The sequence below is a fragment of the Antechinus flavipes genome, chromosome 1 (assembly GCF_016432865.1).
Source record: "Antechinus flavipes isolate AdamAnt ecotype Samford, QLD, Australia chromosome 1, AdamAnt_v2, whole genome shotgun sequence".
In the NCBI taxonomy this organism is placed as follows: Eukaryota; Metazoa; Chordata; class Mammalia; order Dasyuromorphia; family Dasyuridae; genus Antechinus; species Antechinus flavipes.
This window is the reverse complement of record NC_067398.1, coordinates 720368426-720431841: the sequence shown is the minus strand read 5'-3', so window position 1 is coordinate 720431841 and position 63416 is coordinate 720368426. Positions and strand designations below refer to the sequence as shown.

The 63416-nt window shown below is 53.8% G+C and overlaps 2 protein-coding genes and 1 long non-coding RNA gene across 11 annotated transcripts; 2 read left to right on the top strand and 1 right to left on the bottom strand.

The window, feature by feature from the left end:
• Positions 1 to 11857: 11857 nt before the first annotated feature.
• P2RX6 (purinergic receptor P2X 6) lies at positions 11858 to 23071 on the top strand. Of its 8 annotated transcripts, none has more exons than XM_051973258.1 (12): positions 11863 to 14444; positions 16904 to 17054; positions 17546 to 17617; positions 19067 to 19142; positions 19449 to 19542; positions 19906 to 19986; positions 20319 to 20460; positions 20836 to 20945; positions 21444 to 21537; positions 21761 to 21973; positions 22146 to 22223; positions 22614 to 23071. In XM_051973258.1, the coding sequence occupies exons 1-12, from the start codon at positions 13924 to 13926 to the stop codon at positions 22836 to 22838; spliced, it is 1857 nt and encodes a 618-aa protein (XP_051829218.1). In that variant the 5' UTR covers positions 11863 to 13923; the 3' UTR covers positions 22839 to 23071. The 8 variants fall into 8 exon arrangements, with proteins under 8 accessions (XP_051829215.1, XP_051829214.1, XP_051829216.1 ...); XM_051973260.1 differs by having other exon boundaries at positions 11866 to 14444; positions 21908 to 21973; XM_051973254.1 differs by having other exon boundaries at positions 11859 to 14444; positions 19449 to 19986.
• A 610-nt stretch (positions 23072 to 23681) lies between these two features.
• On the bottom strand, positions 23682 to 45252 carry PRODH (proline dehydrogenase 1). Of its 2 annotated transcripts, none has more exons than XM_051973262.1 (14): positions 44817 to 45252; positions 39110 to 39318; positions 34067 to 34101; positions 30364 to 30513; positions 29696 to 29760; positions 29251 to 29367; positions 28628 to 28707; positions 28313 to 28394; positions 27346 to 27438; positions 26744 to 26890; positions 26143 to 26318; positions 25939 to 26037; positions 25530 to 25618; positions 23682 to 25077 (listed from the first exon to the last, which is right to left on the bottom strand). In XM_051973262.1, the coding sequence occupies exons 1-14, from the start codon at positions 45105 to 45107 to the stop codon at positions 24884 to 24886; spliced, it is 1827 nt and encodes a 608-aa protein (XP_051829222.1). In that variant the 5' UTR covers positions 45108 to 45252; the 3' UTR covers positions 23682 to 24883. The 2 variants fall into 2 exon arrangements, with proteins under 2 accessions (XP_051829222.1, XP_051829224.1); XM_051973264.1 differs by lacking the exon at positions 44817 to 45252 and adding an exon at positions 43637 to 44300.
• Positions 44846 to 46933, top strand: LOC127545771 (uncharacterized). The gene is made up of 2 exons (XR_007949818.1): positions 44846 to 44944; positions 46169 to 46933. It is a non-coding gene; the product is annotated as an uncharacterized LOC127545771 (long non-coding RNA).
• Positions 46934 to 63416: the final 16483 nt, after the last annotated feature.

Below are 63416 nucleotides of genomic sequence, written 5' to 3'. Positions count from 1 at the left end.
AGAGAATTTCGTACACAGTAACAGCAATATTGTTTGAGGAATAATTGTGCCCAATGAAATTTTGTAGCACCTATGGGGGAAGATGCTATCCACGTTTAAACAAAAAACTGATAAAAGTATGCATAGTATGGTTTTACATATATTTATAAATCTTCAGCAAATGGTGAGGAGGGAGGGAAGAAGGCAGTTTGGAACTTAAAATGTTATGAACAAAAAATTTTAGAATTATTGAAGGGGCCGCAGGGCCAGGATATGCGCATTAAGTAAAGACAGAAATTGATGATTAACTCCGAATGGCCTGTAATTTATCAAGGCAATCCAGGTGGGGAATAACGCAGATGGGGTCTATATAAGTAATTGTAACCGTGCCATGGGGAGATATGTAAAAGGAGAAGAAAGCAGGAGAGAGGGAAGTGGCAATAAACGTTTGCCGTGCCTGACGATCTGGTTTGACCGGTGTTCTGTGAGCAGGGTGGTAGCTGCGCCCGAGACGTCAGAAGACTTGGTAAGGTAAGAAACCCAGTTGTAAACCCTCTGGGTGAGTAGAGGGAAGCAACATAAAATGGATAATTTTGATTACATTAAATTTAAAAGGTTTTGTGCAAATAAAACCAAATGTAGCCAAGATTAGAAGAAAAATAGAAAAATAGGGCAAAATTTTATAGTTTCTCAGATACTCAAATCTCAAATATATAGATAACAATCAAATTCATAAGAATATGAGTCATGCCACAATTGATAATAGTCAAAGGACATGAAGAGGCAGTTTTTCTATGAAGAAATCAAAACTGTTAATTATGCAAAAACTGCTCTGTCATTATTGATTAAAAAAAGAAAACTAAAACTACTTTGAGACATTATCTCACATCTATCAGAATGGCTAAAATCATAGAAGGGAAAACTGACAAAAATTGGGGGGGATGTGGAAAAATTGGGACATAATTACACTGTTAGTGGAAGTGTGAACTAATATAATCATTTTGGCGAGCGATCTGGAAATAAGTCCCCAAAGTTATAAAACTGTGTATATACCCTTTGACCTAGCAATACTACCATTAGATCTGCATCCCAGAGTGATCGGGAAAAAAGAAAAAAAGCCATATGTTTTAAAATATGTAGCTTTCTTTGTGGTAGTAACAAACTAGAAATCGAGGGCATGTTCATTAAATAGAGAATGGCTAGACAAGTACAGGATCGTGGTGGAATATTATTGTGCTACAGAAAATGAGCTGGCTGGTTTTAGAAAAATGTGAAAAGACATGCATGAAATAATGAAAAATGAAGTGAGCAGAACCAAGAGAATATTGTACACAGTAACAGCAATATTGTTTGAGGAATAATTGTGCCCAATGAAATTTTGTAGCACCTATGGGGGAAGATGCTATCCACGTTTAAACAAAAAACTGATAAAAGTATGCATAGTATGGTTTTACATATATTTATAAATCTTCAGCAAATGGTGAGGAGGGAGGGAAGAAGGCAGTTTGGAACTTAAAATGTTATGAACAAAAAATTTTAGAATTATTGAAGGGGCCGCTAGATGGCGCAGTGGATAGAGCATCAGCTTTGAAGTCAGGAAGACCTGAGTTCAAATTTAACCTCAGACACTTAACACTTTCTAGCTGTGTGACCCTGGGCAAGTCCCTGAACCTCAACTGCCTCAGCAAAAAAAAGAAAAGAAAAGAAAGAATTATCGAACTACCTGAAAGTCATCAACAAAAGAACAACAAAACAGTGCAGATGTCATATTTCAGTAAAATATAAAGGAAAACTGTTCAGATATCTTAGGACCAGAGGACAAAATGGAACTGAAGGAAACTGGGGAAAAAAATTCCCAAATGAAAATTTCCACCAATATTATAGGATATTATAGAAGAATCCTTAAACGTCTTATAAGCTTTTATAAACTAGATGGGTATTCCATCTTTCAAACCAGAACCTTAATTCATCTGTTTTATAAGTTAAAAAAAAAAAAAAGTTGCAAAACTTTTAATACTGACATAGTATACAAACTCAAATTTTATTAAAAATTTATTTATTGTTTGTGTAGCTTAACCCAAAGCAAAGCACTGAAAATGCTTAGCTGGGCTTTAATCAGTCCCACAAGCACAAAGGTTTGGTCCTGGCCTTACTGTTAATTTTTATTAGACCTGCAACCCGGTGAGTATGCCCTTTTAGTTTTCCTTGAGTTTAAAGGAGCCCATGACACCTTGTTTTACCACACCCCCACGGGTTACAGCAGTGACTAACATTGAGCTATAAATGAAAGTTTGGCTAAATCATAATAAAAAGGGTTGGTAAATCTCATGCCAGCCACCGCGATCATACAATTAACCCAAATTAACAGAAGAATGGCGTAAAGTGTGTTCAAGCATTCAATTCATTAAATAAAGCTAAAGCTCAACTGTGCTGTAATACTCCCTAGTTGATATTAAAATACGCAACTTTCCTGACTTTACCCCCCTGCTGAAGACACTAAAGCTAAGGTACAAACTGGGATTAGAGACCCCACTATGCTTAGCCGTATTTTGCCCAGTTACATGCAAATAAAATTGACAAGCTAAACAAAATGGGTGAATATTTACAGAAAATAAAAATTGCCCAGATTAACAGAACAGGAAACAGATTATTGATTTAAAAATGGATTAAAAGTAAATGATCCATTATGACTTCATAATTTTTTCCTTTGATTCTTGGGAGACATTTCTCTTGCTAATCGCTTTATTTACAGACTTAATCTATATTAGCAGAAAGCATATTACAGAAGCAAAAGAGCAATATAGAATCCATACAATTCGGCATATTTTCATCGTTACTTCACATGCTTGATTAGGAGCCTTATTTGAACTTGTTTTAGTGTAATAATTAGTGCAGGATTGAATACAAGGTGGAAGGATAATTATAAGAACTAAGATAATAAGGGTCTATTTAATGATAGAAAGAAGTATGCCATCTCCTTGAAACTAGTAAAAGAGCTAGGAAAACTAAGAAGGAATCCTCCAGAAGCAATTGCCACATGCATGGGTTTCATTAGCATTTCATTGAGTTTTTGACATGATTTGCTGAAATTTATGAATATTTGTGTACTATCCCTTAGCTAGTTAATGTTTTTGTTGTTTTTCTCTCGTGTTTAACTCTTTGTGACCCTGTAGAACCTACTGCCCGTGGAGTTTTCTTGGCAAAGAAAGTAGAGGGTTTGCCATTTCCTTCTTTAAGTGTGTTAAACACAACTACTAAGTGTTTAACTGAGATCTTCCTGATTTCAGACCCACTGCTCTATCCACTGATCCACTACTTCCCTCTGGTTAATGTAGGAACCAGAAGTTTGGTTGATAATAGTTAATAGTTCATGCTCTGCTCTGGGCAGCAGTGAGAAAATCTCATCTAACCAGAGAATGCTGCAATATCATTTCTCCACCCAGAGGAAGGCAATAGTCATTTCAGCTATGACCTTGGCTGTGTCTTGAATTAGTTTCTCAACTTCAGCAGAGATGCTGATAATTGATTTCATGACATAGACCATCTCCAAATTCTGGAAGAGAGATCAGCTACAGACTTTAGCAGCTGATAACCAGAATCTCTCTATGTCCATGCCCTCGTACTCCCAAATTTCTAGTAATCCTTTTCCTATTAGGCCCCTTGAATGATCAAATCCTGATACTGATGGTACTAAGTGGAGTATTTCACACGTTCTGTGCGAGCCAGGAGGGAGGGAGACAAAGGCTCCTTCTGTACAAATAAAAAAGTGGCTCAGAGTCACCGGTACCCACAGCACCTCAGGAAGCCTTGGGTATGTTCCAGAGGCTGCTCTTATCCTAAGACTTATAAAAGTAGAATTCTGAGATGTGCCTCCAGTGTCATCTCAAGTGAAGGGTTCTGCTCTATTTATATCAGGAACAGAAAAAGTAGTTAATCTCTGCTGAGTCACCTATACATTATATATAATATAATATAGTCTCCCATATATAATATATATAATTATGATAATCTTATATTATGCTTATCTATATAATATGGTCTCCTATATATTATATATATAATATATAATTGCGATAATCTTATATTATGATTATCTATATGAGTCTCCTATATATTATATATAATATAATATAGTCTCCTGTATATTATACATAATATGTATAATTATGATAATCTTACATTATGATTATCTATATGAGTCTCCTATATATTATATATAATATAATATAGTCTCCTGTATATTATACATAATATGTATAATTATGATAATCTTACATTATGATTATCTATATGAGTCTCCCATAGATATAATACATTATGTGTGTGTGTGTGTGTGTGTGTGTATTTACAATGATCTTACCATTGATCTTTGTTTTCTTAATTTAGAGAGGCAAATGTCATTCTGGCTAAAGAGGGATAGAGGAACTGAGTCTATGGTAGACTCTCACGGTTAACATTTGCTGGCTATGTGAAACCTGTCATGTTAGAAGGTGCCCCGCTGGGCTTACAGTTGGCAAACTAGGAGTGGAGCAGGAAAGGAGCAGATTGATGTAATATTCATCCTGCTGGTAAAATAGTCTGATGCCTTTGTACTCTCCTAGAGCAGATCCCCTCCAGTTAGCAGTGCTCTGGTGGATGGGCTAACCCACCCCAAAGCCATGGGGCTCAAGAATCCCTTTCTAACATTTGTTCTTTCTGGCTTATATCTGACTTAATAATGGCATTATTCCTTACCAAAACTTTACAAGAAGAGTTAAACTGAGAGGAAAAGGGGGCCACTAGTGGGTACCATAGATGGAGCACGGCCTGAGATAGGAATACTCTTCATGAGTTCAGATCCCACCTCAGATACTTCCTAGCTGATCCTGGGCAAACTTCATACTGTTTGCCTCAGTTTCCTTATCTATAAAATGATCTAGAGAAAAGAATCTCCAGTATCTCTGGTATCTAGTATAACCAGATAGTATCTTTTCTCTATTATCTCTGCCAAGAAAACCCCCTCAGGAATCATGAAGTATTGGACATGACTGAATAACAATATTAACAGTAATGTTATGACAATCATTAAACAAAAACAGAATGATCTATGAAAAAAGACCACAGTTAAGACAAAAATTAAAAGTAAGGGACACGGGTTATTTTTACCTTCTAAATTCAATTCTCCCTGTGCAACAAGAGAACTGTTCGGTTCTGCAAACATATATTGTATCTAGGACATATCTAACATATATAGGACTTCTTGCCATCTAGGGGAGGGGGTGGAGGGAGGGAGGGGAAAAATCGGAACAGAAACGAGTGCAAGGGATAATGTTGTAAAAAAAAAAATTACCCTGGCATGGATTCTGTCAATATAAAGTTATTATTAAATAAAATAAAATAAAATATTAAAAAAAGAGGAAAAAAAAAGTAAGGGACAGTCCTTCCCCAGACCCTGCTCTTACACAAGTGGGGAACCAGTCATCCTCTGCTTTTCCCAGGGAGCTGTTATGCTGGAAGCAGAACCAAAGCTATGTCACCATAAAATCTTACCTCTTTGGTCATCATTGGGGTACAGGATGGGGTGCCTGAGGGATGTGGGAGATTGAGGAGGAGCTGGCGAAGCCTTAGTGGATCTGTCTACCAGACAAAAATCTGACCTGTGCAAGAGCCCTTGTCTCTACCACAAAAAATTTTGGTCAAAATTCTCCAGAGACAAAGGGTAACTAACCTAGCTAAGATCATCACGATGCAAAAGCGTTTAGTGCAAATCATAATCCATGCTGTATTTGTCCCCTGACCTGATCTGGTTGGGTAGAGAGGGTGGCGGACAATAATGTTAGAATCACAGAGTGGAGCAGGAAAGGGCCATTTCTACACAAGATGATTCCAAAGATGATGGAACCAAGAGTGAATGGTAGGGAAAAAAGCAACCATTCTCCTACAGGTGTCTCAGGTACATTTACTTCAGGATAGAGAGCTACTTGGTCTAACCACAGTATTTAACAACTCTTGGTACTTGTCTGCTATTACGCAAGGAGGACCCGCTTTAGCACGAGGAGGACATCCAAGAGCCCTTTGTTATAACCTCTAATGCAGCTGGACTGGTCAGCAGTATTTGACAAATACCTTCTCAGGTTCTGCTGGTTTACTGAAAGTTCTTGATGTAGAGTTTATCTGCAGGTTGAGAATGCACCATGAAAAGTCCAAAGGCTCAAAAACAAAACAAAACCAAAAAAAAAAAAAAAAGTCCAAAGGCTAAGTCTGGATCAAAGTCTCTGCCTGGTGAGATTCAGGCCATCTTGTCAGGAGGAAGCTTTATGAGGTTGGCAAGGATATGTATCCTTGGGGGAGAGGCTTTGCTTTAATAGGAGGAAATTTAACTAGCGTTTCACAGGGAGTGATCCATAATTCCCCCTTTGTGGGAAGATATGGCTATTTGTGTGTGTGTGTGGGGGCGGTTTCCAGAAAATAACAACCTGTTGATGAAAGTCTTGCACTCAACCTGACTTGATCTCTGAGAATGATGGAGAGCAGAGGACTTGGAGTGACCCCAAGATTACAAGAGACCTAGGGAAGCACAGTATTTTTGAGACGAGACCCACAGTCAGAATAAATATGATCTGGGAGACCAAAATGGGGCACAATGTAGGTACGTTAGCAACAAAGGCAGCTGTAGCCACAGAACCAGAAAATCATTCAACCCAATGAGTGAGTTGGTTTTCAGTAACAAGACAAATTTTATAGTGGCCAGTTTGGGACATATTTATGAAATCGGTTTGTAAATGTTCAAATGTAGTACATGTCAAGGGGTGCCCACTGAATGTGTGCTGGTTGAATGCCTGGCAAGTTGGGCAGGCAGAACAGAAATGAGCAGGCCTATGGGTGATGGCAGGAGACACCCAGGACTGCCTTACTATGTCCACTATTCCCTGAGTGCCAGAGCAGCTCCCCCTTATGAAAAAACAGAGTGGGAATGGAAGCTCCATGGGAAGAGTCACCCAGAGCCCAGAGCCTTGGTTTACTTTAAACCAGTTTCCATTTCTCAACCTCAGTGTTGTCTTGGACTGATTAAGTATTGTTACAAAGAATAGGAAGGAAGAAATCTTTGCCGTTGATTGTGACAAATGAATCCCAAAGTTGGGGCTGCCAAGGGGCCAGCATTACAGCTTCATGCACTCAGCAGGTCTCTTGGGATCAATGCTGTTGGAATGGGCAGAGCAGCATTCCATGGCCAGGGCTTTGGGTGGCTGGATAATGGTTAGAAGTCAGCTTTGGAAGTTGCCTTGCTGGGGAAGGTTAAAGACTCCCAGATGTCGGAAGCATATTGTCTAAGCTGATTGGCAAAGCCCAGCACTGAGATCAAATGTGCACAACACTCATTCAGGAACAACATTTCCTTCTATGATTCTTATTAGCAGACTACTATTTCCTCTATTATTTATAATTGGCTTGATTGACACTAAAATATTATCTAAAAAATCTGGTGACAAAGGGAATTTGGGCAAGTTAACTAGAAACCATTCCACATGCATATTTCTGTCCTAATAAAATTAATTTCTCACTGAGACAAATGATAAAGGAGAGAACACTATGCTTTCCATAGTCATTATGTCATTATGGGAGAGAATCCAAAGGTCCAAGAAATAATGGCGTTTACCAACTTAGACTCAGAAAAGGTCAGTATATCTAGGAACCAAAAGATGGTTAAAGTATAACTAGGAATTGCCCTAAATGCCTATGTATATGGTTTCAAGTCAGGAATCAAACAATCCATAGAATTAACAAAGAAGACATAAGTAAACTAACAAAATTCACTGACATTTACCCTTGTATAACATTGACCTTTCATTATTGACTTCGTGTAATGTAATCAATAATTAACATTTAACCATAAAAAACTTACTCAAATGTCAAATGTCAAATGTAGTAACATATAAAGGTCAATAAGTCAGACACATGGCTGAAGACTATGTTGATTTAAAGAAAAGTATATGATCATGATCTAATATAAAATAAACCCCGAAGGAGCCTAAGAGAAGTGGGAGCATCACTTCCATCAGTTCCTCACTCAAACTACCCCACAACTCCTGTCTTCCTTGGACACCGACCCTATTCTTCCTGCTCAGCCCCCTGGACCCCCTGCAGAGGCTGGACCCCTGCACTAGAGCATTGGACAGCCCAGCAGGCTCAAGAGCGGAGCCTGAGTGAGCTTGGGCAAAGTGATAAACTTGCTCTCCTGACAGGGGGTGGAAGAGAAGCGGGTCACCAAATTCCACCATCAGAGACTGTGGCAGCTTCGGTCCTTTATAAAAGAGGTACCGTCAGTATAAAAGACCAGTCCAGATTCTGGTCATCAGCTGGCCCTGTCCCACAACAGAATGGGCATGGAGAGGCTCCTCAAAACTGGTAAATCAGGGCACAGAAACGTGGACCCGAGAATAGAACTCACATTTCCCCCAGTCATTTTCCACTAGCAAGTCTGGAATTTGAGAGAACAAGGTGGGGCTCTCTATGCCCTTGTGGAAGGAGTTTTCTGATCATACCAGCTTGGACAAGGAGCTCTCCTCGGTCCCAAGAGCTTGAGAATTTTTCCAAGGAAGTTCCAAAAGGAATGCTGTTTGTATTTCCCACAATTACACAATTTATCTGTTGCCTTAGAAGCCTTATTTTCCAATAATTGGAGCTATCTTTGCACCTGCTCTTTGCCAGTCAAAAATCAGGCCTGATCTACACCAAGATCAAAAACTAGATTCAAGGCTTCGTCTTCAAGTTCCTTGCCTAGGAGCCTTGGAGATTTTTCTCCTGGTAGAAGAGACTGTTCTGCACACATGAGGAAGCGCTTCGCTTTCAGGAGGACTCACCCCTTCTCTTCCCTCTGTGGGAGAAGTTGTTCTGGGGGGTCAAAGCTTCTCCCAGCCATGTGAGAGTTTGCCCCGTCTGCTCTGGTTCTGGCAAGCCAGAATCTGTCACTCAGGATACAGGCAAGAGAGACTGGAAGATAAACAAATAAGCACATGGAGCACACATTGACAGAGGCGAGCTTTGTTAATTGGAAGAATTCCAGGTTCTGCTTTCTAAAACTGCTGAAATCCCCTCTCAGATGGGAAAATGGAATCTGGATATGGGCCATAGCAAACCAGTAAGGCAAAGAAAACCTCTCTCTGGGGTCTCCAGAGGCTGGGGTCATCTCTTCTCCCACAAATGATGGTTCTGTGTGGAACGAGCTTCCTGCACTGGAGGAGAAAGTGGAGGTCCTTTTGCGTGGATAGGAAGGGGCACGCTGTGGGTAACAGGTAGAAAGGATGTTTGGCCAGGGAATCTCCCGCTTGCAGATTAGATTCCTCGGTTCCTGTTTCTCAACAGGAAAAGTCAGCTCACTGGTTCTCCTTCCACATGGAGCTGGTTAGGGGAACAATGCTCCCGACACCTGGAAAGTTCACGTAAAATTATTTGGCCCTCCCTTCATACCAGAGAAGAAATTCGAATTTTTTCTTTTTCTTTAATGAGATATTTAGAGCACTTTATGGTAAAATTTGGGTTAAGTATTTGGATATAGGCTATATGTAAGTCAATGTTAAGTAAAAACATTAACCTTTCTGTATTGTTTGCTGATTTTTGAGTTCTTTTTGCAAACTTTAATTTTTTACTTATTTTAACTTCAAAAAAACAATATTTTTTACAATATTAAAAGATAAAGTATGTTATATATTTTATAGATTTAGTATATATTTTTATGCATTTTTGAGTTTCAACTTTTTCTGTCATTTGCTGGCCTTCTCTTATCTGCAGTTTCCACAAAACAATCTCCAAATTCCCATTTAATCTCTTATGTTGGCCTGAGACATATCAAAAACACGATGGAGAAAGTTGTGATGTGGAAGGGATAACTATATACTCAAGAGAGAGACAGAGAGAGAGACAGAGACAGAGACAGAGAGAGAGAGACAGAGAAGACAGAAGCACAATGCAGTCTTCCTCGCTCTCTGGCTTTCACTCAAGGTGGAGAAGCTAGTTGGGAAAGTCTTAGAGACTTCATCCCTTTAGATCTTTATCAGTTGCAGCAATAAGAAAAACAAACAAGAGAAATCTTTAGAGCTCTTTTACTGGATCCTGGTTATTTGCAGAAAACAGAATTAATCCTGCCCCAAGGGCTTTCTTCGCTCCAAGGACTTCTCTAGCAGTCCGGGTAGGAGCTTTCAAAGCAATAGCTGGGGTTCCCTTGTTTAAAAAAGCTCCCTAGCTAAAGTAGATAAAGGGAGAGAAAAGTTTCCCAAACACGGCAGATAAAAGGACTGGGTGGCGTTTCCCCAGCCAGTCAAGATAAAATGACTTTCCCAAGGCTCCCCTGAGGTCAGAGGGGAAAGTTGGGGCTCCAGAGATCCCCCTAAAGTCCCTCAGTAAAATCAACCATAGAGGACTCTAGGGATCCCCCTCCCAGGGTCATCCTGAAGATGGGAATCCCAGGCCTGAGTCCTGCTGAAGCTCCGGCTGACCTGATAGAAATGTACAAACAGGACAAACTGAGGCACGAGAGCTCGGAGACAGACCAGTTTATCGGTACTGAGTCGCTCCTTGCTGATAAAGTGGGTCCAGGAACACCTCGTCAGACCCTGTGAGCAGACAGGGCATTTTTAGAGGCATAAATGAGGAAACTTAAATGGGGAACATTGATCATAGACTGAGGAGCGGGACCCTGACCCGGCAGGTGTTGCTTTCTGATTGGCCGGGGCCTTACAAGGGTGTCCGTTAAGATGGTGGAAGCTGTCTCTGACAAGAACAGGGAGAATTTACAAGGACAGGGAACTTGGGTAAATTAGCAACGCTCTATGTATGGGCATTCTTAGCCCCATGTAATTACTACGTGCAAATTTATGTTTAATATATAAGATTATATAATATATACTTTATATAATATGTAAATTACTTTATAAATATAAAAAGGCTTTTAATAAGAAGGAGGACTCTCACTCATCAGCTGAGCTCTGCGGGAGCCCAGCTTTCCCAATAGGGAGGTTGGCCGGAGCCCACGTCCTGCTCCCCAAACACACACCTCCATTTTAGGAATGTCCCTTTAGTGTCTGAACGGCGGCTCCATGGGAGTTCCCCTCTAGACCCGTGTTTGATTGGTCTGCTTTAGACCCCTGTTAGACATCCCGTTTGATATTTCTGAAAAGCCCGTGGAGATTTAAGATTGGGGCCAGCAGGGAGGCTGAGGCAGGACAGGTAGGTTTGGATAGAGAAGATCGGGAAGTCCTTGGAAGCTGATGAGATCTTGTGAAAAAAGAGCCCACGGTCCAGGACGGAGTCCACAGTTAGGGGGGTGATCCCCAGCATGATACAGTGTGGGAGATGGAGGAGAGGCGGTCAGGGAGGGAGGAGGAGAATCAGGGAGTAGAAGGGGGGCCCGAAAACCTAGAAGGAAAGAACATCAAGAATACGATGGGCAGAGTCTGAGGTCAGAGCAGAGACCATCAGATTTAGCCACCAAGGGGGCCTTGGTAACTTGGCGGGGAGCGGGGCTGGTGGATCATGGGAACTGAAGGAGGGGGTGACGGGAGAGAAAGCGGGCGTTCTTCGTCTGGGCAACTTTTCAGGACGTGAGATGGAGGACAAGAGTTGGCGGGATCAAGAACAGGCCCAGGGGCCTGTGGGTAGGCAGTAGGAAATGAGTCAGGAGAGAGGGAAAAGTGAAGAATAAGTCAAAGTGGGGACAACAGAGAAGGGGCAGCAGGTGGAATGGCCTGAGGATCTCCTGAACAAGGACAGGGGCCAGCCTTGGTAGGGAGTGAGGTCACCTCATTCTATGAGGCAGAGGAGGAGGAGGAGGGGAGAAGAGGGTCATAAGAGATTGTTTTTTTTTCTGTATAATGAAAGGCAATGTTCTCAGCTAAGGGGGCTGAGGGAGAGCCAAGGATGTTCATCATCATTATTGTTTAATGTTGTGCTGGACATGCTGGCTATAACAATAAAAGGAAAAAAAGAAATGGAAGGAATTAGAACAGGCAAGAAGAGAAAACTCTTCCTCTTGGTAGATGATATGACGGTGTGCACTTACTGGAAATAAACTGAAAGATTAATCAAAACCGCTAATAACTTCATGAAGGTTGCAAGAAAGAAAACAAACTCACAAAAATCATCGGCTTTTTTTTTTTTTAATATGCTACTAACAAAACTCATCAGGGAGAGCTAGAAAGAGAAATTCTAGTTAAAAGAACCAGGGAAGAACTTACTATTTCACAATAACTGTTGGGAAAATTGAAAATTAAGCTGGCAGGAAAAGGCATAGACCAGCATCTCACACCTCATATCAAGATGAGCTCAAAATGGATATATGATTTAGACATAAGGGAAAAAGCAAAATGGTGGAGTATGGAAGAAACTATGTCAGATTTCCAGGTAGGGGAAGAGATCATGACCAAACAAGAAAGTGAGAGTTTCCCAAAAGGTAAAATAGATAATTTTAAAGTACAAAAATCATTAAATTAAAGTTTTTGCACAAACAAAATAAATGTAGCTAAAATTATTGTTTTTAAAATATATTTTCATTTATTTCATTAAATATTTCCCAAAAATGTTGTTTTAAATTTTCTCCTTCCTTCTTGACCTTCCCCCTCTTGAGAAGACAAATAATTTGATATTAATTTTACATGTAAAGTTAGGCAAACGTATCTCCATATTTGTTTTAAAAAAAAGAAGACAAAAAAAAGGAGAAAAATGAAGAAAAATTTTAAAAAGGTAGGCTTCAATCTGTACTTGGCGTTCATCAGTTTTGTCTCTATAGGGGGACAACTTTTTCCGTCATGGTTTCTTTCATTACTATCTTGAGTCAACACGGCTAAAATTATAAGAAAAGAGAAAAAAAATCTTTGAAGCAAGTTCTTCTGATAAAGGCCTGATTTCTCACACATATAAGGAGCTGAGCAAAATTTATAAGGATAAGAGCTATTACCCAATGAATAAATAATTAAAGGATAGGAACAGTGTTCACATGAAGAAATCAAATTTATCAATAGTCACATAAAAAAAAGTTTTAAATCGCTGATTAGAAAAATGCAAATTAAAACAACTCTGAGGTGCTAACATTGATCAGATCGGCTAATTTGATAGAAAAGGCAAATGTTAAATATTGAAGAGGATGTGGGAAAACTGGGACGCTGATGCATTGTTGGTGGAGTTGTGAACTGACCCAACCATTCTGGGGAGCAATAGGGAACTAAGCCCAAAGCGCCATCAAATTGTATGTATCCTTAGATCCAGCAACACCAATACGAGGTCTGTCACCTAAAGAGGGCCAGGAAAAAGGGAAAGGATCTCTGTACAAAAATATTTATAGCAGCTCTGTTTTGTGGTGGCAAAGAATTGAAAATCCAAGGGTGGAGTGTCAGTGGGGACCGGCCAGGGGATGGAACAGAACGCTGCTGTGGAATAGGGCTGGTGCCCTGTAGCAGCAACACTGGGTGACCCCCCAGGTCAGACAAGGCTGAAGACCCCAGACCGTCCCCCTCCGGGGGGGGGGCTGCTCTGAAGGCAGATCCATGCAGAGGGTGTTTCTTCTGCTTGGCTCCTCTACAGGTGTTTGGGCTTTCTCGTTAAGGGCGGGGTGAGGGAAGCAAGAACCTAAACCATGAACGTGAAACAAAATTGAATTTTTAAAAGGAAAGGAGGGGCAGCTGCCCCCTAAATTCTCCCCCCACCAAGCTCGAACCCGCCAGCTGCTGCTTCGTGTTCTTGATTGTTAAGGGCGTCGAGGCACAAAGCTGTGGGGGGCTGAGGTGGGGCTCAGATGGGGCTCGCCCATCATCTTATTGGTGAGAAAACAGATTCAGAGGGGAGGGGGCAAATGTGGGGGGTCAATGAGCCCCAAGCTGAGGAGCCCTCACTTCTACAGCAGCTGGGACTCCTGGCTCTCCCCCAGGGATTTTTCTGACAAGGAATCACTGACTGGTAGGACTGGGAGACTCTAGAATGTGGAATGGCAGGGCTGGAAGGGGGCTGAGAACAGGGGGTGTCGGGGCTGGGAGGTGGCTGAGAACAGGGGGTGTCAGGGCTGAGGGGGCTGAGAACGGGGGATGTCAGAACTTGGGGGGCCTTAGAATTGAGAATTGGGAAGGTCCCCAAGCTCCTGAAGGGGGTTCTGTAATCCAAATCACCCAGTTCACAACGGGGGGTCCTGGGTCTCAGACAAGAAAAACGGGCTTCAGTAGAGGCTCAGCTCCCTGGGGGCCTCCCCTGCTTGGGGCCGTGCCCCCCTGTCCGGCTCCTCCCCCACGGGGCCTCCAGGCTCCTGGCCAAGTGGGCAGCTTGCCCTGGGCAGACGGGCTCACCGCTCCTGTGCTGACTCACGGGCTGAGCATGGGGTTGCTGGGGTCCCTGCGCGGGTGGAGGCTCCTGGACTACAAGACAGAGAAATATGTCCTCACCAGGAACTGGTGGGTGGGGGCTCTGCAGAGGGTCCTACAGCTAGGCATCCTGGGATATGTAATTGGGTAAGAGAGGGGAGTCACTGTGGGGGAGGGTAAAAGATGGGGATCACTGTGAGAAGGGGGTGACAGCAGGGGTGGGAATGAAAGCTGGGGTGGGGAGGGACGGAAAGTCTCCTCGGAGGGTCCATGAGGGGTCGGGGTGGGAGAGCACAGTGGGATGTGAGGGGGCAGGGAGCAGAGCACTCCATTGCTAGTGGGTGGGGGTATAAGGTCAAGTGTGGATACCCCGGGGCCCCAGGCGGTTGGGTCTGACCCCTTGTGGCTTTCAGCTTGGTTTGGGCCCCAAAGTGCTGGGTCCTTCTCCAAGGCCATTTGTGGAGAAAACTCAAGAGGGCCCTTCTCTCTTTGGGGAGGGTATTTGTCTCTTTGGGGATCCTTATCTCTTTGGGGAGGGCACTTGTCTCTTTGGGGGGCCCTTCTCTCTTTGGGGAGGGCACTTGTCTCTTTGGGGGGCCCTTCTCTCTTTGGGGAGGGCACTTGTCTCTTTGGGGATCCTTATCTCTTTGGGGAGGGCACTTGTCTCTTTGGGGGGCCCTTCTCTCTTTGGGGAGGGCACTTGTCTCTTTGGGGGGGCCCTTATCTCTTTGGGGAGGGTAGTTGTCTCTTTGGGGGGCCCTTCTCTCTTTGGGGAGGGCACTTGTCTCTTTGGAGGTCCCTTCTCTCTTTGGGGAGGGCACTTGTCTCTTTGGGGGGGCCCTTATCTCTTTGGAGAGGGTAGTTGTCTCTTTGGGGGGCCCTTCTCTCTTTGGGGAGGGCACTTGTCTCTTTGGGGGGCCCTTCTCTCTTTGGGGAGGGCACTTGTCTCTTTGGGGGCCCTTCTCTCTTTGGGGAGGGCACTTGTCTCTTTCGGGATCCTTATCTCTTTGGGGAGGGCACTTGTCTCTTTCGGGATCCTTATCTCTTTGGGGAGGGCACTTGTCTCTTTGGAGGTCCCTTCTCTCTTTGGGAAAGGCATTTGTCTCTTTGGGGAGGGCACTTGTCTCTTTGGGGGGCCCTTCTCTCTTTGGGGAGGGCACTTGTCTCTTTGGGGGGCCCTTCTCTCTTTGGGGAGGGCACTTGTCTCTTTGGGGATCCTTATTTCTTTGGGGAGGGCACTTGTCTCTTTGGGGATCCTTCTCTCTTTGGGGAGGGCACTTGTCTCTTTGGGGATCCTTCTCTCTTTGGGGAGGGCACTTGTCTCTTTGGGGGGGCCCTTATCTCTTTGGGGAGGGTAGTTGTCTCTTTGGGGGGCCCTTCTCTCTTTGGGGAGGGCACTTGTCTCTTTGGGGATCCTTATCTCTTTGGGGAGGGCACTTGTCTCTTTGGGGGGCCCTTCTCTCTTTGGGGAGGGCACTTGTCTCTTTGGGGATCCTTATCTCTTTGGGGAGGGCACTTGTCTCTTTGGGGATCCTTATCTCTTTGGGGAGGGCACTTGTCTCTTTGGGGATCCTTCTCTCTTTGGGGAGGGCACTTGTCTCTTTGGGGGGGCCCTTCTCTCTTTGGGGAGGGTAGTTGTCTCTTTGGGGGGCCCTTATCTCTTTGGGGAGGGCACTTGTCTCTTTGGAGGTCCCTTCTCTCTTTGGGGAGGGCACTTGTCTCTTTGGGGATCCTTATCTCTTTGGGGAGGGCACTTGTCTCTTTGGGGGGCCCTTCTCTCTTTGGGGAGGGCACTTGTCTCTTTGGGGGGCCCTTATCTCTTTGGGGAGGGTAGTTGTCTCTTTGGGGGGCCCTTCTCTCTTGGGGAGGGCACTTGTCTCTTTGGGGGGCCCTTCTCTCTTTGGGGAGGGCACTTGTCTCTTTGGGGGGCCCTTCTCTCTTTGGGGAGGGTAGTTGTCTCTTTGAGGGCCCTTCTCTCTTTGGGGAGGGCACTTGTCTCTTTGGGGGGCCCTTCTCTCTTTGGGGAGGGCACTTGTCTCTTTGGGGGGCCCTTATCTCTTTGGGGAGGGTAGTTGTCTCTTTGGGGGGCCCTTCTCTCTTTGGGGAGGGCACTTGTCTCTTTGGAGGTCCCTTCTCTCTTTGGGGAGGGCACTTGTCTCTTTGGGGGGCCCTTATCTCTTTGGAGAGGGTAGTTGTCTCTTTGGGGGGCCCTTCTCTCTTTGGGGAGGGCACTTGTCTCTTTGGGGGGCCCTTATCTCTTTGGGGAGGGTAGTTGTCTCTTTGGGGGGCCCTTCTCTCTTTGGGGAGGGCACTTGTCTCTTTGGGGGGCCCTTCTCTCTTTGGGGAGGGCACTTGTCTCTTTGGGGATCCTTCTCTCTTTGGGGAGGGCACTTGTCTCTTTGGGGAGGGCACTTGTCTCTTTGGGGGGCCCTTCTCTCTTTGGGGAGGGCACTTGTCTCTTTGGGGGTCCTTATCTCTTGGGGGGCCTGCTCCCTCCTTGACACCTCAAAGGTGGCTTCTAGGAAGGCTGCTGAGCCACCATGTGGGAGGGGGAGGTGAGGGGCCTCCAGAGCCCCCTTTGCCAGCGCTGGCGGCTTTGCCGGCAGGTGGTCCCTGCTCCTCCAGAAGGGCTATCAGGAGAAGGAGTCTGACCCCCGGGTCTCCGTCATCACCAAGCTCAAAGGCGTCTCCGTGGCCCAGATGGAGGCTCTGGGAAGCCGCGTGTGGGATGTGGCCGACTACACGAAGCCCCCCCAGGTGAGGGTCTCCTTCCCTTGGCCGAGGTCCCGCCCCCACTATGCCTCGAGGACAGCCTTCCTCCCGCTCCCTGAGACCAGGCCCCAGGCTCCCTGCTGGGCCCCGCCCCCCTTATGAGACCCTCCCCCCCACCTGGTGGGGACGTTGCAGGGGTGTCCAAGATGTATCAAACGAGAGCTAAGGGGAGGGGCCGGAGGGGGTCGTGTGTGACCGTCTTGGGAGTGTCTACAACTGATAGTTATTTCTGGGGGTGGCGCTGACCCCTCAGGGTGAGACCCGTCACCAAGCAGAGGACCAGGGGGCGCCGCCGGCTGGGCCGTGAGCAGAAAGACACCCCCAGAAGGGGCTATTTTGGCACCTTCTAAATTTCAGCGCCTGAGGGCAAGGCCCTGCGGGCCCTGCCTTAGTTCCGCCCCTGAGGCCCCACTCAGGTCCAGCTCTGAGTTCCGGGGGACCCAGGACCATTCTCAGCTGGCTCTCTCTCCCTCCAGGGAGAAAACGTTTTTTTCCTGGTAACAAACTTCCTCGCTACCCCGGGGCAGGTGCAGGGCAAGTGCCCAGAGGTAAGTGGGGCCGAGGGATCTCTTCTTGCCTTCCCCAACAGGGCATCCCGGTGGTGACGGAGAGCTCACTACCTGTCAGAGCTGGCCATTCTACCATGGACAGCTCCCGCCTCAGGCCTCCCTTGTAGTTGGGCAGTTCAGGGGGCGCCCTTCCTCTCAGGCTCCAACTTGGACCGTTAAACACTGGGAGGGGAGGAAAAGGAGAGTGAGAAAGAAAGGGATCCTGAAACTCAGAGCAGGGCAGCTGCCCTGAAGGCCAATCTCCCCTCACACCCAATATCTCCTCCCCCAACTTTTCCCCTGCCCTCTTTTGCTCCCTTCCTTCCCCCTCCCCTCTCTGGGGGTCAATTCCCCTTGTGATCAGGGGGGTTGGATTAGTTACTCTGCTGGCTCCCCCTGATTCTGGGGGGGCTGTTAGCTCAGTCTCCCTTCTCTCTCCTCCCCATTTCCCCTGATTCTGGGGGGGCTGTTAGCTCAGTCTCCCTTCTCTCTCCTCCCCATTTCCCCCTGCTTCTGGGGGGGCTGTTAGCTCAGTCTCCCTTCTCTCTCCTCCCCATTTCCCCCTGCTTCTGGGGGGGCTGTTAGCTCAGTCTCCCTTCTCTCTCCTCCCCATTTCCCCTGATTCTGGGGGGGCTGTTAGCTCAGTCTCCCTTCTCTCTCCTCCCCATTTCCCCTGATTCTGGGGGGGCTGTTAGCTCAGTCTCCCTTCTCTCTCCTCCCCATTTCCCCCTGCTTCTGGGGGGGCTGTTAGCTCAGTCTCCCTTCTCTCTCCTCCCCATTTCGCCTTGCTTCTGGGGGGGCTGTTAGCTCAGTCTCCCTTCTCTCTCCTCCCCATTTCCCCCTGCTTCTGGGGGGGCTGTTAGCTCAGTCTCCCTTCTCTCTCCTCCCCATTTCCCCTGATTCTGGGGGGCTGTTAGCTCAGTCTCCCTTCTCTCTCCTCCCCATTTCGCCTTGCTTCTGGGGCGGGCTGTTAGCTCAGTCTCCCTTCTCTCTCCTCCCCATTTCCCCCTGCTTCTGGGGGGGCTGTTAGCTCAGTCTCCCTTCTCTCTCCTCCCCATTTCCCCCTGATTCTGGGGGGCTGTTAGCTCAGTCTCCCTTCTCTCTCCTCCCCATTTCGCCTTGCTTCTGGGGGGGCTGTTAGCTCAGTCTCCCTTCTCTCTCCTCCCCATTTCCCCTGATTCTGGGGGGGCTGTTAGCTCAGTCTCCCTTCTCTCTCCTCCCCATTTCGCCTTGCTTCTGGGGCGGGCTGTTAGCTCAGTCTCCCTTCTCTCTCCTCCCCATTTCCCCCTGCTTCTGGGGGGGCTGTTAGCTCAGCCTCCCTTCTCTCTCCTCCCCATTTCCCCCTGCTTCTGGGGGGGCTGTTAGCTCAGTCTCCCTTCTCTCTCCTCCCCATTTCCCCTGATTCTGGGGGGCTGCTAACTCACAGTCCCCCTTCCCTCCCCGCCCCAGCACCCCTCGGTGCCCCTGGCTCCCTGCTTGGCTGACGAAGACTGTCCTGCGGGAGAGACGCTGAGCCACAGCCACGGTACCTGTCTCACTCCCCCCTCCTGATCTCCCAAGGGTCTTTGTCCCCATCTGCGGGCCTGGGGTGCCGAGCACTGAGGGCTGGTGGTCCCCGGGCTCCTCGGGACCTCAGCCGGGCTGGAGTCCAAATACTGAGGGTCATCTCAGCGGCTGTGGGGCTTCAATTGCCCAGGTCTCAGTTTCCCCTTCTGTAAACTTGAGGGAAGGGGCTTGGGTCCGTGAGGTCCCTCTCTGGGACCTCTCTGGGTCCGGGGCCGGGTTGGGGCCCTGGGCTGGCAGAGCAAGGACTGGGCTGGCTTCCCTCCAGGAATCAAAACCGGGAAGTGCGTCCCCTTTAACTCATCCTACCAGACCTGCGAGATCTGGGGCTGGTGCCCCGTGGAGAGCGGCCCCGTGCCCAGGTCTGCCCGCCCTGCCTGGCCCTGGGGCCTCCCCCCGGGCAGCCCTCCCCCCCAAGCCCCTGCTCCGGGGAGCCCCGGGATCGAGTCCTGCTGGGGGATAGCGGGCCTCCTGACCTGTCTTCCCGTCTGTAAAATGGGGATACCCATAGCCCTTTGCGCACTAGAAAGGGACAAGGGAGCAGAAATCCCTGGGCAGGGTCGGGAGACGGAGAGACCGGGGCTCCCTTGCTGGTTGTCCCGGGGAGCCTCCCGCGTAAAGGGTGGGAAGCCCCCAGGAGGCGGGGCGCGGCTGCCGTGGGTGGGAGGGGAGGCCCCGATGGGCGGTCTTGGGGCCTCCATGATCTTGGGGTCCCCCTCCCGAAGGAAGCCCCAGCTGCTGGAATCGCAGAACTTCACCCTCTTCATCAAGAACTCCATCACTTTCCCCAAGTTCAACTTCCTCAAGTAAGGGGCGGGAGAGGGTGGGGCTCTCTGAGTCGGAGAGGAATGATCTGGGGGAGCTCTGACACCCCCAAGCTTGGACTTTATGTTCCCATCCCCTCCCAGCCCCGACGCCCCGTCCTCAGACCCCTCCCCCGTTCTCATCTCCTCCCAGCCCCGACGCCCCCATTCTCAGGCCCCTCCCAGCCCCGATGCCCCCTGTTCTAAGGGCGCTTCTAGGTCCTACGGCTCCCAGCCCCGTGGCCCCACCGCCCTGGGAGCTCGGTAGAATTCTGGGGTCACAGGCCCCCCCAGCTCTAGGAGCCCCTCGGACCCCGGGCGCTTCCGTCCCTCAGAGCCAACACCCTGGAGACGCGGGACGGCGGGTACTTCAAGCGCTGCCGGTACCACGCCCTGGCCAGCCCGCTCTGCCCCGTCTTCCGCGTGGGGGACGTGGTGGCGGCGGCCGGAGGGGACTTCGAGGACCTGGCCCTCCTGGCAAGTGGCCCGGGGCGGGAGCTCCCGCCCTCGCCTGACCCCGGGCCCCTGGCTGTCCTCCGGACCCACCCTGGGGGCCCCTGGCCGGGCTTGGGGAAACAGGGATAAAAACTGGGGACAGTGGGGAGCCCAGCATCCTCTCAGGGCCCTGAGTCTCAGTTTCCTAATCTGTAAAATGGTTCGGGCTCTGAAATTGGATTCTTTAGGAGCCTTGGGTCCTGGCCATGCTAGTGCGGCCATGGGGAAGCCGAATGCCCCCCCTCCCCCGCCTCAGTTTTCCCATCTGCAGACCCAAGGGGCCCCTTCCAGCCTCGCCCCTCCCCCCCCAGCAGAGGCCTCCGCTGGCGCTGACTCCTGGGCTCTCGATCTCGGCAGGGGGGAGTCGTGAGGATTCAGATCACCTGGGACTGTGACCTGGACCGCCCGGGCAGCGAGTGCCAGCCCCGCTACTCCTTCTGGCTGCAGGAGAAGGGCCACAACTTCCGGTGAGTGACCGTGGAGGTCCCAGGGCTTTTGGGCGCCCACCCGGGTTCATTCCCTGCTGGAGAGCGGCCCTTGTGCCGTCCGTGCCAGGGTTCTGTGACCCTTCCCCCCAAGGTTCTGTGCTCCCTCCCCCCAGGGTTCTGTGACCCCTCCCCCCAAGGTTCTGTGCTCCCTCCCCCCAGGATTTTGTCACCCCTCCCCCCAGGGTTCTGTGACCCCTCCCCCCAAGGTTCTGTGCTCCCTCCCCCCAGGGTTCTGTGATCCCTCCCCCCAAGGTTCTGTGCTCCCTCCCCCCAGGGTTCTGTGACCCCTCCCCCCAGGGTTCTGTGCCCCCCCCCCAGGATTTTGTCACCCCTCCCCCCAGGGTTCTGTGCCCCCCCCCCGTCCGTGCCCCTCCCCCTCAGGGCCTCGCGCTGCTGCCAGCTCCCCCCCAGGCTGTGCCCAGCCAGAGCCCTGCCCTTCAGCTCCCGCCATTCAGGGCCTGTGTCCCCGCCGTCCAGGGCAGCCGTGCGCTGGTGGAGGCCGCCAGGGAGGGAGGCCCGCAGCCTCTTCAAGCTCTTTGGGATCCGGTTTGAGATCCTCGTGGCCGGCCAGGTAGGGCGGCTCCAGGCCCACGTGGGGGCGGAAGCGGGCGGGTCGGGGGCTCCGGGCAGGGCCGCCAGCTGGGCTCCCTCCTATCGGAATGTCCCGCAGGGAGGTTCGTGGCCCGATGGGCAGGGGCAGGGTGGGGGAGGGGCAGGGGCAGGGTGGGGAGGCTGCGGAGGCTGGGGAGGAAGACCCGGACCCTTCCTGCCCGTCTGCCTGACCCTGGCCGCAGGGACCTCTGCCGAGGGATCAGCCCGGGCTGGGCTGTTGCTGGTACGCCCCCCGCCCCCAGCCTCCTGAGCAGGGCCCAGCGGGAGGCCCGAGGGCAGCTCCCCCCGCCTTGGGGAGGCCGGTGTCCCGAGGCCCGTCTCTTTCCCAGGCCGGGAAGTTCAGTGTCATCGCCACAGGGATCACTCTGGGCACAGGAATGGCCCTGCTGGGGGCGGTGAGTCTGTGGGGACTGGGGAGGGGGCGGGGCCTGGGGGGAAGGGTCCTGGGGGTGGAGCCTATGAGGGGGCGGAGCCTTGGAGAGTGAGATAGGCCCCGCAGCTCCTTGAGAGTCGGGCCCCTTCCCATTTGAGGGGGCGTGGGGTCCTTCACGCTGCCCCTCCCCCCAGGCCACCTTCCTCTGCGATCTGCTCCTGCTGTACGTGGACCGACAGGCCCCTTTCTACTGGGGGGAGAAGTATGAGGAGGTGAAGATCCCCCTCCTCCTGCTCTCCCTCCTCCTTTTTCCCCCTCTTCCTTCCTTCTCTTCCTCCTCCTCCTCTTCCACTTTCTCTTCCTCCTCTGGATTGGGGAGGGGGGCTTCATCTGAAGCCAGAAGGGACTTTGGGGGTCCTCTCCTTGGCAGCTGGGCTCCCCCAGTGTGGCCCCCGGGTGACTGAGGGTCCCACATGTACCCAGGTCGGGAGCCCCGGCTCTCCCCAGCATGAATTTGGGGTGAGGGCTGTCCTTCCTGGGCCCCGAATGGGTCACTGGCTGGCAGAGGAAGCACGTTAACCCGCTGGCTGCTGCCAGGGCCGGTCCTGGGATCCCTGATGCCCGTAGGGCCGGTGCCTCCTGAGCCAACCCTCCGCCCGCAGGCCAAGGCCCCCAAGGGCAAAGGGGGACCCGAGTCCACGCGGGCCTCCGCACTCGGGGGCCGGGAGACGCCCGGGCGATCTCGGGGAACAGCGGGCCAGGCCGCTGGCGAGGGGGGCCCGGAGGCTGCCAGGAGGAGCCCGCCCAACGACGGGGCCGCGCCCCGGGGCCTCCAAGGCTGTGACTCGTTCCTCGAGAGCCCCAGGACCCACTGGGAGACCCCGTGACAACGGACACACCCCGAGCAAGGAGCCCGGCTCCTCCTTTCTTGGGGCTCCCGGACCTCACTGCGCCTCAGCTTCCAGCTCTGCTAATGGGGACAGATCTGGGGTGGCCCCCCGGAGGCTGTGGCCGTCCATGGGCCCTCCCTTTTCCTCTGACTTGGGGTGCCTTGAAACCCGCCCCTCTGCCTGTCGGGTTGTGCCGGCCCCTGCAACAAGGAGAGAACGTCTCTTCCTCAGCTCTGTGCTTTATTGGGGTGCGCCCAAGTGGGGGGCGTGGTCTGTGCCCAGACCTCAGATGTCGCCCTGGGGGAGCCTCGGTGGCGCTCACGCACCCGGCTTCGGGAGGGGCCCCCCAACGCGCGGCCTTAGCCTGGGTCCCCGAATGACAAGGTGCCGCTGCCTTGGGGCGCGACCTGGGACCCGCATCCTACAGGACAGCTCCTCCTGCTTATATGAACCCCAGGGCACCGACCCTCCCAGCCCTGACACGCCCTGCCCTAGGCCCCTCCCAGCCCCGACACGCCCTGTTCCAGGCCCCTCCCAGCCCCGACACGGCCTGCCCTAGGCCCCTCCCAGCCCCGACACGCCCTGTTCCAGGCCCCTCCCAGCCCCGACACGCCCTGCCCTAGGCCCCTCCCAGCCCCGGCACGCCCTGTTCCAGGCCCCTCCCAGCCCCGACACGCCCTGCCCTAGGCCCCTCCCAGCCCCGACACGGCCTGTTCCAGGCCCTCCCAGCCCCGACACGGCCTGCCCTAGGCCCCTCCCAGCCCCGACACGCCCTGTTCCAGGCCCCTCCCAGCCCCGCCACTTTAGTCCCCGGGTACCAAGAAAGCTCGGAGCCTGGGGGAAGGTGGAATAGAACTTTTAATTGGGCCGGTTGAGCCCAGGTCTGGCAGGGGTGGCCGAGCAGCCTTGGTCAACACCGGGAAGTGCTGCTGGGCAGGGGCCGAGGCTGGCCGGGGGGCGTGGCCTCTTGCTTCGTCCATCCCACCTCCCTAAGAGAAGCCCGGCCCGGGCGACCCCAGGCTGAACCACAGGGGGCGCCTGTCGGGTTGCTCCCACCCCTACCCATGCCTAGTGGTCAACATGTGGTCAGAGTGGACCTCATCCTGCGACTTCCCTGAGACGCAAGGAAGCTCTTTCTGTGGCTTCTCTGGTCTTGGGGGGCGCCCTCTCTGATCAGACCAGCCCTTCCCCATCCAGCAGCTGCCCCCTCCACCCCCCAGCCCGCATTTTCTTCATGATCCCAAGAAGTCCCAGAAGCCTTTGGGAGGACTGAGCCCAGGGCCTTGTGGGCAGCGCCAGCTCGGCTCCCTTGGAACTGGGCTGACCCTGCCGCGAATCCCACCTCGGACAGCCGGGGGGGCGAGGGGAGATCCCCCAGCTCCAGAGTCCTCGGGGACCCTCAGCCACAGGGGGCAGGGAAGGGATGGGGAGACACAAGGGGGGGAGACATAAGGGAAGGTTCGGGGGCTGGGGGCCGCTCTGGGACAGCACCGTCCCATGGGGACTGGGCCTTGGAAAGTGGGCCGCCTGAGCAGCGTGGGGTTTGATGGAAGAGGGGGGCCCTGAGCAGTGGGAGCTCCCCTAAGCTGTGGGGGTCCACCAAGCAGCAGGGGATTGATGGAAAGGGGGGCCCTCAGAGCAGTGGGGGTTTGCTGTAAGAGGGGAGATTGCTGAGCCAATATTGAGGGGCTGCCTGAGCAGTGGGGGGCCTTCCAATCCCAGGTGTGCACACGCTTCCCTTTCCTGGCCCAGCCCAGCCCCCCAGCCCCACAAGGTCCCTCCAAGCTCGAGGAGGAGGCACCAGGGAGTCCCGGGCCTCGCTCAAGAAATGCCTGGAGGTCTCTGGTCTGATCCCAGTTACTTTCTTGTTGTCTACCCCATGAGGCGGGGGCCAGAGAGGCTGGGGAGCCCGGGGGCCAGGGGACCCTGAGAGGCCGGGGCTCTCTCTGAGCTTTGGACTCAGTGCGGCTTGACCAAGGCTTCCTGACTGACGGCTGAGGGCCGCGGGGGCGGGGCGGGGTGCCGGCCTCGGGTTCGGGGCCTCAGAGGGTCGAGGGCCGGTAGAAGAAGTCTCCCCTCAGCAGCCTCCGCTTGAGCTCCTTCCAGAGCAGCGCCCGCTCACGCTGCGCCCCCTTCATCATCCCGCGGTTCTCCAGGGCCCGGCGCGACAGGTAGGGCAGCACCTCCTTCACGGGGCCGTAGGGCACGTACTTGTAGACCGGAAAGCCAGCTTGACCTGCCGGGCCCCCCACAAAGCCAACGGTTGCCCCGGGACGCCCCCCAAGCCAATGCCCTCCCCCGCCCTCCAACCGTGGGCCCGGGGCCGGCTGCCCGCTCACTCCCACTGAATCCCAGCCCGACAAGGGTGGGGAAGGTGTCCCTTGGGGGGTAACCCAGGGACTGCTGGTCCTGACAGATGGGGACCCGGAAGGCTCACAGGGGGCACCCCCAGGGACTGCTCAGCCCTACCTCTGCCAGGCTGCCCTGGCTCCCCCCTCCCTCCCCCTCCCGCTTCTGCCTCAGTTTCCCCCCCCCCCAGTGCCCTCCTAGCCCTTCCGGCCCTTCTGGCCTCTCAGCTCCCTCAGGGGCCACACTAGGGCCACACTAGGGCCCCCAAGGCCCGGAAGCTTCCTCGGGAGAGACCCTCCCCTGAGCTGGCAGCCAGCCTCCCGGGATGAGCACACTCACCCAGGGGGAAGGAGATCTGGTCGCACATGCCCAGGAGCTGCCCAAAGTACACCTTCTTCTCTGTGGGGTGCAGGCCCAGCTCCTCCATCCTGTGGGGGGGAGGGAAGGAAGCGGGGGAACAGCTGAGGACCCCGGGCCTCCCTCCTCGTGCAGCCTCCTCCTGAGGCTCCCAGAGGACCCGCAGCTCCAACTGGCACCGAGGCGGCGCCGACCCCCGACCCCCGACCCTTCTGTGCCAGCCGAGGGGGCCGGGCTCGGCCCCCAGCCCACCCCGTCCGTTTCTCCCTGGGGGCCGGGAGCCTCCAGCCTGGCGGCGCCCACATTCCCCGGGTGCTGGACAGAAAGGAGGAGGGGCCCGGGCAGCCAGAAGGCCCGCCCCCTCCCCCTCACGGGCTGCGCGCGCGCTCACTTTTGAATGGTGAACCGGACCGTGTCCTCGTTGTGGGAGGCCACCATCATGCTGGCCCGGCCCTGGTGCTTAATCTCCTCCAAGATGTAGTTGAGGCACCTGCGGGGAGGAGGGATGAGGGGCGGGGCCTCAGAGCCCCGCCTCCCAGAAGGGCCAGGGGCTCCCACCCCCCCTGCGAGGCTCCTCCCCCCGGCCCGGCCCTACCTGTGGTACATGGCGTTGGTGGCCCCGTACGTGGGGTTGATGGGGTCCTCGTAGCCCACTTCGGCGGCGCGCTCGCGCTCCTGCGCCATGTACGCCCCGCGCACCAGCTTGGCGCCGAAGCACCAGCCTTCCCGGCGGGCCAGCTCCACGTCCAGGGACACGTTGTCGTAGGCGTCCTGGGGGAGGGGCGCCGGTGAGGGGGGCCGACGGGGGGCAGGGCTGGGGGCGGGCGCAGGAGCTGGGGGGGAGGGGGGGTGTGGCCGGGCGCAGGAGCCAGAGAGGTGGACGGAGGCGACGCCCAAATGGAGGGGACAGACGGACAGACGGAGGGGTGGACGGACAAAGGGGACGGACGGAGGGGACGGACAAAGGACGGACGGAGGGGACGGACAAAGGGGACGGACGGAGGGGAAGGACGCACGGAGGGGTGGACGGAGGGGACGGACGCACGGACAGGTGGAGCGGGTGGACAGAGGGGACAGCAGGCAGAAGGGGAGGAAGAACCAGGCGGGCCTCAGACGGCCCCTCCCCCGTCCCGTGCCCGCTGCCTTCGCTGGCCCCCTCTGCCCCGTCCCCCTCCCTCCTGCCCCCTCCCCCCTACCTTCAGGTAGCACTGGTACGTGTTGAAGATCACGGGCTCGCGCGTGTTGAACTTGCGCTGCATCTCCAGGGTGAGGCGGCTGATGGCCGGCTGGAAGTATGTCTGCTCCGCGTCCACCATCAGGCGCACGCCCACCTTCATGGCCCTCTGCGAAGGGGGAGCCGCGGGGCTGGGGTCCCTTCCGGCGCACCGCCCTGGGGCCCGGGGCCGCCCCCCCTCCCGCCTTCCGTCCAGGTGGATCCTGGCATTAGCCCTCAGAAAACTGGGGCCCTCTGCAGGGGGCCACATGAGGCTTATTCTCCCCCCCTCATCCCCACCTCCCAGCAGCCCTCCTGTTTACACCTGGTTCCTATGGAAACTGTCTCCCAGGCCTGGCCACCACACACCCCCCCCCCCCTTATCCCACAAGTTTCCCCAGAAATAAAGGGGACCAGCTGGGGCCTCCCGCCTGTCTTCCCCTCGGCTTGTGGGGACTAGCAGTCCTGTGACAGATGGGGAAACCGAGGCTTGGAGGGGAGAGGAACCCGGGGCGCAGACCCACACCTGGGGAGAGCAGGATCTGAAGCCCGCTCTGTGCTCTGAGCGCCCTCCCCTGCCCCCACCTTGGCTAAGATGTCGATCCTCTGCAGCATCCTCTTCATCTGGAGGTCTTCCTCCTCTGTGAAGTGAGACAGGAGGGGCTCCAGCTGGCCCGTCTGCGGAGCAAGGGCAGGGCTGAGGAGGCGGCCCCGAGCCCCCGCAGGAGGAGGGGCTCCCCATCCTGGCTCCCCTCGGACCGAGGCTTCTGCCCCAGGGCGGGCCAGGCCTTGGGGACCGAGCCCACTCCGGAGGGAGCCAGGGGCCCATCTGCAGAATCGGGCCTGCTGTGGGCGGTCACTGGGTGGTCCCTGGCCCCCACCTCTTTAAGCATCAGTTTCTGGCTCACGGGGGGGGGGGGGGTGTCAGACCACCGGCCTTCCGCCAAGCTGTGACGGCCTCGGGGTGGACGGCCGGTTACTGCTCCTCCACCTGCAGCCTCCCGCCAGGACGTGGAGGGCAGGGATGGCTGGTGATAGGCCCAGGGCCTGGCACCCAGCGGGTGCTTAATGAATGTGCTCCTCTACACTGGTGATGGAGACCCAGAGCCCGGGGTGGCCCCCAGGGATCTCTGCAGGGGTCAGAGCAGGGCTGGTCTCAGAGGGGAGGGAGGCTGGGCAGCCTCCGGGGCACTCGGGGCTCTCTGGGTCCAGCCTTGCTGACCCGCGGCTTGGCCAAGGGGCTTGGACGGCAGGGAGCGGGAGGCGGAATCACGACTGACCCCAGCAGATAACCCCAGGACTCCGGGGGTGCTGCCCTCGGGTAAGGATGAAGGCTGAGGGTCACCCTGAAGACCGGGGCAGGGTCCGGGGCCACTGGTCACCAAGGGAGAGAGGGAGGGAGGGAGGGACCACCAGGGGGGGGGGTCCTGTGGCCCAGGGAGGGCCCAGCAGGAGGCCCTTTGGGGGAAGCACCATGGAGGGGGATGGGGAGCGGGGAAGAACAGAAAGAGGGAAGGAGAAGGGGGAGGAGAGGCCAGGGCGGCTCCCTCACCTCTATGTTGGGCACGTGGAGCAGCCTGGAGAGCTTGGTCCTGCTGTCGATGAGGCTGTTCCAGTCCAGCAGGTCCACGGTGCTGAGCAGAGAAGGGGGTTTGGCCTTTGGCACGTGGCCTGTGGGCCCCTCCCCGGGCCGGGGTGTCTCTGGGGCTGAGCCCCCTAGTACTGGGGGACGTGGGCTCCCGCTGGGGAAACAGAGGGCTTCCTGCCCAGGGTGTGCCCACTGTGCCCGGAGGGCCTCGAGGCCCCACACCGGGGGTCCCCCAGGTTAGGAATGAGGTAAGGGAGGGGCGGCCCTCCAGCCACTCACCCGGACACCCCGAGCATCTCCCCCGTGAACCAGTCCTGAATCTCGGCCTTGGTGGCGATACCCAGGTTCTCCAGGCTCTTCTGCAACATGAGCACAGGGGCATCATGGGCTGTGCCCCGTGGCCCGCCTCTAGCCATGGTCTGCCCCGTGGGGCTGGCTTCTGGGGCTCCACCTCGTGGAAATCAGGGGACTGGAGGCTCGCCAGCAGAGCCTGCCACGGGGTGACCTGGCCCGGGACTGGCCCCAGCCCTGGCTCTCGGGAAATCCCTTCTTGGACATTTGGGGGAGGCGAGAAGGGCTGGGGTCACCCAACTGGGCAGTAGGAGGGGGGCGCAGCAGCTGGGACTCCTAGGAGCCGGACATGGGGGGGGGCGGCCCAGCTGAGCCTGGGGTCTGAGGGATGTGTCCCTCAGCGCCTCCCCCTGGGCCTGGGGATGTGGACAATCATAGTGGGATTAGTGGGCTCCCAGCAGGGGCTGGTACTGGGGGGGAGGGGAAGGGCTGGTATCAGTCGGGGTCTGAGGCCTGGACGATGGCAGCTGGAAGGGATGAGGAGGCGGAGGGATGCGCTGGATCCCGCTGGGCAGGATCTGAACCCGGGCTTCCCCCAGCAGGGCGCCCACCTGCAGCTCCGTCACCTCCAGCTTGGTCTCCATGGCCGGGAGCCCCGCCTGGCCCTGCTCGGCTGCGATCTGGTGGAAGAACTTCCTCCACTTGGTCAGCACTTCTGAGAACTGCAGCTGGGGAGGGCGGGGCGCACAGGTAAAGGGGCTGCTTCCCTCTCCCACACCCCCCCCCCCTCCGGCCAGGGTACACAGGTGGTATTTAATGTGTGTGGGCACACAGGTGGTGTTTAATGTGTGCGGGCACACAGGTGGTGTTTAATGTGTGCGGGCACACAGGTGGTGTTTAATGTGTGCGGGCACACAGGTGGTGTTTAATGTGTGTGGGCACACAGGTGGTGTTTAATGTGTGCACGCACTCCGAGTTATCCCGCCCAGGGGGCTTACTCTCTCCGGGGAGCCCATGGGGGGTGCCAGAGCCCTCCCCTCCCGGCCGGTCACCTACCAGGAACTGGGGCCGGCCCAGGGCCGTGAGCTTGATGGCAGAGAAGCCGTTGTCGGTGACCCCAGCTGCGGGAAGGGACCACGTTAGGGCGGGGCCCGTGCTCAGGACTCCGCCCCTTCCTGAGCTGGAGCCCTCCGGGCGCTACCGGCCACCACCTGGTCGGCCCTGATGAGGCGCCCGCTGCGTGCCGGGCACAGGCCGGTCCCACTGTCCGGCCCCGGGCCGCGGGGCTCCGCCATCTGGCCAGTGCCCGGGCCGGCCTCGGTTCCCCGCTCTGCGAGGTGTGCGGCGGCCCGGGCGCCTCTCTCCCCGCCTGGCCCGGGGGCTCCTCCCTGAGCTGGCGCCCTGCGCGGGTCCCTCGGCACCGGGCCCAGCCCTGGGACTGAGCGCCAGGTCCCTCCGGTCAGTCACCCTGGCTCCGGGCTCTGCGCCCGCCCAGGAACACGGCTGCTCCCCTCGTTGGGACCGCTCCCCGGACCCCCAGGACCTGCCAGCGTCCGCAGGTCACGGACCCGGCCGCCCTCGGGCCCAACGGTGAGGCCCGTTTGCGCCCCGGCTCCGAGGCCGCCTCCCCGAGGGCTCTCGGGGCCTTGGCCGGCGCCCTCCTCCCCGTCGGGGCCCCGCCCCGTTCCCGCCCCGTCCCCGCCCCGTTCCCGCCCGGCCCTCACCAGAGGCGTCGATGCAGCGGAGGAAGGTCTCCATGTGTTGGTCACACTTGGCCTCGTTGGCGTAGAAGTAGGTCCGGGCGCTGATGACGCGGTCCCGGCGGTCCCCGAAGGCCCGGTGGGCCTGGAACTGCTTCTCCCTCCTGCTGGCGCCTGCACCGAGGGGCGGCTTGTCGGCGGGGGCTGCGAGAGCCTCCTCGGGGAGGGGTGGGGGGGCTGGGGACAGCCGGGGGCACCGGGGGCTCCCAGAGCATCGTCCTGGCGGGGGGGCGGGGCAGGCCTCGGGACCCTACCCCCTCCCCACCTAGCCTCAGACCCATCATGAGGACTACTCATCCCTTGCCCTCAGACAGAGCCATGGAGGCCCACCCTCCCCCCCAGTAGCCAAGGTCTGGCCCCAGTCAGTCCGACACTGGTCAGGAAGGTGCCAGAGACGGGGGCTCAGGGGGAGGCCCCCACTTGGCTCCAGAAGAGGCCAGAGCCCCCAAGCCCGAGCCCTGGAGGGAATGGGGAACGGGCCTCTGCCTCTGCCCCGGGGGGAGGGGGAGGAGCAGGGGCCCCCATCTCTCTGTCCTTATTTTCTGGTTGTCTTATTTCTCTCTTCTTTGTCCCTCCGTCTCTCTTTTTCTCTATCTCTTCTGTCTCTCCCTCCCTCCCTCCATTTCTCCCTCCTATTTCTCTCTGTCCCTATCTTCTCCCTCTTTTTCAGTTTTTCTATCCCTCTCTCTTCTCCCTTTTTTTTCTCTTTTTCAGTTTTTCTCTCTTCTGTTTTTCTCCGTCTCTCCTCTGTCCCTGTCTTTTCTCCCTTTCTCTTTTTCAGTTTTTCTCTCTTCTGTTTCTCTCCCTGTCTCTCCTCTGTCCCTGTCTTTTCTCCCTTTCTCTTTTTCAGTTTTTCTCTCTTCTGTTTTTCTCCCTGTCTCTCTCTGTCCCGGTCTTTTCTCCCTTTATCTTTTTCAGTTTTTCTCTCTTCTGTTTTTCTCCCTGTCTCTCCTCTGTCCCTGTCTTTTCTCCCTTTCTCTTTTTCAGTTTTTCTCTCTTCTGTTTCTCTCCTCTGTCCCTGTCTCTCTCCTCTGTCCCTGTCTTTTCTCCCTCTTTTTTTCAGTTTTTCTCTCTTCTGTTTCTCTCCTCTGTCCCTGTCTTTTCTCCCTTTCTCTTTTTCAGTTTTTCTCTCTTCTGTTTCTCTCCCTGTCTCTCCTCTGTCCCTGTCTTTTCTCCCTTTCTCTTTTTCAGTTTTTCTCTCTTCTGTTTTTCTCCCTGTCTCTCTCTGTCCCGGTCTTTTCTCCCTTTATCTTTTTCAGTTTTTTCTCTTCTGTTTCTCTCCCTGTCTCTCCTCTGTCCCTGTCTTTTCTCCCTTTCTCTTTTTCAGTTTTTCTCTCTTCTGTTTCTCTCCCTGTCTCTCCTCTGTCCCTGTCTTTTCTCCCTCTTTTTTTCAGTTTTTCTCTCTTCTGTTTCTCTCCTCTGTCCCTGTCTTTTCTCCCTTTCTCTTTTTCAGTTTTTCTCTCTTCTGTTTCTCTCCCTGTCTCTCCTCTGTCCCTGTCTTTTCTCCCTTTCTCTTTTTCAGTTTTTCTCTCTTCTGTTTTTCTCCCTGTCTCTCCTCTGTCCCTGTCTTTTCTCCCTTTCTCTTTTTCAGTTTTTCTCTCTTCTGTTTTTCTCCCTGTCTCTCTCTCTGTCCCTGTCTTTTCTCCCTTTTTTTCTCTTTTTCAGTTTTTCTCTCTTCTGTTTCTCTCCCTGTCTCTCCTCTGTCCCTGTCTTTTCTCCCTTTTTTTCTCTTTTTCAGTTTTTCTCTCTTCTGTTTCTCTCCCTGTCTCTCCTCTGTCCCTGTCTTTTCTCCCTTTCTCTTTTTCAGTTTTTCTCTCTTCTGTTTCTCTCCCTGTCTCTCCTCTGTCCCTGTCTTTTCTCCCTTTCTCTTTTTCAGTTTTTCTCTCTTCTGTTTCTCTCCTGTCTCTCCTCTGTCCCTGTCTCCTCTCCCTTTTTTTCTCTTTTTCAGTTTTTCTCTCTTCTGTTTCTCTCCCTGTCTCTCTCTGTCCCTGTCTTTTCTCCCTCTTTTTTTCTCTTTTTCAGTTTTTCTCTCTTCTGTTTCTCTCCCTGTCTCTCCTCTGTCCCTGTCTTTTCTCCCTTTCTCTTTTTCAGTTTTTCTCTCTTCTGTTTCTCTCCCTGTCTCTCCTCTGTCCCTGTCTTTTCTCCCTTTCTCTTTTTCAGTTTTTCTCTCTTCTGTTTCTCTCCCTGTCTCTCCTCTGTCCCTGTCTTTTCTCCCTTTTTTTTCTCTTTTTCAGTTTTTCTCTCTTCTGTTTCTCTCCCTGTCTCTCCTCTGTCCCTGTCTCTTCTCCCTTTTTTTTCTCTTTTTCAGTTTTTCTCTCTTCTGTTTCTCTCCCTGTCTCTCCTCTGTCCCTGTCTTTTCTCCCTCTTTTTTTCTCTTTTTCAGTTTTTCTCTCTTCTGTTTCTCTCCCTGTCTCTCCTCTGTCCCTGTCTTTTCTCCCTCTTTTTTTCTCTTTTTCAGTTTTTCTCTCTTCTGTTTCTCTCCCTGTCTCTCCTCTGTCCCTGTCTTTTCTCCCTTTCTCTTTTTCAGTTTTTCTCTCTTCTGTTTTTCTCCCTGTCTCTCCTCTGTCCCTGTCTTTTCTCCCTTTCTCTTTTTCAGTTTTTCTCTCTTCTGTTTTTCTCCCTGTCTCTCTCTCTGTCCCTGTCTTTTCTCCCTTTTTTTTCTCTTTTTCAGTTTTTCTCTCTTCTGTTTCTCTCCCTGTCTCTCCTCTGTCCCTGTCTTTTCTCCCTTTTTTTTCTCTTTTTCAGTTTTTCTCTCTTCTGTTTCTCTCCCTGTCTCTCCTCTGTCCCTGTCTTTTCTCCCTTTCTCTTTTTCAGTTTTTCTCTCTTCTGTTTCTCTCCCTGTCTCTCCTCTGTCCCTGTCTTTTCTCCCTTTCTCTTTTTCAGTTTTTCTCTCTTCTGTTTCTCTCCTGTCTCTCCTCTGTCCCTGTCTCCTCTCCCTTTTTTTTCTCTTTTTCAGTTTTTCTCTCTTCTGTTTCTCTCCCTGTCTCTCTCTGTCCCTGTCTTTTCTCCCTCTTTTTTTCTCTTTTTCAGTTTTTCTCTCTTCTGTTTCTCTCCCTGTCTCTCCTCTGTCCCTGTCTTTTCTCCCTTTCTCTTTTTCAGTTTTTCTCTCTTCTGTTTCTCTCCCTGTCTCTCCTCTGTCCCTGTCTTTTCTCCCTTTCTCTTTTTCAGTTTTTCTCTCTTCTGTTTCTCTCCCTGTCTCTCCTCTGTCCCTGTCTTTTCTCCCTTTTTTTTCTCTTTTTTTCAGTTTTTCTCTCTCTTCTGTTTCTCTCCCTGTCTCTCTCTCTCTGTCCCTGTCTCTTCTCCCTTTTTTTTCTCTTTTTCAGTTTTTCTCTCTTCTGTTTTTCTCCCTGTCTCTCCTCTGTCCCTGTCTTTTCTCCCTTTCTCTTTTTCAGTTTTTCTCTCTTCTGTTTTTCTCCCTGTCTCTCCTCTGTCTCTGTCTCTGTCTTTTCTCCCTTTCTCTTTTTCAGTTTTTCTCTCTTCTGTTTCTCTCCCTGCCTCTCTCTGATCCTGTCTTTTCTCTCTCCCTCTGTCTCTAGCTTCCCTCCCAGCTCTCAGACCAGCCACAGGAGACCCGGTCCATTCTGACCCAGGATCTCATCCCATCCCGGCTCAGACCCGGGTCTGTCCCTCGGGGACCTGTGGGGCCCCAGGCCCGCTTCCCACTGACCTCTGCCATTTTTCTCTGCGTCCGCCGTGCAGGAGCTGCAAGAGACAGAGAAGGTGACTCTCCGGCTCTGCCCTGGACTTCTCTCTTCTACAGAAGGGCCGGGGGTGAGGGGAGGGCTCTGCCCAGGAGACCACCTCCCAGGGGACAGACTCATGTCCTCCGTCCATCAAAGCAAGGCCCCGGGAGGGTACCGGGGCCAGTCCAGTCCTCCCATTTTACAGATGGGGAGACTGAGGCTCGGCTCAGCCTGGCCCATGGCCACATGGCGGTCAGAGGGCCAGGAGTGGTTTCCATTGTGCGGCCTGTGTTTGAGCCGGGGGAACGGCAGCCATCTCCAGGGGGTGTCAGAGAAACATGGGGCGCAGGGGGAGGCCCCGGGAGGGACAGAATCTCAGAACTGCTGTTTTTGCTAGAGCGGTTTTCTGGCTGGGGGCTCAAAGCTGCAGGGGGAGAACCTCGGGTTGTGCTTTGGGGGGGCCCCCGAGCCCGTGATCACTGGTGGAGAGCGGCCAGACTCCCTTCCCACTGACCCCCAGAAGGGAGGGGCTCAGCCACCTGAGCGTCCCCCATCCTGGCCGCCCTGCGCCCGAGCTCCCTGCCCCCCCCCCCCGGCTCCCGAGCCTTTCTCGGGGCTGAGCAGGGAGTCCTGACTAGGCCTGACTAGGCCTGACTGGGGCTCACTGGGCCTGCCCCTAATCTCGGGGCCCCACGGCGATGTGGGAGGGGGTGTCCAGCCGATGGAGCCCCCTCTGATCCGGAGCACGGGGCCAGGGCCAGGGCCCCTCCAACAGCAGCCACGGTGCCAGCTCGGCTGCCAGGCTGCCCAGCCCATGGCTAACTTGCTGGGAGGGGGCATCAGCCCCCCCTCCCCCGATTGGGCCTGACTGAGTTCCGCGTGACTGCCCTGGCCCCTAGAACAGAAGGTCCTTGGGAGGCAGGGATGCCCCCCCACCCCCCTTGTGATCCGTCCTTGGCCCCCGGCCCGCTCCCTGGGAGGCCCTTCAGAAAACAAGTCTCTGTGGAAGTTCTGTTCAGCTGGAGCCGAGCGGCCCTTTTCCCAGACAGGGACCAACAGGGGGAGGTCCGAGAACAGCCCCCGGGCCGGGGGGCTGGAGGACTGGGATCCCCAGAGCAGGAGGACCCCTCAGGGCCCCAGCCTCTCCCCGTCCTGCAGGGCCAGCGGCAGGAGGAGGCAGGTCTCTTTCTCCCCCCCCCTTCCCTCCTTCCCTTTCTCCCCCCAGCAGGTTCTCAGGGGGCCCCTTCCTGGCAGCCACTCTGTCCCCGGCTCACAGGGGCGGCCGGATCCCCTGCCGAGGGCCTGGCGCCGGCGCCAACTGGGCAGCCTGGGGCGGGCAGGGGCCCTGGGAATGGGGACTGCGGGTGGCAAAACCTCCGCAGGCCCCTGAAACCCACCCAGCCGGCCCTGGGAGCCCCCCGCGGGGGCCGGGGCTCGGGCAAGAAAGCCGCCAGGGGCAGGATCCTGGGTCCTTCGGGACTGGGCAAGCCCGAGCCCGCCAGCAAGGCCGAGCCTCGCCGAGCCGGAGGAAGGGCCCCGCACAGCCCAGGGGCCCACCCAGGGGCGTCTCTGGGCAGGGAGGGAGCTCCCTGTCACCGGAGGTATTCAGGTCAGAGTCGTGAGAGGTCCCTGCCTCCGCAGTCACACCAGGCCTTCTGTGGGTGTCTTCATCTCCCCTGCAGGTGAACTTTCTCTTCCACTGAACTTTCGCAGGGGCTCCCGGGGAACCCCTTGCCTCTGAACCTTTGCACATAGTAGGTGCTTACTGTTCACAGAACCGAAGCCCAGAGCAGCGCCTGGCACATAGTAGGTGCTGACTGTTTACAGAACCGAAGCCCAGAGCAGCGCCTGGCACATAGTAGGTGCTTACTGTTTACAGAACCGAAGCCCAGAGCAGCACCTGGCACATAGTAGGTGTTTACTGTTTACAGAACCGAAGCCCAGAGCAGCACCTGGCACATAGTAGGTGCTTACTGTTTACAGGCACGAATCCTCAAGATCAGCCTCCTAGTTTTACAGATGAGGAAACGGAGGCCCAGAAGGGTGACCTGCCAGTCTGAGCCGCTCCTCCCTGGCCCTTGCACCAGAGGGGTCCCTCCACCAGAGCAGATTGCAGCCCGGCCCCTCGGGTCCAGGGATTCTCCTGCCCCCAGCCCCCCACTCTCTCTCCAAGTCCAATTCACATCCTGTAGAGCCCACCCTTCTCCAGGACCACGTCCCTGGGGCTCCTCCCCACACACACACTTGCTCACGGCCTGGTCAGGGCCCCCAGGGGCTCCCCCCCCCAGGAGTCCTTGAAGGGCTGCAGGCCGCCCCTCCCCCTCCTTCCCTCCCTCAGCACCTGCTGACTCACCCCGGCGCACCCAGACCTCGCCCTTCCCGCCCAGCCCCCCCTTATCTGCTGATGGCGCGGCCTCCTCCTCCCGGCCTCCATTTTTAATCCTAGTATCAGACCGCAGGTGCTTAATAAATGCTTATTCTCAGAACGTTGGGTTGGGGCTTTAATCCCTGCGGCTCAGCCACTTCCCCCCTGGAAGCCTCACTCTCACTTGTAACTCAGCTCCCGGCCCGCCCAGCTCTGGGGGAGGGGCGCAGGCCTCCGGGGACTGCTGGAGGATGAGGGGCTTTAGGGCCGGGGCGCTGACCCCGAACCGGCTCGGCCCGCGGCCCGTCACTCAGGACCTCAGCAGTCAGGGAAGGACGGGGAGGGGGGCGGGGGGAGAGGAGTGGGGGGGCCTCAGTTTCCCCTTCTGCAGAATGGGGTTAAACAGCCACCAGGACAAAGGGCGGGATGGGGCGGGGCGGGGGCGGGGCTCGGATCCTTCAGGGAAGCCTGCAAACAAAGCCAGGACACCCCGGTCCTTGGCCCTCGGGGCAGCTGAGTCAGGAGCTCCGCAGGTCACCCCCTCCTCCCCTCCCGCCCGGGGTGGGGCCGCCAGGTGCCGGCCTTGGGCAATGTCAGCAACTGCTTTCGAGTTCGGGCCGCCCGCGGAGGGGGCAGAGCCCCGCCTCTGGCTTGGCCAATCACGAGAGGGAGGCCGGGCTCCGCCAGCCAATGGCCTGAATCCCGGTCCCCCGCGGAAGCCCGAGTCAGGCCATCCCCAGGAGCCGTCCCCAGCAGGCGGGTGGGGGAAAGGGGAGGCGGGGGGCAGCTCGTGACCAGTGCCCCCCCCCTAGCATCTCCCCACACGGGCCTGGTCCTGGCCCGCCCGCGGCCTTCCTGGAAGGGCCCTGCCTGGGCCCGGAGCCCTCCCCCACCGCCCCGGGGCTCCTGCAGGTGCCCAGCCCCCGCTCCCCCTGAAAATCCCGCCTGAAGCGGATTAAACGCCTAAAACCAAGGGACCCAGGGCTGGGAACCTGGTGCCCTCTAGAACCCGCGCCAAGGGGCCCGTGGTGGGGAACCTGGTGCCCTCTAGAACCCGCGCCAAGGGGCACGTGGTGGGGAACCTGGTGCCCTCTAGAACCCGTGCCAAGGGGCCCGGGGCGGGGAACCTGGTGCCCTCTAGAACCCGTGCCAAGGGGCCCGTGGTGGGGAACCTGGTGCCCCCCAGAACCCGCGCCAAGGGGCACAGACCTGCCCCCTCTGTTAAGAACTCCGTACTGCACGGGGGCACAAAGCCAGGCCCTGGGGGTCACGGGCTGTGCCCAGGCCAAAGGCCGCCTGGTTCCCCTCCAAGAGCAGAGGCCGGACCTGCCCGGGGCACTGCCCCCCACCTTCTGGCTCCTCTGATGGCCAGGGGCACATTCGTTCAAAGAGCTCACCAAGGGAACACCCGCCCCCCGCCCAGGCTCTGCCCTCCCCCCCCACGGCCGGCTCCGGGAACCCTCGGCAGCCCCCCCCCCCAGTCCCCTTCGGGCCCCTCTGCCTCCAAGCTCGGGGCCCCTTCCTCTCCTGAAGGAGTCTGAAGCCAGGCTCGGTGTGCGCCCGGTGACAGCCCCTCCCCCCCCACTCAGGAGTCCTCCCTGCCGGGGCCCCAGCCCCTCCCCCCAGGAGGGAAGAGCGAGCTCTTGGCCCAAAGCCTGGCACACAGTGGGTGCTTAAACCTCCGAGGCCGGGATCACTCTCCGCGAGAGCCGCGCCCGTTTCGGGAAGTGGAGCCGAGCGGCTGCTCTGGGCTCGAGGGAGCCGCGCTGGCACCAGGCCCTGGCGGGGAGCCTGGCACTGCCCCCAGCCCTGCCCTCCACATGCCCCCGGCAGGGGCCCAACCCCATCGCGGTGACAGCCTTCTTTACAACCCAGCGGGGTCAGGGGAGGGAAGGGAGAGAGTGATCAAAGGCCGCTCCCTGACCTCCCTCTGAGGGGAAGTGAAAAGCATCATGGGGGAGGGGGGGAGAGGGGAAGGAAAAGGGGGGAGGGGAAGGGGGTGAGGAAGAAAGGGGGGAGGGGGAGTGAAGAAAAGGGGGAGGGGAAGGGGGTGAGGAAGAAAAGGGCAGAAAAGGAAAGGAAAGGGAGAGGAAGGAGGGGAAGGGAAGGGTGGAGGGAAGAGTAGAGGAAAAGGGGGGGAAGGGGAGGAGAGGAGGGGAAGGAAGCCCAAGGCCACCCAGGCCAGTTGGGGAGCAGGGCCAGGGCCCAGGCTTTTCCTCAGAGCCCTGGGGGTTCTCCCATCTGACTGGGACGGGCACAGTGTGGGCAGGAGCAGGGCAGCCGCGCTGTTTCGGGGCTCAGGGGTGGGGGCGCCCGGACCCCAAGCCCAGGCCCGGCTGAGTCAGGGCGAGGGAGGTGATCCCCACCTTTACAAATCAGGACACTGAGGCCTAAATGGGGAGAAGGCGTAGTGGGAGCCGGGCGTGGGGGCTTCTTGGGCTCCCCCAGGGCCCAGTCCCGAGGAACGTCCGTCCCCCGTGTTCTTGGAGGTGGTTTCCGTTTCCTGGCCAGGCCCACCCTGGCCCCCACATCCCATGTCCCGGCACTGGAGATGGAGGGGGGCACAAGCCCCTGCCTCAGTTTCCCATTCTGCAAAATGGAGCTGGCCCGGTCAGCCCGAGGTCAGGGGCTAAGGGGGGGTGGGGCCCAGCCCGGCTCTTACTCCATCTCCTTCTTCTCGGCCTCCTCGTGGCTGAGATCCTCCTCCACGCTGTAGTCCAGGATGGAGCCCACCCCGAAGGCCTGGTTGTGCTTGATCAGAGGCTTGATGGCCTCCTGGTCCTCGCCGCCCACAAACTGCCCGTAGAAGGTCATCTTCATCAGCCGGTCGAACAGCCGCTGGCCCAGGAGCTTCTGGGAGAGCGCGAGCAGCTGCGGGATGCAAAGGCCTTCAGGTTGTGGCCCCACCGGGAAGGTGCTCCCCCCACCGGGAAGGTGCTCCCCCCACCAGGAAAGGGGCTCCCCCCACCGGGAAAGGGGCTCCCCCCACCGGGAAAGGGGCTCCCCCCACCGGGAAAAGGGCTCCCCCCACCGGGAAAGGGGCTCCCCCCACCGGGAAGGTGCTCCCCCCACTGGGAAAGGGGCTCCCCCTGTCCACTGGGGCCTCCAGCCTCCTTCCACCTCCCGCTGGGGGAGGTCTGCCCTGCCTGGCTCCTCCCACCTCCCTGATCTTCTCAGGGGGGTGTCTTGGAGCCCCAGGACCCAGCAGGGATTTGCTCTGGGAAGGGGGCACGATGGCATTTCCTGGCGGCCCAGAGAAGAGCTGGCAAGGCCTGAGGTCACTGAGACCAGCCCTGTCAAACCCAGGCCCCCAGAGCCGAGGCGAGGGCTTCCTTCTGGGTCCCTCCCCAGGCTAGCCCGGGCTGCACCAGCCCTCTCCCCAGGCTAGCCCGGGCTGCGCTGGGCCTGCCCTCCGAGGCTGTGATGGAGCCAGCAGAGCTGCCCAGAACCCTAACCCTAACCCTGGCCCGGCTCTGGCCTCCCCTCCCCCGTCCCTGGGCCGGTCCGTCCCCCTGCGGAGGCAGGAGCCCACTCTGCGCTGGGCCAGAGACCGAGCCCGCTCGGGCCCCGTTTGGAGGCACAGCAGGGGCTGCCCGGAGCCGGCCGTGGCTTGGGAGGCTCCATTCAGGCTGGCAGGACTGTGCCAAGGGGCAGACCCCAGGGGCAGGGAGACAGAGGGAGGGGGGTCTCCCCCCCCAGGCCCCCTCGGTGTGGCCTGTTCTCATGTGCGCAGAGAGCCACTGCCCAGCGTGTGCCCGCAGCCTCCCGCCCCTCCCACTGGAAGGGGCCTGGATCCCCCACACTCAGGAAGGCCCCCGGCTCCTCCACCGATTCCAAGCCAGCAAGTTCTGCAGGAAAATCCCAGGAAGCTTTGGGAGAAGCCGCGCCCGAAGGTTCGGCGGGCACCGGGGCAAAGACCCCCCCTAGGGCCCCGGGCTCAGGGGCCGCCCAGCCCGGGAGCTTCCTGTGGGCCTCCCCCCTCCCCGGATGCTGCCGGCCCCCAGACCCCTGGGGGGGCCGGGGGAGAGAGCAGGGAACTGGAAGCAGAGCTAGAAGGGGCCCGCGTGTGGCCCTGCATCCGGGCCATCTCCAGGGGTCCCGATCCTGAGCCCTGGGGAGGCCGGGAGCTCGCCTGCCTGTGGTGGGGGCCCCTTCCAGAAGGAAGGTCAAGCAGGCCCAGAGCCAGGCCTGGGGCCAAACCCGGCCTTGGGCAACAGCCAGCTGGGAGACCCTGGGCAAGCCCCTCCCCCCGCCTGCCTCAGTCTCCTCCCTGACAGCGAGGGGGGCTCAATGCCTGCCCCCCCCACATAGAATATTCAGCTGTCAATCCCACTGAGCTTTTAGCTCGGAGGCTGAGCCGCCACAAACCCCAGGGACTTTCTGTTATCGGGGCCCTGCCTGGCTTTCAGAGCCTTTCCCTCCCCCACAAGGGGGCGGCTGGGGCAGGATCCAGTGTGACCTTTCCTCACCCCCAGGACCCAGGGTCTCCAGAGACTAGAAATGGGGCGGAGCCGGGTCAGCGTCCAAGGCCCAGCGGACAGGGGGTGTTCGCTCCTGGAGGCATTTACTGGGCGGGCAGGGCCGCCCTCTCTGGAGGTCCTTCTCTCTCCAGGCCTTGGCCCTGAGGCCGACGGTGGGACCCGATCAAAGCTCGGGGGGCTGAGGTGGCCCAAGGGGGGCTAAAGCGGCCCCCCTCGTCCTCCGAGTCCCCCCCCAGGGCAGAAAGGACCCATGATCCAGCAGTCGGCCTCTTCCCCATAAACGCGAGTGGGAGAAAGCCCCGCAGCCAGAGCGGCCCCAGAGGCCCGAGGGGCCACCTGCTAACCAGCTGCTTGATGCTGAGCTTCTCAATGCATCTTCTCAAACTTTCCACCCTGGGCTGGACACCCCTGACCTAGGCCGGCCCTTTACCTTTACCCTGCTGAGGCAGGAGCCCACTCTGCGCTAGGCCAGAGACCCAGCCCTGGGAGAAAGCCCAGGCCTGGGGGGGGGCAGGGGCTCTGGCTACCCCTCCCCCTTTCCTGGACAATGGGTGCCCATGCCCGGAACGCTCCCCACCCCCACTTTCCCCTGCTGGCTTCCTTTAAGGTCTGACGGCTGCAGCCACGTTTTACACCGAGAGCCGGAGGCCCACACGCCCCGTGCCTCGGTTTCCCCAGGGGGATGGAGTTTGTTTCTACGCTCATTGCTGGATCATTCCTATCAAGGGCGGTGCCCAGAGCCCAGTTTCCCATCCTCAGGAGCTTGTCCTGCCAGCTCCGAATCTCCTCTCCCCACTCGGCAGGGAAGGGATTCCAGGCCTGTTCCTCTGAAAGTGGCGCCGAATATTCTGGGGAGGCTAAAAGGCGCAGGGAAGCGGAAGCCCCCCTCCCTCTCAGACGGCGCAGGGAAGCCCCCCTCCCTCTCAGACAGTGGGGAAGCCCCCCTCCCTCTCAGACGGCGCGGGGAAGCCCCCCTCCCTCTCTGAGAACGGTTCCCGCGGGGCGCAGTTACACAGCCAGGGTGAGAGGCACTGGGGGAGAGCATTAGCTCAGGCCCAACAGCTCCGCCCTGGCCGTCCCCTCCAGGCGTCCCCGCTGGGCTCACCAAGGTCCTACCAAGGAGCCGCACCCTGGGCGGGCAGGCTCCAACCCGGCTGGAGGGACCTTGGCGAGTCCCACCATGGGCCCCGATCTGGCCCGAGGACGCCCCGGCTTTAAGCAGGGTTTCCAAGCCTGCCCGGCCGGCCCGGCGCGGAGGGAGCGCGGCGAAGGCTCGGGAGCGCGCTCCGCGGGAGGATCTCCGGGAGGAGGCCGCAATCCACCTCGGCAGCCGAGCACAAGGTTCCTTCAGAGACGCCTTCTTTGTGCTCCTCACGTGGCCGGGAGCCAGGCCTTCCAGGGTCAAATTCTGCGGTGAATCACCCTCGGGGCCGGGACCTCGGAGGCTTCCTGCCCAGGCCGGGGCGCTTGCCCACAGTCCCCCAGGGAGGAAGCCCTTTGCATCTGGGACACACCCGGAGAGCGCCAGAGCGGGACCCCCGAGGCAAGGCCTGGAGAAGGGCTGGCGGGCTCCCGGTGGGCCGGGCTCCCACCAGCCTCAGTCCAGGGCTGGGCGCACGTGCCGCCTGGGGGAAAGACTGGCTTGTTTTCAGAGGCACGTGGCCAGGCCGGTGGCCCCGGGTCCCAGGGAAAGGCAGGAGGGAGCTCGTCCTGGGAAGGGCGGGTGGGATCAGCTCCGGGGAGGAGGGACCAGCCCCGCCCGCCTCACTCCCCATGGGAGAAAAGTCTTCTGCCATCAAACCCTCTGATGTAAAGAGGGGGCAAATCCCCCGCACAGGAGGGGGCTCCCGGAGGGGGAAGCGCGCTGACGTGAGGAACGTGGGTGCGGTTGGACGCCCACAGGCGGGGAGCGCGGGGCTCGGTCCCTCCCGGGAGGCGCAGAACTCCGACTCTGCCCTGGAGCCCGGGGGCCAGGGTCTCTTCTCCCGCCCGAGGCACAGGGAGGCCCCAAATGTCTCCTGACGGGGAGGCCCCAAATGTCTCCTGACCGGGAGCCCCCGCTGCGGCCACTCTGCAAACCCAAACGGAGGCTCTGACCCACCTTCCCCTCAAAGAAAGCCTGGGGGGGCCTGATCTCAGCCTGAAGACCCCCGCCCTTCCTCCCCTCCTTGCTACGGGAGAGTGGGGGATCCTGGCTCTGGAGCAGCAGAGACCCGGAGGGCAAGCACTGCCCCCCGTACAGAGGAAGCTGGGCTTGGGGTTACACAGGGAGCCCCTGCCCTCAGCACCCCTGGTCCAGAAGAGAAGCCCAGAGTGGAAGGCCACGGCAGTCTCCCCTTCTTTGCCTTCCCAGATCAGCAGAGTGAGTGGTGCGGGTGGGCACCAGGTGCCCCGAGCAGGAGCCAGGGTGACCGATTGCAGCCTTCTCTGGTGCTGTGATACCCCGAGCGGAGAGGAGGACTGGGGCGCTTATTAAGCACCTACTGTGTTCCAGGCACCGTGCTGAGCTCCTTACAAATATGATCTCCTTTAACCCTAGGGGCCAGTTTTTTCCCCATTTCACAGATGACAAAACGGGGGCAAGCAGAGGAGACACTACTAAGGCTGAGGCCGGACTGAGGCCGGATGGAGCTCAGCTGCCTTTGGGGAGGGGAGATGGCCCCCCTCCTCAGAGCTGCCCCTGGGGACTTTCAGGGAGAACATGTTACCTTCCGGATGGCTCTCCCATCTCACAGGTGTGGGATCTGGCCCCGGAGGACATCGGGAAGGGGCAATGGGGCCTCCGAAGCCCCCTCCCTGCGCTCAGGGAGAAGCTGTTTTCTCTGGTACATTGGAAGGAGGAGCCGGGCCCTCCTGTGGACAGAGGCTCCCAGCCAGGGAGGAGATGGGGGAGGAGAAGCCTTTTCTCCGGCTTAGATGGATATCAGGAGGTCATAAGACCAAGACAACCACATACCCAAAGGGGGAAGAAACTTTCAAGGTCACCTGTCCCAACCCCCATTTTACAGAGGCAGAAACTGAGGCACAGGCGGATTAAGCAACTGGCCCCGCACAGAAAAAGTGGCCGATGGGGATTCGGACCCAGCCCTTGCCCCAGGGTGCCAGAGAAGCAGAGGAAACATCTCTAGACTGCCCAGATGTGTGTGGCACAGGGGTGGGCCCACCCAGGAGCCAGGGATGCTGAAGCCCTTCCCGGGTCTGCTGCTGCCCTCCCGGGGCTCAAGCCCCGCCTCCTTCCCTGCCTGCCAAGGAGCCGTCGCCTCCTCTGGGGGGTGGGGGGGGAGCTTTGCTGATTTCAGCCCACCAGCAACTATTATGTCATACTGCATGTAAAGCACCTACTGTCGCCTACTATGATGTCACAACGTATAAAGCACCTACTACGTTCACCCTTCCATCTGACTAAGCAGCGGGGGCCCCCAACCTTCCACTCCCTCCCCCCCTCCCGGGACGTCCCCCGCCCCCACCTCGCTGAGGAGCTGTCCGCCCCAGCAGCAGCTCCTGCCCACTGGACACGTGCAGCGCCCATGTCAAACTCTCCGTGGCCAAGGCTGACGCTCTCCTCCTCCCCCCCATGGATGCCCCCCCTCCATCCTGACCCCCTCCCATCGGCACGCACAGGCGCACACGATGGTTTGCATGTTCATCTCCCACATTAGACCGTAAGCGTGTTGAGGGCAGGGGAGGGGGAGAAGAGGGAGAATTTCTTCTTTCCTGAGGATTCAGCACAGAGCCTGGCACACAGTGGGCACTTCCTAAATCCCCACCCCACGCGGTCTCTCTTTTCCCGGCTGGGCCCGCCCCGCTCCTCCCCGCCCTCTCCGACGTCACGCAGAAGGCGGCCCCTGTGCGCATGCGCGTTGTCTGCGGCGGAGGACGCGAACGCACCTCTTCGTGTTTCTCCACCAGCCGGTCCACGGCGCATATACGCAGCACGAGCAAGCTGCGGAGCAGCTCCCCATTGGTGCGGCTGCGGTACGCCGCCTCCGTGTTGCCGAAGTCCACGGGGGGCACAGGTGCGGGCCGGGGCGACCTGGAGTTGGGCTGGGAGCTGGGACCCGCGGGGGGTTCGGCGGGCGGCTCGCAGCGAGCCGCGGCCGCCACCGAGGAGACCGAGGCCGGAGCGCGCCGAGGGGTGGCCTTGCGAAGAAGCGCGGGTACGAGAGACCTCAAAGCCATGGCGCAAGGCGTAGCTGGGGCGCCGGCCGGGCTGCCCGGCCTTTAAGTAGCCGCAGGCCCCACCCCTGGGCACGAGCCCCCACCCCTGGGCACGAGGCCCCACCCCCGGGCACGAGGCCCCACCCCTGGAGGAGACCAGCCAATGAGCTACACTGGGGGTGTGTTGGAGGGGGAGCCCCGCCCAGCTTCGGAGTGAGGCTCCGCCCCTGAATGAGATGAGCCTATGAGCTGTGCTGAGGGAGGAACAACCCCTCGTTTTCCCAGAGCGAGGCCCCACCCTCCGATCGGGATCAGCCTATGAGCCGTGTGGGGAGGCAGAAGCTCCGCCTCCGAGGGAATGAGGCTCGTCCTCTAGTCCTCATAAGCCGTTTGGACATTCCGCTCTCCTGTCCCCCACGCCACTGCCCTGGCTTCTTAACCCTCCTCTCAGGCCTTGGGCTCCGGCCACCAGTCGTTGACCCCAGGCCCTGCCCCGCCCCGCTCCCCTTCTCCAGGGCTTCCCATGGGGGAAGTGGAGATCCTACGTCTTTTCTGCAGGCCACGCCCCCTGCCGGGGGGCGGGACTGCGGCCACGTGCGGCTGTTTATCCTGGCCGGAGCCTCTGGCTGGTGGGGGGAGGGAAGGAATCTTGTGGGTCAAGACCTCCTTTTGATGCCTCCATCTGGTCTCCCAGACACTTCTTGGCAGGGCGTCCTTCAGGGTCAGGATTCATGCAGACACTTAAGCGTGCATTGCTTAGTTCCTCTCTTAGTACGTGCGGGGGGATCATTCCCCCTCCTCACATCTGCGAGCGCCCCCAGCTGAGTGGGGAGGGCTTTGCCCCCAGTCCCGGGTTTTCTCTTGACCGTTGTCTCTGAGGGCTCTCCCATGTTGCCTCTCCTCCTTTGCTCCTGTCCCTGACGAAGGGATCTCTCAGCTTTCCCCCTCTGGAACCATTCTCTCCCTTTCTCCCCTTCCATTTCTCCTGCCCTATGCCTTGGAAACACGCGTGGCTTCCTGGAGTCTGGCTTCCCGTCAAACTAACTTCCTCTGTCCCTCCTCTCTGTTCTTGCCTTCTCCAGTCACCTGCCCTTGCCCTGTCCTCCGTTACTTCACCTCACCTCTCCACGCCTGGTAATGCACTGCAATGACTCTCTCTTTAGGACCCAAATAATTCCTTGACGTCTAGATCCGACGGCCTCTTCTCAGTTCTCGGGATCCTTTGGAGACTCCCCTGCTCCTCTGGTTCTCTGAAAACAAACTCACCGCTGCATCCGTTACACTGGAGAACTGGATTGGACTCCTTACCCTAGTATTCAGAGTGTGAGCTAGCCATTTTTCAGTCTGTGCCACAGCTTTCTTTATTGTGAAATGGGATAATCAATCAGCCAGCAAGCATTTGTTGACCACAGTACTTGTGCCAGGCGCAGAGCTGCCCATCGGAAAAAACAAAGGGGAAACAGATAGTCCCTTCCCTCGTGGAACTGTGGGCAGTTCCTCTCATTGATTGCCCTTGGGGTCAGCAAAACTCATTTTAGTAAAACTGAAAATATTACGAAACATATTTCCTCTAAAGCCATTTCAACTCGTGGAAAAGTCCTTTTTTGGTTGATAGTAATCAAGATCAAGGCAGATTAAATTCTTCAACTGGAAAATGTATTAAGAGTGATGACCAAATTTAACACATCACTACATCATCACTTCCCTATTTGAGTGTCATAGCTGTGCTCTTCTCCTCTCCTTTCCTCTGATTTCCTTTTCTCTTCTCCTCCCCTCCTGAAAGCTAGAAATAGCTTAGATATAGATTAAAGATAAATTAAATTGTTTCTGGAAGTCTTGAACCTAAATCACTGAATATTAGTATGAATATTTTTCCTTCAGCAATGACATAAAGACAGCATCAAAAATACATAAAGCAGAAAAAAATGATAAACTGTGTTTGGAGAATGTGAGCTAGTGGGTAGCCAGCACAAGTGCTTGATTGGTGTCTAAGGAAGAGGGGGTTGCATACTGTAGTTGATGTGACTGGGGCTCAGAGGCAAGAAGTTGTTTGGGCACATCTGACTCTTGTTGAGTCCATTTGGGGTTCTCTTGGCAGTTTGCTGTTTCCTTCTCCAATTCATTTGACAAATGAGGAAACTGAGGTAAAGAGCATTAAGTGACTTGCCCAGTATCTCAGAGCTAGGAAGTATCTGAGCTGGGATTGAAATTGATTCCAGCCTTGGTGTTTATTCACTGCACCATCCAGCCACCCCAGAGTAGGAGAGAATGGCTTCAAATCTCCACTTTGCTGTTAAGGAGCCCGTGTTCCTGAGCAATTCAGACTTAATTTGCTCAACTGTAAAGTGAGATACTCATGATCTTTTCCTTTAGGGTGGTTGTGTTTTGCAAACCTTCAGATGCTCTCTAAATGCTAAACAATTATTATTTTGAGTGGTCTCTCCCTCACATGGCTGTTATGGGGGATCCAATGAGATAACGGTTAGAAAATATCCCATAAATGTCAGCTCTCATCTGCTGGCCCTGATTCTCTCCAGGGGCCGCTGTCTAAATGCAAAAAGCATGAGAGGAACAGGAGGAGAAAAAGTATTATTGCCATCATTGTTATTCTTGCTCTTCTCATCTTGTATTCATGGAATTCAGAAACAGCCTGGAGACAGGTCTTTCTCCTACTCTTGGCTGTTTATATTTAATCTAATGGGGACTGTTTCACTGAGGAGCCAATGACAGCCCTTCGTAATTGAAGGAAGGGATTGGGACTCAATCTCTGCTGGGGGAGGGGGGATTCCCCTACAGCATCTCCAGGGCAAAACAGGATGGTAGGGTCAGCTTGAACCTCTGCCTCTTCCCGTGTTCTGTGAGCTTTCCATTCATGTTGTAGGCGATGTAGGAGGAGTTAACACAGAGACATTTGTCATCCGGAAATGGTTAGGGTCAGTGTTGTATATCAAGGCAATGGCGGGCAATCATTTCTTCGGTTGTGATGCTCCACGGTGGCTGAATGATTGAGGCTATTTGGGAGGCTGTGCAGGGAATACGGGGATTTGTCGTCCGTTAAATTTGTCACACGAAGGATGGCGAGCTTCTGGTTTTGGCTGTTCGATTGTGTCTTGTTTTCAGTAGGCGGTAAATTGTTGCACCCTGTTGTGCTGTGCTACGCCTTGCAAAGCTGGCATTGATCACTAAGTCCAGGCTTCTGGAGCACTGCTGTAATTTCCGGCCGCGGTGACCTGGTCTTGTATTTGCTGTCACAAACCCATTAGTTTCCGCAAACAAACCTGCATGACTCAGCCATCTGTTCCGAGATTTTCCATGGCGTATCGTTGATTGAGTTATTATTCTTAGCAGTGCTTCCTGGGGCACTCTTTAAGGCCTGGTGCTGGGCAACCACACACGGGCCTAGATGAAGCTGAGAACATAAGGGACAGTCAAGAGAAGGACAGAAAAATGTTGACTGGGAGTACTTAAAAAAATACACACACAAAATTTTATCAATATCCTTTGTTTTGATGTAATCTATATCTCTCAATGTATCCCTTCCGGAGAGCCAGGCTTTATAGCAAAGCAGAAAAGGGAGGGGCAGAACAGTTCAGGAAAGCTAGACTATTGAAAAAGTCGGCGTTATATGTTATATGCAGTGTTTTGTATCTATAGTCCCCGACTTCTGCAAAAGGAGCTGACCAGGTGCTGCTTGTAACAAGGCTCTTGGTGGGGGGAGTGTCTGCAACAAGAGCAATAGTTAAAGCCCCTTCCCTGCCAGTGTTAGCTCATTTGATGCTCAGAAAAACAGACTTGCCAGGAGTCAAATAGCCAGCTGTCTACACTGCATTCAAACCAGCTCTTGTGCAGATTTGGGAGGAACCACAGGGCTGGACTAGGATGAGAGGATCACAGGGGCTGATGGGAAAGCTACTGGGGGGAATGGACTTGATGAGGTCCTGGGTAGCTAGGTGGGCATTGACAGGGAGAGCCTGAATTTCTGAACACGATCTGGAAGCCTGGCTATTCTCAGAGGCAAGCAGGGAGGAGCACTCAGAGGATCATCTGCCTTAACTGGGTCTTTTGTTCCTAGCTTTGACAAAATCACCCAAACTCCCTAATTTATTGTTGCAGAAGGCGGGAACTTCAAGTCTACTTGAAGCAAAGATACAACAAAGTGTTAACTCAGTGGGATTGATGAAATGATGGTTCTCTAGTTCCCATATATACTCAATACTTAGCGTGGTGATGTCATAGTTGTCTAGTTCCCATATACACTTAGTACTCAGGGTGGTGATGTCATGGTTCTCTAGTTCCTATATACACTTAGTACTCAACGCGGTGATGTCATGGTTCTCTGGTTCCCATATATACTTAGTACTCAGTGTGGTGATGTCATGGTTCTCTAGTTCCCATATACACTTAGTACTCAGCACGGTGATGTCATGGTTCTCTAGTTCACATATACTCAGTAGTTGTAATGATTTGATTACAATAAGGTATGTAAGGGCTAAGAAGGCCGGAAGAGAGACATTCTGTCTTTTGTAATGCCGGAGAAACTGAGCAAGACAGAGATTAGAGAACAATTTAATAATTTATTAAATGGAGAGATATACTGGGACCAAATGGATCCATGGTTGGTCCCAGGGCTGGAGGAGACTCATCTCAAAGAATCCAGTATGGAGCATTAGATAGCAAGACTCTTTTATAGGATAACAAGAACAATGACATAATGGGGGTAATCTAATGGGGGGAGGCACCTAGGATGACACAATGGAGGGAAGAACTAGAGAGATTACTGATATTCTAATGATGTCTAAAATGAATAGACTTTTATCCTGTCAAACATTAAGAAGGAATGATTATAGCCTAAAGATATAAAACCTTTATCTCATCAACCATTTCAGAGGGAATAATTATAGCCTGGGGTTTTGGGGCAGAGCAACTGAGGTAGATCTTTATCTCATCAAACATTAAGAGGAAAAGGTTATAACCTGAGGCAGAGTAACTAAACAGGACAATTAGGGAAACTAGGTCAAGATATCAAAAGGGAACTGTGGCACAACACTTTGACCCCCTCTTGGGGGCTCTCCTGCCCCTGCTTCCTGCTCTCAGATCAAGGCTGTTCCCAAGGACCTCCAGAAAGCTAACCCAAACATTACATACTGTATCCAGTCAGAAAGCCAAGTGAGGATGTCACTCCCAGAGCGGATATTTCCCCTATAAAAGACTTCTTCTACTGCAGTGTCCCTCTCCTCCCTAATTCCCACTAGGACCCAATTCCCTCCCCTCCCCCTTTTTTTTTTGTTGACTTAGGCCTTTTAATTCAATTCAATAAATCAATTTAAAAACCCTTAATAATAGCTAATTAGATAAAATATACACAGAGCAAGAAATGTGGTAATCAGAGAACTTGAGTTCAAATTTCTCCAACCTCCTTTTAAGGTTAATCTGGCCTTAAAACATTTTGGGTTCTCTAGGAATTATCTTTGCCTTAATGGTGTCTCCCTGCAGATTAATTCTCTCAATTAGGGAATTTGCACTCTTCGTAAAATGAGCAGCCAAGGGTACTTAGATTAGACAATCCCTGAGCTTCCTTTAAATCTGAATGGCGAATTCTAGGATCTGTCCTTCCCCTACATGTGATGGTGGGGAAGCTTCAGAGAAGGCCCAGATACTGCCACATGTGAGAGGCTGAGAGTCTGCCAGTGTCTTTGCAGGGGGGAGGAGAAGGGAAACAGATGTGGAGGGCATCGTCGTGCCAGAGGTAATGAGAAACTTCAGCTTCCTGCTGCAGCCGGGCCCTCGTGAATGGGCCGGACCGCTGACCTCCTCAGAGACCGCACAGGCTTTCTTCCTAAAGCAACACTTCCTGCCTCAGGCCACCCTATGGGATCCAGGCAGAGGATTTGGCAACTGGCTGGAAATATAGGATCAGGGGATGCTTCATGGCTGGAGAAAGTCGGCATCTTGCTTCTGGGAATGAGAGGAAGGGGGAAGGGGATAAGAGAGAGGGGAGGGAGGAAGGGAAGAAAAAAGTGAGGGAGATAGAAAGAGACAGAGAGAGAGAGAGAGAGAGAGAGAGAGAGAGACAGTTGCAGAGAGAGACAGAGAAATACAAAAAGAGACAGAGACAGAGACACACAGAGAGAGATGAGAAACAGATGAGAAACTCTTTGTTAGAAGTTCCAGTAGTGAAACTATAGGCAAAATCTACAACTGGTGAGGTTGTGGGGGGAGGAGGGGTCAGAAAAAGCCTGGTTTAGTTCAGAAGCACCTGACAAACGAGAGGCTCCACGTGCTACTTTTCTCTGACCTATCGGGAGCCCAATGATCAGAACTGTGGGACAATTGCACTTACCCAAACTGAGTACTCAGGAGTCGCTCCAAATGATGTACAGAAAGAATTTATTAGAATCTCAAGAAGCGGACCATCCTGGCCTGTGGGCCCAAAAGGACAGCAAGGATACCCACAGGAGGAGAATCATTCACTTGAAGATGCTGACAACTTTTATACATTTCAGACAAAGAATCCCCAAATCCCACCCTTTATAGGCTGTGATTGGTTACATAAACCTTTATCCCCCTACTTGGTCAGTGGAATGCGATGAAAAAGGTGATCTACAGCTTGGGCCCCTTAATTCCTTCTTTGGACAATGGAATGCAGTCCAGGGCTCATCTGAAATCACGTGACTGGGGCCTAGAGGCTGATCTACTTTAGCTAACAGTCTCTAATCAATATGTGCTTAATCTGTAAGTTCTTCACCTTGCCACACAATCCCCCCTGTTATTCATAAATATATATGCATATATATTTCCTCATGAAGAACTAACATTGTGGTCAAATTCGATGAACAGTTCTACACATTGCTTGTTGATCTCTTCATCAGGATCATCCCCTGCTCCCGCCTCCCATCCCTCCTTTTGTAAAATCATCATTTTAATGGCATCCTCTGTCTGTCAGATTCTTGACAGTGACCTCCGAACTATTTTTGTTACCAATGTAATCATACAGGGCAAACATAGTGGCAACAGGATGATTCCACTTAGAGCTATTAACCCAGATCCCAACAGTTGTTTCCACCAGCTTCCACCAAACCATGACCACCAGCCAGTACCAAAGGGAGATTTCCAAACCTGCAAGGGTACACGTGCAATCTTCTGGATATTCTTCATGATTTCCTTAACAATTTGCCCATTCTCATCAATCTGCATACAGCAGGTGGACAAATTCAGTTTCCCACAGAACTCTCCTTCCTCTGCTAGCAAATAGTTTAAGACTAGCCGATGCTGTAACACTGCTTCCCTCATCTGAGTTGCCTGATCGGCCAGTCAACTGATTTAACACATATGTCGGCGTTCGGTGCCCCCAGCTACTGTCCTGGGCCCATGTTACTGGTCCGTACTCTTATGATTCTCTCTGGAGGCCGGGCATCTCTCCACCCATTGACATCATTTGTCTGGGTCAAAGAAGTGTCAATGCGGGTTAGGGAGTGGTGGGCACTTCGTGTTTCCCTTTCCAAATCTTCGTATAACCATATCCCCAATTGCCGCCAATGCTTGATGAGAGAAAGAAAAATTTAGGTCTAATTATACCTATATAACAAACCCCAGACCAATTTTTGGGTAAATGGGTGGAAGCCCTCTTACCACAGATCCAATAACATCCTTCAGGGCAGGATTATCTTCATACCAGAATATAAAGGGTCCACTTGAAGGTGGAAAATACCTGACATCCCAGGGACCTAAGGTACCTCCTCCTGTATTAGAATTACATCTCCACAGATGACTTTCAACTACCCATTGGCAGGTGCGACCATTTTCCCCAGTTAGATCCTGACGGCTCCAGAAATCATTAAACATTTTCCTGACAGGGCCTTCTCTATTCTCCCACTTCCATTCCATCGAAGTGTAAGTTGAACCTGGTGCTGTGCTATTCAAGGTCATACACGTCCATATCTGGGGTCCCTCTGGGTCAGGGATTAAACAGGCAGGTGGCATTTTCCTCGCACACCCCTCACTGCTATCAGAACGTTGGATACAGCAAACGACTGATCTGTCATAACAAGTTATACTGGTTTGGTCCCATCTATTCCCGTACTTACTGCAGTCTATGGCAGCTCCCTTCTCTGGCCTGTGAGTAAATGTCCATGTACATTCACTTTCTCCCATCCGTGGCCCTGTACCAGACTGACTCAGGCAACATCTTCCTAAAACTCTACTGGTCAGGGTCCAGGGATGCTTTTCTTCTGCTGACCAGAAACCTGTTCCGTTGTGTATCACTGACCTGTTGCTCAAGGTCCAGGCCAGAGACAAGAGAATAGGAATTCAGGGCCACTGTATAAGTTGATTAGGTCCCCCACATATCCAATAGTCAGTCAATAGTCAGCTAGTGGCTATTGTTTGGATCAGGGTTTGAAAGGTATTTTCATACCCACTGCTCTTGAGGTACCAGTACAAAAGGTGTACCCACATAACATCATACATGCATAGACAAGGCACAGGCTCCAACCCTTTGGGTTTGGTTCATACCCCATTCTTCCCGATAGTATATAATATCCCTAATTCCTAACAATACAGTTCAACAAAATGTAATCTCCAGGACAAACAAGAAAAGTCCCAAGAGAGTTCCCCAAATGAGACAAGTCAAAAAGATTTTACATGCACAATTCATCAGTCTTTGCTAAGTTTCCTGTAATTTCAGCTGCACTTTCAATGTTCCTGGATCAGTCTCTACTGCCCACTTCTTTGGCGCATCCATGGGACCTTTGACTCGAGTGTGATGTGTCCAATCTCTCTCTTTGGTTCATACACCGTATCTGAAGTCAACAGGATCTGGAAGGGCCCGTTCCAGCTCAGGGTCAGCTTGTCCTCCTTCCAGGAGAGAATCAGGACCCAATCTCTTGATTTAAATGGGTGCACCACAAATCCTAAAGGGGGAGTCTGAGCAATGAGACCTTTTAGTTGCAATGTTTTTAGATGTTCTGTCAGAATCATAATGTATTTTCTAAGGAATAGGTCTTTGGTCTCAAAAATTGGGTCTGATTTCTCCAGGTTCATTAGCCCAGGGTAAGTATGGCCAAACAATAATTCATAGAGAGACCAATGTCCCTACGAGGCTTTGTCCTAATTCTCAGCAAAGCCAAGAGGAAGGCACTTAGTCCAAGGTAACTGAGTTTCTAATGTTAACCTCGTAAGTTGTTTTTTTTTATTTCCTGATTCATCCTTTCCACCTTTCCTGAGGAAGGAGGATACCACGGAGTATGAAACTCCCAGGATATTTCTAAAGCCTTAACTAGAGCTTGTAGCAGTTTGGCTGTAAAGTGTGTACCCTGGTCTGAATCAATGCGTTCCACCATCCCATATCTCGGAATTATTTGTTCAAGGAGGACCTTCACTACAGTAGGGGCTGTAGCCTGGCAGAGGGGGAAAGCCTCCACCCAAGAGGTCAGTTGGTCCACTATGACCAGCAGATATTTGAGACGCCCCACAGGGGGCAATTCAGTGAAGTCCACTTGTATACTCTGAAAGGGTCTAATGCCAGGGTCCTTCCGCCTAGTGGGGCTCACCGAAAGGGCCGCCCTGTTTATCCTTCCACAGACAATGCAGCCGTTGGTTACCTGCCGAGCCAACATGTATAATCCAGGGGCTACAAACTTAGTGCATATAGGATCGCACATATTCTGGACATCCCAATGAGGACCCTGGTGCAGATATTGGATCACCTGTCTCATGACTGCTTTGGTCAGTACTTTTCTGCCATCGGGGAGAAACCAAATGTCCCTTTGCATCCTCCTGGGCCCCTAAAGCCTGGAGCCTCTGTTTCTCCTCTGGGGTTTAGGATGGTAGAGGTATTAACACCATCATTTTCTCAGGATTAACAGAATCTCCCTCCCCTGCTAACTTTGCTTCTTTGTCAGCCAAACGGTTTCCCTTGGCCTCGAAGGAATTTCCTGCTTGGTGTCCTTTCACATGAACAATAACTAAAAATTTAGGCGTCATCAGATTAGGCAGTACCTCAGTCACCAAGGCTTCATGTGACAGTCCCTTCCCTTTGCTATTGACCATGCCTCATTCTTCCCAGATCTTTCCAAAAATGCATACTTGGAGTCAGTGTAGATAGTTCCACTCCTTTCACCCAATTCTTTTAATGCTTGATTGAGAGCAAACAATTCACAAGTCTGGACTGACCAGTTATTAGGTAAGGCTCCTGATTTAATGACCGATAACCCATCCCCATCAACAATAGCATATCCATTGTGTCTTCTTCCCTCCACCACTCTGGAGGATCCATCTATGAACCATCGGGCCCCTGTTAGCAAGGGCTCCTCCTGTAAGTCCTCCCTGACTTTTGTTTGTAAATCCACTACATTGATACAATCATGCTCTAACTGCACATGCTCTCCCGGGGTTGCAGAGAGGAAACTAGCTGGGTTTAGATTCGAATCTTGTGGTAATATTAGATCATCCTTTTCCAACAAGATTGCTTCATATTTTAATATTCTTGAATCAGTTAGCCATCTTCCTGCCCTCTGATTTATGATGGATTGAACCTGATGGGGAGCACTCACTATAAGACTTCCCCCAAATTTCAATTTTCTGCTCTCTTCCACTAATACAGCTGTCACAGCTACTGCCTGTAGGCATGTGGGCCAACCTCTTGCCACAGGGTCTTACAACTCTGACAGAAAAACCACAGGAAGTTTCTGTCCCCCCCTTATTTGTGCTAAGACTCCTAAGGCCACCCCTTGTTCAGTATAGATGGAAGGGTTTTTTTAGAGATAACAATATCAACACTGGGGCTGATAGTAAAGCCTTTCTCAAACTCTCAAAACTTTCTTGTGTTTTAGAGTTCCATTCTATTTGATTAGGTTTTTCCTCTAACATATGTATATAAAGATTTAGTTAGCAATGCATACTCATTAATCCAATTTCTACAATATCCCATCAATCCCAGAAATTTCCTAAGTTCCTTTTTTGTCCTCGGTCTACTCATCTGCCATATTCCCTCAATCCGGGTCAAATCCAGTCTCTTCTGTCCCTCACTTATTAGGTGCCCTAGATACTTCACTTCCCGTTCTACAAACTGTAATTTTTCTTGGGATACTCTCAATCCCTTCCCGCCCAGAAAATTAAGCAGATCAATAATAGTTTGTGCTACACAATCCCTCTTTCTTCCTGTTATGAGCAAATCATCTACATACTGTAGTATTTTAATTCCCTGCTCAGGATATTCAAAGTTCTCCAATATCCTTTTCAAGGCTTGTCCAAACAAATCGGGTGACTCCTATACCCTTGTGGGAGTACATTCCAGTGATATTGTTGCTTCCTCCCTGGGCCTGGATCCTCCCATTCAAAGGCAAAAATATTCCTACTCTCCTCTGCCAGAGGGCAGCTCCAGAATGCATCTTTCAAATCTATTACACTGAACCAGGTGCTATCCTCTGGTATTTTTCCCATCAAAGTATAGGGATCTGGAACTACTGGGTAGGAGGAGAGAACTATCTTATTAACCTCCCTCAAATCCTGTACCATTCTATAAGTTCCGTCCTTTTTCCTTACTGACAGAATGGGAGTGTTATATGGTGAATGCAGGGTTCAGATTCCTATCTAACAACCTCTTTATAACTGGTTAGAGACCTTTTCTCCCCTGGAGGGGAGAATTCCTCTCCAGAGGAATGGGATATTGCCTCACCCGAATAATAGGTGAGATTCTCTAACCATTATTCAAATAGGGGGAATGGTAAGGCACCGGGGTTTTCAGGGCTAGCCCATACCTGTGGGTCAATTTGATCTACTTCTTTCATAATGTAAGTTTGCACAGGTACCAGCATGGAGTCTCTAATTATAAGATTAATTGACAACTTTGTAATTAAGTCCCTTCCCAATAAATTTACACCGGCCTCCAGTATTACTAACAGCTGCCCTAACACTTGTAAACCATCATTCTCTATGGGTATTATTTCAGACATGGGAACTATAAAATTCTCTCCTTTAACTCCTGATACCACCAGAGTCCTAGAAGATAATTTTGTTCCTGGTGGTACCTGGACAACTGATAATCCTAGCTGCTCCTGAATCTACCAAAAATACTAATTCTTCCCTAAATCTTCCTTAGATTTATCAAGAGCTCTGGATGGGGCTTATCAATGAGCTCCTGACTTCCCTAATCCTCTAATTCCATTAAGGAGGCCACTTGTTCATCTATTCCCCTTGGGCATTCCCTAGAAAAATGTCCTTGTTTTCCACATATCCAACATTCTAAATTTGAATTCCTCAAATTGTTTCTTTTCTTTCCTTTACTGTTTCTTGCAGACTCCCAGCTCCTCCTAGGTCCCTTATGTCCCTTTTTAGCAGCATCCGACTTATGGATCTGCTGAATCATGATCCTAGCTCTCTCTCTCTTTCTCTCTTATCCCTGTGCTTTTCCCATTCCCTTCTCTGCCTCTCTTTTTCCTTAGCGCGGTCCTCATCTCTCCTTACATAAACCTTAGTAGCTTCCTCTAATAAAGTTTCCAAAGGAGATGGCATCCGCCCTTCAATCTTCTGTAACTTCCTATTTATATACAGCCAGGAATTAGATACAAACTGCACCTTTAACATCTGTTCGTTCTCTGGGTATCAGGATCTGTTCCTGAATATTTTCTTATTCTTTCTCTAATTCTTTCTAAATACTGCGCTGGTGACTTGTCCTTTTCTTGGATGGTAGCTAAGGCCTTATTTATATTTTGCCTCTTTGGGAAGGCATCCCTCACCCCCACTACTATTAACTCCCTCAGATCTTGCATATTCTGTCTATGTGCCTGATTATTACCATCCCACCCTGAGTCATTCACAGGATACTTCTGTGACGGGGACCACCCTGTCATTCAGGGGTGGATGCCTCCTTTCCCATTTCCACATGGCTTGTGACCGAATTGAGCAGCACTCTTCAGGAGTAAACAATATTGATAATACATGCATTAATTCCCCCCAAATATATAAACTGGGGCCCAGGAATTGATCTAACTATTTTGACGCCCCCAACTGAGTCCTCCATAACAGAAACTAATTCTTTTTTTAATGCCCTGACCTCACTTCTTGATAGGGGTACATTCACATATCCAATGCCCCCCTGAGCCCTACCTAACAGGACTTCCCTGAGGGGGAATATATCAGCATCCCCAACTGAGAGGGAGACCTCTCTATGTATATCTCCCACTGAACTCCGTATCTTTCTTGGGAGTGATCCTGCCTCCTCCCTAAAGGGGAGGCTCTGAATATCCTTCTGCAACTGGTGCAATTCCTTGGAAATAGAAGCATATGGTCTTTCTCTTATCTGCTCTCTGGGAGCTTCAGCCATAAACGGGGCCTCAACTGGCTGTACCTCATCTGGGGGTGGAATGTAAGGAGGGGGCAGAGCTTCTAAAGGGTCCCAATCCTGCTTCTTTTCCTTTACTAGTTTCTCTTTAGCCCCTGCCTCTTTTTCTGTTTTCTCTGACTCCAGTTTCTGGGGCTGGTTCAAAAAGACTTTAGCAGACCCATCAAGCCAGAGATTAGCATAAGCGGATTTCTCTGGGGAAAAAGGGTCTTTACCATTCACATACAAATTCAATTGTTGACATACCCAATCCTCGGAGGAGCCAAATCTCCCCCAAATCGTTCCCCCACCAATATTTTGGCCGCTCCAAACAAAGCAGCAATATTTAACGATCTTTCTTTTGTCCTTTCTTTTCTATCTGGGAAGTTCCTCCCAGTCCTTAAGTCGATTTCCTATTGGGCTGTCGACTGGAATTCCCTGGCTAATGTCCTGACACTCACTTTTGGATTGTGATTTCCCTATTTAACTTAGTTCCTCAAACTAAGTTCAGCAGTTTCTCGGCAGCCTCCCTTGGCAGTTCTTTACCATTGGGGCCTGTTACAGTCCAGCACTCAACAAAATTTAGCGAGGGCTATTCCCTCGGATTCTCTAAAACCCAGCCAATAAGACCCCCAAACTATTCCAAGAGCTTACCGAACCACATGGTGCGGATTCTAAACTGCGCCGACCAGTTAGGACATTCGTTCCTTCCAAAATATTAGTTTCTGTACATCACTGAGTCCCCCTGCTTCGGTCCGTTGTCTGATAGGGAGGGAGAACGCACACGCTTGAGTTGGAGACCACTGGAAAAATTCCTCTGTGGACGCCTGCCTCTGCTCGAGGTGTGCACCCATCTCCCCAAAAGACACCAATCCCAGACGAGCCCCCAAAACTGTTTGGGGCAATTGCACCTACCCAAACTGATTACTCAGGAGTCACTCCAAATGATGTACAGAAAGAATTTATTAGAATCTCAAGAAGGGGATTGTCCTGGCCTGTGGGCCCGAAAGGACAGCAAAGATACCCAGAGGAGGAGAGTCATTCACTTGAAGATGCTTACAACTTTTATACATTTCAGACAAAGAACCCCCCAAATCCCACCCTCTATAGGTTGTGATTGGTTACATAAATCATTATCCCCCTATTTGATCAGTGGAATGCAATGAAAAAGGTGATATACAGCTTCAGCCACTTAATTCCTTCTTTGGACAATGGAATGCAGTCCAGGTCTCATCTACAATTACATGACTGGGGCCTATAGGCCTGATCTACTTTAGCTAACAGTCTTGATCAATATGTGCTTAATCTGTAAATTCTTCACCTTTCCACACAACTGTGATCCCGATACCCAGTCTGGTCAGGGCACATTTCACAGACTGAAGGAGGGCCCCAGGTTAGTGTATTTACAGCAGGTGACAGGATCTGCCTGAGCGTGGTATGTTTATGTTAAGTCTAGAAGCTTAGCCACCCCTCCTTCCCCCATGTTTCTGTTGCTTTGTGTGGTTTATGTTTGTTTTCTTGCTTACTTTGGTGACGTATAAATCTTCCTTCTCACAATGGACTCATGAGCCCTCTCAGTAATTTGATCTATTTTTTACTTAATGTAATTATGCAATTATGGGAATTGTGGAGACAAAAAGCTCTGTTGCATTGTTTGAACCTAGCCCTGTATGGCTGGGAAACTCTGAGAGCCCCTACCAGGTCTTTCTGACTGCTGCCAAACCTGTAGATGTAGGTTCCTGGATCCTCTGAAGAAAGCCCCTGCTCCTGAGCAATCCTCCTCCTCTCCTTCCTCCCTCTCCTCCTCCTCTTGGGACCTCAAGGTACACCTGGGCCCAGACACAATCAACATCTGGATGAAACAGTCATCCCCAGATTCTGGGTGAGGGCTGAGTGTTCCATCCTAGTTTTTTCCTTTTTGCCTTTGTCACGTGCCCAACCCAGGGCCCAAGCCCTGATCCAAGAGTCTGTTGGTACTCTCCCTCTATATGCTTGGTCTCTCTCTTTTTGGCTTGCCAGCAAATCATGGCTAGGAAAACCCGTTCAGTTCAGCCTCATATCCTGCCCCCAATGGCGTCTTGTGCATCTTGGCTCATACTCACAGCACCTGTATTGGCCAGAAGGTTCTTTCAGACCCCCTGCCTTTGGCCAAAAAGAACCTTGAGCAGCCATCTCAAAGCTCCTTACTAAGTGTCCAAAGAAAAGGCCCTTTCTTGAGAAAAGCAGCTTTCCTTCCGGCCTCCTCTTCCTGGAAGGCCCTGTAGCCTCCTTGTCTAGGCCTGCAAGCTCACCTCTGATCTCTGACTCTATGATCCTATGAGGTCTATGGTAGTTGTCAGAATCCATAAACCCTGCTCCTGCGATGTGATTGGATGGCCTCTCCCACCATCTCCCAACCGACTAAACTAGGGATGTTGGTGACCCTCTCCTGTGACCTGGGACGCGGGGTCCAGCAGGATCAGACGGAGGAGAGAAGGGGTCCTAGAATTAAAGCTTTCGACCTGGAAGAGACCTTGGGGGCCATCCAATTCAAGGCCCTCATTTTACAGATGAGCAAACTGAGTTCTGAGAGGGGAAGTCCCTTGCACAAAGTAACGCAGCTGTCGGGAGACAAAGGCAGGATTTGAGTGTGTGTCCGATAACTCTGAAACCAGAACTCTTTTTGCTGTAGCACAAGTGGGACCATGTACATAAGCAAGTCAGCATGAAGGCATTTTTTTTTTTTTTAGTTGCCTCTATTTTTTTAAGAATAATATTTTTGAGGGGCAGCTAGGTAGTGCAGTGGTTAGAGCACCAGTCCTGAAGTCAAGAGGACTTGGGTTCTGGTTTCAGATACTTAATACTTCCTAACTGTGTGACCCTGGGCAAGTCACTTAACCCCAGTTGCCTCAGCAACCCCCACCCCACCCCCCCAAAAAAAAACAACTCCAAAAAAGAATAAATTTTTCCATTCACATGTAAAGATAGTTTTCAACATTTAAAAAAAAAAATTTTTTTTTTTTTTTTGCTTTTGGTGAGTCAATTAGAGTTAAGTGACTTGTTCAGGGTCATACAGCCAGGAAGTGTTAAGTATCTGAGGCTGAATTTGGACTCAGGTCCTCCTGACTTCAGGGCTGGTGCTCATCCACTATGCCACCTAGCTGCCAGCTCAATATTCATTTTGGGTAAGATTCTGAGTGTCAGATTTTTATCCCTCCTTCCCTCCCATCTCTCCTCTCCAAGATGGCAAGCAGTCTGACAGAGGTTAGGCTTGTGCAGTTATGGAAACAGTTCCACATTAATCATGTGAACACAAAGAAATTTCAAGGGAAAAGAACCCTAACAGCTGGGGAGGAGGAGGAGGCTCTGCACAGGACTGGCCAGGGAGGCAGCCTGAGACACAGGGGAGGAGGCTGCGCTCTTCAGACATGGGGAATCCACTTGTACAGAAGCCTAGGCCCTGAGGTTTGGAGGGGTAGCAGCATGGAGATGCAGGCAGGGGAGGGCCAGACACACTTGGGTCACCTGGGGCTCCGTGTGTTCCTGGAAACTCCTTCACTGAAGGGAGCTCTCCCACAGAGGATTGTTGTCCAAAGAAGCTCATTAATATGTTGTCTAAAAGGCAAAGAAGGGCTGCAATCAGCATTGATGGAGGAGCGCCATACTTTTGCATCTACTGGAGGGAAAGACAGAAAAAAGAAAAAGAGAAAAGGAGAGAAAGAAAAAGAGAAAGGGAAAGAGACAGAGAGAAGTAGGGAGGGAAGGAGGGAGGGAGAGGGAGAGGAAGAAAGAGAGGGAGAGAGAGCGGGAGGGAGGATAGGAGGGAGAAGGAGAGGGAAAGGAAGAGGAAAAGGAAGAGGGAGAAGGAGAAGAGGAGAGAAGGAGAGGAGAAGAGAAGGAGAGAAAGGAGAAGGCAGGAGAGGGAAAAAAAGGGAAAGGGAGGAAGGGAAGGGGAGAGACAGAGAGAGTCTGTTTTCCTTCTCATGTTGCCATCTTTCTCTGTCCTGTCTGTGCAACATCTCTGCCTTATGGTAGCTTGTGGTAGTGCTGAAAATTGTTCATTGAAATTCCTTCTGAAAAGTTGTTATCCAGCTGAGTTAATTACTGTTTGGATGAACAATAATTAATGTATGTGTCTGAACTGAAAGCATCCCAGAGTGATTCTGGGATGTTCATTTTGTCTGGTTAAAAAAAATGCACTTTCCTTCAAAGGAGAAACGGGCCCAGGATGAATCCTTGCTTCTGATCTGCCAAGATGAAGATGGTCCCCAGTTTGGGAGGCTCCTGGCATACGTATAAAAGGACAGGTCCCCAGAAAGAGACTCCAAGTTCTGGTTGGCATTGCGCTGTTAGGAGACCTAAGTCCCGGGCCGTCACTGGCTTCTGTCTATTCCACGAGAAGACTGCTCTAGAATCTAGTCAGTAGATGTTCTCTAAAGTGTTTCCAGGCTCTGTTACTCTGTCCTGTGGGCCTCCGAGTCCTGCCATTTCATGTTCTAAGGACTCTCCCAGCTCTGACCTCTCTGTTCTAATGGCCCTCCCAACCTCTGTCCTGTGTCCAAACTCTGACGTTCTATGCCCTATGGTTCTTCCCAGCTCTTATATCCCAGGGCCTATGTTCAAAGTTTTACATTCCCACCCCCTCCTCCCACTCACCCATGGGTTTTGAGGAGAGGGGAAGACTTAGCAGGAGAGCTAGGGAACACTGAGAGGGTGCAGGTACAGGGTGATCTTGTATTAACAGTGACGCAGAGTCAGGGTCTCTTAGCTCCCTTACTCCAGATGAGCCCGTCCACGCCGGAGATTGCTGTCTGTATGGGACGTGATGCTATCTGTGATTCTGGGATCCCGGAGCTGCTTCTGTTTATCATTTACTACCTGATATCAGGAGATCCTCCATGATCCCCCCCTCCCCACCCATCCCCTGCCACACGCCAGATATGGGATCTGGTCCTACCAGACACGAAGCTCGGGATTTCTGTCTCTGTTCTCCTCCGTCTCCAGTCGCCCTCACACTGTACTGCTTGCCTTTT

Excerpts from the sequence above, each read along its gene's own strand:
- P2RX6 (XM_051973254.1), top strand. The coding sequence starts at position 13,924 with ATGTGGAATGGCAGGGCTGGAAGGGGGCTGAGAACAGGGGGTGTCGGG. Across the intron at positions 19,987-20,318 it reads CCCAAGTTCAACTTCCTCAA|AGCCAACACCCTGGAGACGC; the intron begins GTAAGGGGCGGG and ends TCCGTCCCTCAG. Across the intron at positions 20,946-21,443 it reads GAGAAGGGCCACAACTTCCG|GGCAGCCGTGCGCTGGTGGA; the intron begins GTGAGTGACCGT and ends CCCGCCGTCCAG.
- PRODH (XM_051973262.1), bottom strand. The coding sequence starts at position 45,107 with ATGGCTTTGAGGTCTCTCGTACCCGCGCTTCTTCGCAAGGCCACCCCT. Across the intron at positions 27,439-28,312 it reads TCCACGTGCCCAACATAGAG|ACGGGCCAGCTGGAGCCCCT; the intron begins GTGAGGGAGCCG and ends CTTGCTCCGCAG. Across the intron at positions 26,891-27,345 it reads GGATCGACATCTTAGCCAAG|AGGGCCATGAAGGTGGGCGT; the intron begins GTGGGGGCAGGG and ends CCCCCTTCGCAG.